Here is a 68,666-nt window from a genome sequence, read left to right as displayed (position 1 = left end):
TCAGAGTCTTTTCCAATGAGTCAACTCTTTGCATGAGGTGGCCAAAGTACTGGACTTTCAGCTTTAGCATCATTCCTTCCAAAGAAATCCCAGGGCTGATCTCCTTCAGAATGTACTGGTTGGATCTCCTTGTAACATACTGTAATTGACTTGTTTATTCTATTTCTTGATTATTGTCAGTTTCCTCTCACTCCAAAATAAACTCTATGGAAGCAGGAATTTTCACTCCTTTTGTTTACTGAGGGTTCCCAAGCACTTAGAACAGTGTTGGGAATATAGTAAGTCCACAATGAATATTTGTGGACTGAGTGAATGTGCAAATGAATAGATGTTTTGGATACTTTAAATATTTTGTACTTGGCAGAAAATGCCACAGATGTGAAGGTCTGGCCCTTGAGCCCCAAGGAACATACTTGGTATGAAAACCATGGAACTGAGAATGTTCTATGGCTCTTTTCTGCTTCAGGGCTGTGGTTTTCTGAGCATCTGTGAGAACCAAGACCGACAGAGACACAGAATGGTGAAAAGAGCGTTGTGGTGGGCTGGTGAATGAGGGCTGGATTCCTTTCCTTAAAGTTGCTATTCAGTGTTGCAGTGCTTGTGTCCTAAACACAATTTTGGAGGAAAAAATTTGTTTTTAAAAGACTCCCCTCTCATAACACAGGGAACTACACTCAACATTTAGATGGGGAAACAATGGAAACAGTGAGAGACTTTATTTTCTTGGGCTCCAAAATCACTGCAGATGGTGACTGCAGCCATGAAGTTAAAAGACGCTTACTCCTTGGAAGAAAAGCTATGACCAATCTAGACAGCATATTAAAAAGCAGAGACATTACTTTGCCGATGAAGGTCAGTATTGTCAAAGCTATGGTTTTCCCAGTAATCATGTATGGATGTGAGAGTGGACCATAAAGAAAGCTGAGTGCTGAAGAATTGATGCTTTTGAACTTTGGTGTTGGAGAAGACAGACTCTTGAGAGTCCCCGAACTTCAAGGAAATCAAACCAATCAATCCTAAAGGAAATCAATACTGAATATCCAGTGGAAGGACTGATGCTGAAGCTGAAGCTCCAATACTCTGTCTACCTGATGTGAAAAACTGACTCACTGGAAAAGACCCTGATGCTGGGGAGGATTGAAAGCAAGAGGAGAAGAGGATGACAGAGGATGAGATAGATGGCATCACTGACTTGATGAGCATGGGTTTGAGCAAGCTCTGGGAGTTGGTGATGGACAGGGAAGCCTGATGTGCTGCAGTCCATGGGGTTGCAAAGAGTTAGACATGACTGACCGACTGAACTGAACTGAACTGATAAGGGAAAAGACTCTGAAAAAGAATCTACCTATCTGTCTATCTATATTATGTGGTGTGTATGTGTGTGAACACTTAGTTTTGTCTGACTCTGCAGCCCCGTAGACTTGTAGCCTACCAGGCTCTTCTGTCCATGGAATTCTGCAGGCAAGAATACTGGAGTGGGTTTCCATTCCCTTCTCCAGAGGATTTTCCTGACCCAGGAATTGAATCCAGGTCTCCTGTATTGCAGGCAGATTCTTTACCAACTGAGCTGCCTGGGAAGCCATATATATGTATACACACACACACACACACACACATAAACAAATTGCTGTGCCATATACCTGAGACCATTGGAGAAGGAAATGGCAACCCACTCCAGTGTTCTTGCCTGGAGAATCCTAGGGACAGAGGAGCCTGGTAGGCTGCTGTCTATGTAGTCGCACAGAGTCGGACACGACTGAAGCGACTTAGCAGCAGCAGCAGCAGCATACCTGAAACCAAGATGATATTGTAAACCAACTATGCTTTAATTTAAAAAATAAGTGTGAGGAAATTAATAACAAAAAGGAGAAAAAGAAGGCTTCCTTCCCTCTCTCCACAATACTCTGCCCTGGGAATGCTTTGAAAAGGCCCTGTGCAGTGCCGCCAGGGAAGTTGGTAGCCAGCAGAGGGCAGCAACACCCCACAGGTAGCCAGGCAGAAGCTCAGTCCAGGTTGCAGGAGCAGGAAAGGCTGGGGAGCGGCACGCCTGCCTGCAGCTCAGGGCTGAGGGCTTTGCGTGCAAACACTGGCAACAATCTGCTGACCCTTGGGCATCCACCCGTGTTTGGTAACGGGGTGACTGAGCTGCTGAACACAGCTCTTCTCCATTAGCAGTAAAACTAGACCTACCACCACCATCACTGTCAAAACAATAGCAACCATTTATTGTGCACCACCGTGTACCAGGCTCTGTGCTAAGCACTGTAGTTATGCCATTGTGTGTAATCTCCACAACAACTTTTTGATATAGAAGCTATTTTCCTATTTTATAGATGAGGCAAGAGACAGAATAAATGACAGATTGAACAGCATGGTGGTGATGAGTGTGGGTTCTGCACTCAGAATGCCTTTGCCTTGACCACTGGGCCTTGATTTTGTCTAAAGTGCAGTTATTAAGGTGCCTACTGGATAAGATTGTTGAAAGAATCAAGTAAGTTAAAACACAAAACACACTAGAAACCCTGCTCAATTCAATCTATATTAAGTATCATTCTTGCCTGTTATTACTTTTGGCCACACAGCTATTAAGTAGAGAACCTGGGATCTGAACTGGGCTTTGCACAAACCAGAGTTCACAAGTTTGATTGAACCTTGTGTCATCTTTGTGGGAGAATCAATGTCTTAACAATATTGAGTCTTATGATTCAGGAACATAGGATATAGCTCCATTTACTTGTCTTCTCTGATTTCTTTCATTATTGTTTTATAGTTTTTAGCATATTGATCCTTTTTAAAGCTTTATGCTTAGGTATTTCTCTGTTTGGGTGCTATTATAAGTGATACTTAAAATGTTTCTGTTTTTGCTAGACTATAGAAATGCAATTAGTTTTTGTATATTGACCTCACATCCCTTAATCTTACTAAACTCACTTATTAGTTCTAGCAGGTTTTTAAAAAAGAGAAATTCCTTGGAATTCTCTATGCAGAAAATAATGTCTTCCAAAAATAGAAAGAGTTTTATTTCTTCCTACCCAACCCATTTGACTCCCCCCCCTTTTTTATATGACTTTTATTTCTTCTTCTTGCCTTAGTTCATTGGCTAGGCCAGCTTGTGTCATACTGACTAAATATGATGTGAGCAGATACCCTTATCTTTTCCCAGTCTTAGGGAAGACATCATTCAGACTTTCACCATTAAGTAAATTGTTAGCTATGGGATGTTACTTTGTTGATGAATTAATTTAGTAGATGCTATTTAGATTACTGAAGTTCTCATCTATTCCTAGTTTACTGTGAGTTTTTTTTTTTTAATTGCGACTAGATGTTGAATTTTGTCAAATTCTTTTGTCCGTCTATTAGGGTAATCATGATTCTTCTTTTCAGTCTGTTTTTTTCTTGGCTGCACGGGGTCTTTGTTGCTGTGTTTCTTCCTTTTCAGTCTGTTTTCTTTTTGCTGCGCGGGGTCTTTGCTGCTGTGCAGGCTTTCTCTAGCTGCGGCGGGCGTGGGCTACTGTCTAGCAGCAGCGTGCGGGCTTCTTGTTTCGGGAGTTTCTCTTGTTGCAGAGCATGGTCTCTTGTGTGCAGGCTTCAGTAGTTGCAGCTCATGGGCTTGGTTGCCCTGTGGCATGTGGGGTCCTGGTTCCTGGGCCAAGGATTGAAGCCACGTCCCCTGCACTGGCAGATGGATCCCTAATCACTAGAGCGCCAGGAAAGTCCCACTTTTCAGTCTGTTGATATCATAAATTACATTAATTATATTAGGCTTTTGAAAGTTGAACCAGCCTTACATTCTTAGGATAAACTCTACTTGTCATGATGTGTTATCCTTTTCTTTGTTGCTGTATTCAATTTACTAATATTTTATTTTTTACATGAAGTTTCATAACATGTATTGATTTGTAGTTGTTTTTTTTTTCTTATTATGTCTTTGGCTGATTTTGGTATTAGGGTAATGCTGGTCTCATGAAAGGAATTGGGAAAATTTCCCTCCTCTTATGTTTTCTGGAAGATTCTGAATTTTTCCTTAAATATTTGGTAAAATGCACCAGTGAAGGTATTTGGGCCTGAACTTTTCTTTGTAGGAAGATTTTAAACTGCACATTCAATTCCCTTAGTAGAAATAGAGCTATTCAGGTAGGACTGGCTATGCAGTTTATGGGGCTTAATGTAAAATAAAAATGCAGAACCCCTTGTTAAAACTATTAAGAATTTAATGATGATGAGAATAGTCATTAAACCAAGTGTGGAGACTTACTATGGTGTGGGATCCTCTGCTGTTGCACAAGACACACACTAAGAGTTCTAGTCACAGTTCCAATGTGTGTGCATGTGTGTTTCTTGTACCAATAAGCAGCTGGGTGTCCCACAATTCAACTCAATTCTGACACGTCTACCTGGAGACAGCATCAGATTCCACAGGTCAAGGGTTCAGTCCTACAAGACTGTCCACCCCAACTCCGCTTTAGATCCTAGTTGCAAACCCAGGTTATCGCCCAGACTTCTGACCAACTGGCTATAGATTGAAAGTTTCAAAATCTCTCCTTGGGTTTGATTACTTTGCTAGAGTGGCTCACAGAGCTCAGAGGAACATTTTACTTAATAGATTGCCAGTTTATTATGAAAGGATAAAACTCAAGAACAGTCAGATGGGAGAGGTGTATAGGGCAAGGTGTGAGGAAAGGGCCTGGGGGCTTCCATGTTCTCACCAGGCACACACCGCCTACCCCCCCATATCTCCACATGTTCACCAACCTGGAAACTCTTGGAACCCCCAGTCCTTTTGGAGTTTTTATGGAGGCTTCATTACATAAATCATGATTGACTGATTCAACCTCCAACCCCGCTCCCTTTCCTGGAGGTCAGGGAGGGTGGATTGAAAGTTTCAACCCTCTAACAACATGGCTGGGTCTCTTGGCCCCTACAATGATCCCAGAGGAACTGGGGATGGGGTGGGACCTAGGGAACAAATGGAAGGGTTTGCCTTGGTGGGAGGAGGGTGGAGGGCAACACATGGAGAGAAGTGGGCTGCTTGGCATTCTTTTTCAGAGCTTTTGCAGTATGTCTCATCTTCCTTGCTGAACTATGTGCCCCTCCAGGGAGGGGCCTGAGGGCTCTTTTCTTATACGTCCTCTGTCCCAGGACACAGCCTCTTAGCAAGTCCCCAGGGGAGTGAGCTTGTGGAATCTAGGAGGCAAGATCCCCCACCCCCAGCATGACTGGTATACAGAGGCCAGAGTCCTAGACATGTTAGCTTGCAAGTTTATTGAAATTCCAGCGACACAAAGAGCAGTACAAACAGGCACCCACCCCAGCCCAGGCCTCCTTGGAGCTTTCAGACATAAACCCTCTTGCAGTGGAAGGCTGGACTTCCCTCACACCACCAGCAGGGGCATGGAGTGTTGCAGGGCCCGCCTCTCCACCAGCACCCATCCACCTCGTGGACTCGCATGCCGGGGTTAAACCAACACCCCAGGAAGAGAAGCAGCCAGGACCGATGCCACTTGGAGAAGAACCATCTCTGGGGACTCAGGGATCCCTTGGGCCACTGAAGATCGTGGCTCCTTCTGGGTTAGAAAGAGGAGGAAAGAACCTTCTGCCAGGGAAAGTTAGGAGAGGGAAGCAGAGGCTGGTGGGCTGAGGACCCCTGCTCTGTGGACAGCCAGCTCTCCATTCCTGAAGTTAATCCAAAGTTAGGATGGTGATGGTGCCCAGGCACATCCTTTCTGGCATTGAACTGGTCCATTTCTCCCCCAACATATTGGTTTTTGTACTTTCTTTAGGCTGTTGGGCTGGGTGGTGAGGAGTGACCCAAAGTTAGGAAACTGGGAGTTGGGGAGAAAGCCAGTCCTTTGGGGCCTGTGGATGGAGTGACTAAGAGATGTAAAAAAAGTTCCCCCAAAGGACAGAGACCAGACAGAGCAGCCCGTGGCTTCCCGGCTGGAGGGGTACCTAGAGCGCCCTCCAGCCCAACTCAGGGCACCCTGGGGACAGAAGCAGAAGGCGTGGAGATGGTTCTTCTGAGAGCGGTGGCTGGCCAGCGCTTGGTCTCAGCACTTGGTCCGGTGGGAGGTGGTGGTGGACACGAAGCGGACGGTGGAGCTGCGGCCGCCGCTGCAGCTGCTGAAGCCGCCCTCGGTGGGCAGCGGGCAGGGGACGCTGGGAGCGCAGGCTTCGCCCACCAGGACCGAGCCCCCTCGGCAGCCGACGCCCAGCAGGTCCCCGCCGCCCACGACCCGGGCCCCGCCCCCGCTGGAGCTGCAGAAGCCGCTGGACCGGATGTTGCTGCTGCTGCTGCTTCCAGAGATGGTGACCCCGCCGCGGCAGAGGCTGGAGCTGCTGAACAGGGACTCGGGCCCACACACCAGGCCACCCCGGGAGCTACTCACCGCTGCAGGAGGAAGAAACCCTCAGCGAGGCTGCCTCACCCTCCACGCTCCCTTTGTGGGAGGGGAGAGGACAGGCAGAAGTGGCCTGGGTCCCAGGGGTTCCTGCTATCTAGGTAGTCAATACCCACTTTTCCGTCCTTTTGCCTGGGTGACTCAAAGGTTGTGACTCCACTAAAGTCCAAATGGACTTTGACTTTAGTGGAGTCACTAAATTGACTAAAATGAAACGTCTGGACTAAAATGAGAGTTCAGCCAGTTTCCCAGGTGTTGGCATACAGCTAAGTCCACTGTTATTTATATACGGCCAAAGTCTGGTTGGGTTGTGTGAGGGTGCTGGTGAGCTGAATTATCCAGTAGCCTCCACAATAAAGCCACAGGGCTTCTTCCAGTTACATCTTGCCACTTGGCAATCCCCACATTGCCCACCCCTAAAGAGGGCCCATTTTCAGTTCCTCCTGACGCAGTAAATGGCTGTGCTCTCTAGCCCTCTAGTCTCCACTGGACACACCTCCATGACCCAGGTCTCTAGTCTGATTAAGCTTACTTAACTCAACCCCCATTGGTGGAGGGCCCCCCTTTCTGCCTTCTCCTCTCACCAGAATCCTTCCTGCCATCAGTGACCCACCCAGTTTAGCATATACAGCTGTGTATATTTGCACTCTTGGATCAGAAGTCTTGGTTTGAATTCCGGCTGTGCCCCTGACTATCTTTGTGACTGCTGGCAAGTCACGTATTTTTTTCTTTTCGAGTAAAAGGGAGTTGCCCAGGCCGTTCTCCCCCTGGGGCTTTGAGGATTAGGTTGACAGTGGATAGGACTCATCTCAAGAATATTATAAATCTGGAGTGCTGGGTCTGGGTCTTGTCTTCTTTGTGTCCCTCCCTGCAGTGTCCAGCACAGGTCCTGTGTACTTTGGGCACAACCAGTGCTTTGGCAACAGCTGCAAGGGGACTTGCATTCAGCCTTGTCCCATTCCCTGGCATCAGCAGAGGAGGGAACTTCCTGCACAAGCCTTTCCATTCCTTCCTTGGTCTTTGCCCTTGAAGGACAAGGTCACTGATGGCAAAAAGGCTGACTTCTTGAGCCCTCTCCCACCTAGCAGGTTCTGCAAACCTTTGTGTCTAGCTCTGGGGAGGCAGGCTCTGGGGACGCCTTAAGACCCAGGTCAGCTAAGGATGTTCTCAGTCCAAGGGGCAGATGATCCCTGCTCCCCTGGCTGTCATGGCCAGTCCAGCCATGGGCTCCTGACCTCAATGTGGGCTTGAATTCAAAGGAAATTTGAAGGGTCCTAGGGGAGACACGTATGAAGAAGAAGAGACTGAACGGTCTTACCTATGTCTACTGGTCCAACACCTTCACAGATCCTGAAAAGAGAAAGAAGCAAGTCAGTTCACAACCATGTTCTCTGAAAACCTTCCTGCTATGAAAGGGCTTTTTTGGCTGTGTGGACAGTGGTTCTCACCCATGTCTGCATAAGCATCCGGGGAGTTTTCAAAACTAAATGTCCCTAAACCCTCCAAAACTATTGAAGCAAAATATTTGAGAGAATGTCTTCTTTTTCTTTTTTTAAACAAGCTAACCAATCAAGCAGAACTCTCTGTGATTTGATGCAGTCTGTCTACAAGCTTGCACTTAGAGGCACAAGAACTAGAGCCATCTTCTAAACCCCTGCCAAGGGCAATCCAACGAGGTTTGTAGGGAAAATTGTTCCTGGTTCCTTCCCCCACTTAGACTTTCTAGAAGCCAGAAGTCTGACCTCCAATTGCTGCACTGAGAGCACTCACCGGATCTCCTCGCCTTCGAGCAGGCGCCTGTAGGTAGCGATCTCGATGTCCAGGGCCAGCTTGACATTCATGAGCTCCTGGTAGTCCTTCAGCTGCCGCGCCATGTCCTGCTTGGCTTGCTGCAGCGCACCCTCCAGCTCCGCCAGCTTGCATTTGGCATCACTGAGGGCAGCTTCTCCCTGCTGCTCAGCCTCAGCCACGGCGGCCTCCAGCTTGCAGCGCTGTGGGGAGGGAAGTTTGCAGATGAGCTCTGGCAGGGACTAGGGGATCCTCAGGTTGGGCTAGAAACACTGCCCCCTGTCTGTGGGGACACAGCCTGGTTCCAAGCCAGGAATGGAGCCCATGGAGGGGCTTGTCATCCTGTCGTTTGATGTCGCCAGGGAGTGGAACATTGCTTTTCTTCCATTTTCATCCTCACTGATTTTGCACTTACTGATTTCTGTTGCTTTTAAGACCCAGGGGGTCCAGAGAATAAAGCCATTCTTTTTGCCTTGCTTGCCCCTTTAAGTGAGCCCAAGAGCTTTCCTTCTATGTTTTCGGAGATTAAGAGAGTCTCTTCTTTCCTTCCACATTTTCCTCCTCCAGGAAGTCTTCCTGGACTAATTCTTCCCATCCCTCTGTTTCTGGGTCCCAGTTGCCTCCCCCACATTGTCCACCTTGGGCTCCCCAAAGCTTGGGGCTCTGCCTGTCTTCCTTATGGGTCTTTCTTTTTCCTTTGCCCACCTGAGCCTTGGCATGCTCGATTTCTGCCTTCAGCCTCTGGATCAGCCGGTTCAGCTCATTGATCTCATCCCGAGTGTTGCGCAGGTTGTCACAGTGCTGGCCAGCTGTCACTCGCATCTCCTCATACTAGGGGTTGGTGGAAGAAAGGGATGATTCGAAGATTGGGTCAAGATCACAACCCACTTTGTCATCTTTGTCATCCCAGGGCTGCCTGCACCCCTTCCCCAGCACCCTCCTGCCCACCTTGGTCTGGTACCAGGCCTCCGCATCAGCCCGACTGCGTCTGGCGATTTCTTCATACTGGGCTTTGATATCAGCGATGATCCCATCAACATTCAGGTCCCGGCTGTTGTCCATCTTCACAATGACTGATGTCTCTGAGATGTGTGACTGTAGTAACTGGATTTCCTGTGTTGGACGATAAGTGAGACAGATGGACTGACTCCCATCAGTGGGTCCCATCAGTGGCAGGGGCTTTGTCCCAGGGTCCCCAGGACTCGGAGTCAGGAGACAGAGCATTGCTTATTTCTTCAGGGCAAAGCAACAGAGCAGATCATGCAAACTGAGGGCAAAGAAGAGGAGGTGACTCCAAACCGCTTCAGCTTGACTTTAAACCCTTGTCGTATACTAGGAGACATCCCTTCAACACCCTAACTTGTTTAAGTGACTAGTAAAACTGGGGGGGGGGGCCCTAGGGATTTGTGGAGGGGAGTAAGAACCATGATAAAGCTTAAACTTTTCTTTGGTTTAGCCACACAGTGACTGTGCCAGTCGTGGATCATTGAGAGCTGACAACATTTTAGAATGATGATCTAGGAGTTCCTATACCTCAAGTCCTTAAGAGACTTGGCAGTGGGGATGGGAGAGGGCTGAGAACTGGTCTGCAAGGCTATGGCCTCAAAGGGAGATTTCTTCAGCCTTTCTACTCAGAGCCAGACATTCAGTTCTGAAATTAGATCTATTCCAGACCAAAAAGACCTTATGAAGCAAAAGATAGCTAGTTCATTTGACTAATTAGGTAACACATGTTACATCTCCCAGCAAGTCAGTTTTCCAGACTCTTCTCATCAGAAGATAGGAAGTGACATGCCTAGACCCAAAACTTTCCTGGCCATCAGTAGATTGGCCAACAAGGAGTTGATTCATAGACCTGAGTCAGGCTCCCCTTACCTTCTCCACTTGTCTATTTATCAGCATTTAGGGAATATAGATTCGATGGGAAGAAAGATGCATGATACCAAATATTAGCAAATACACTAGTCCAGTGAATTCCCCAGGGAGTCCAGGCCACACAGTGATCTCCTTGGATGGCTCAGAGGGGATGAGCCCTTACCGCCGTGTACAGCGTTTTCAGGAAGTCGATTTCCTGAGTTAGGGCGTCCACATTGGCCTCTAGATCGGCCTTGCTTAAGAACGCTGTATCCACATCCTGCATCAAAGAGAGAAGAACAAAATGCTCATTATCTGTGTACTGTTTAGCCTCCCCACCTTGGCAGATGGGTGGGAAGATCAGACCAATCTCCACAGGGGCAGGCCAAGTGGGACAGGTGGGAGAGTCATGGGGTGGAAATACAGCTTAATGACTCTTGTTCTCCCTTGGACAACGTAAAACCCCCAGGGATGCTGGACCTTTCTCGATGCTCATTTAGAGGCAAGAAGAATCTGGATAATCCAAGACTCCTAAAATGTCATCTCTTCAAACCTCTCCTCTCATAAAGACCCTAAGTCATTGGAGACCAAATAAGAACTTCGAAGGGAAGCAGTTGTGACCTTAGGGGGTCCACTGTGTGTGAGTATTCACAGGGCTGCCCAGGCAGCGTCCTGGGATGTGGAAAACATTTGCATGTCTGGAGGGAAAGTCTGCCTGGGCCTGTTGTTCTCCTTACCTTCTTCAGAGCCACGAACTCATTCTCAGCACTGGCCCGGAGACCCACTTCCTCTTCATACCTGAGTGATAAAGATGAAGAGGATGCGTTCTCTCCCTGAACTGAGAGCTGATTACTCCCAGCTCACCAGCTATCACCTTTTATGACCTCTCTTGCCCCAGCCAGGAGCCTGGCTCCCTCTTGCCATCCTCATGTTCTCCACTCTGCCCCATCTTTAAGACCTTTTAGACCCTTGGTTTCTCCAAATCCCTTTTACTTTCTCAAATTGGGTGCAGGGCTTGAAAATCTGAACCTTGGCTGTGGTTCTCTGCTGGAAATGCCTTAGGGTCACTGCACTTGACCTTAGAAGAAGTAGCATCCTGCTTGTGGCTGGACCTGGGCATTGTTTACAGAACCAAGGGTTTCCTTTTTTCTGCGGTCAACTCACCCATGTGCACAGGCAGGATTAGGGACAGATTATGCCCAATCCCAGGTCTCTATTCCTCAGGACCTGCAGGGGGCCTCACCCTCCTGTACATATCACTGCCCTGCTCCTGTCTCCAGGCTGGGAATTGAAACCAGCATTCAACTCTGATCCTTCCAGGGGTTCCCATCTGAGCTTGGCTGCTGCACTGGGGACCAGCCCTATGCCCGTCCTTGGTCCATATGGTCCAGACGCCACTCACTTCTTCTTGAAACCCTCAAGGACATCCTGCATGTTGTTCCTCTCAGCCTCCAACCGGGCCCGATCACTGTTCACCACATCCAGCTGCCTGCGTAGGTTGGTGACGTAGTTCTCGAAGAGGGGCTCCAGGTTGCTCTTGGCACATTTCTGCTCTTGGAGGAAGTTCCACTTCGTCTCTAGGAGCTTATTCTGCTGTTCTAGGAACCGCACCTAAATCCACAGAGGCAAATACATGGCAATTGAATGTTCAATATGATCACCCGTGTGTGGACTAGTTGCTCAGATGGTCAGAGGTGACAACCTCGTGGTGACCACTGTTCCCTTTTTTGTTTGACTTTCAGTCGTTCTAACTCAGAAGAATCTGGCAGAGCAGGTCTGGGACTCTTCCTCACACTCAGCCAGGCTGAGCTACAAACAGAAGCTTTGAAACCAAAATCTTCAACCATTTCCCCTTTAACACTCTGAGAGAGGGGAGGGCCAACTCACCGGGAATGCAGAAATCGATTCCACCTGAGCCGAGTTGGCCTACATCTGAAAACCAATGTCAGTTATCTCTGGCAGGGAATGAAGAACAGAGTAAAGTACTTTTGGGCTGGGATGTGGCTTTAGGAGGTGGGAACTTTCAGGTCGTAGGTCATACTCATCACCCCAGATATTCCATCAACTGAGACTTACAGAGCTGGAGGAGAATGTAGAGACCATTTGCTCCAACCCCTCATTTCACATGAAATGAAGCTCACAGAGGTGAGTTTACAGTCTCAGGCACAATCAGAGAATCCCCACTTCATGGAGACATGAATCCCCGCTTCTGGGATGTCAGTTCCACCTCTTTGTTCCTCTTATCAACCTGAAGATCAGTGACCACCAGTGATCATTCCCTACTGTTTCCCTCAATCTAGGCGACTTGGCTGAATCTAGATATCCCCCTTGCGGGGAGGGGTATGAATTCCTGTTTTGTATAAATTTTGTACTAATTACTCAACTCCATTCTCCATTTCTTTAAGCCTGAACAGGTGTGGCCACTCATCCTCAGAAACCATGAAAACTTCAAAGAGAGCATGAGGATATCAAAGGACAAAATCTTTTAAACCTGTCCTAGCCAACACCTGGTGGAGGTGTTCGTGTTTCTAACCTGTTTGGAAGATATTTCTAAATGACTAGGTTGTTCAGATCCCTTTAGGCATCCAGTCAGTGGCTGGATATTCCACCACCACTGTCAATTTCTCCCTCCATGTAGTGCTTCCTCAGGCTCATCCTTGCTCTGCAGAAGAGCGACCCAGAAATCATACTGCATGCCTTTGGTTGATCCCAAAGGATGTGGGGTCAAGATCTGTGTCCTGGGTCTAGATCAGTTCTTCCTGAGTGAAAGTACACCCCAGTGCATTTAGCTCTCATCATCCCAGACCCAGAGGCTGAGCTATCTCAAGTACCTTGTCGATGAAGGAGGCAAATTTGTTGTTGAGGGTCTTGATTTGCTCTTTTTCATCCCTCTTCACTCTCTGGGCATTGGGATCAATCTCCAGGTTGAGCGGGGTCAGCAGGCTCTGGTTAACAGTCACTGCTGTGATGGATGGGGCTGCTGGTCCTCCAATTCCTCCAACTCGGTAGCCAAAGCCAGGGCTGCAGAAGCCATAGCCGAGACCACTTCTGGCTCTAAACCCCAGGCCAACACAACTGCCAGCCCCAAACCCTAGACCAGCACCACTCCCATCACCGAAGCCAACTCCATAGTAGGTGGGTCGAGGGCACACAGCTGCTATCCGGGGTGAGCACGATCCAAAGCTGATGACGCTCCGACTGCCAAAGCTGCTAAGACCCCGGAAGCTGGGCCCACTCCTGCAGGAGACAGAGCTGACCCGGAAGCGGTTCAGGTTCTGAGGGGTCACTGCTGAGCAAGAGCTGAAGTTGCCCACACAGCGACCAGAGCTGACTCTGTAGGAGCGGCAAGACATGATGGTGTCCTGGGCAAGAGCAAAGTGGCGACTGCAGAGCGGGGAGAGCTGGGGCTGGGAGTCCTCTGGGGCTAGTGGATCCCTCTCACCCCTTTTATGTGTGTGGGGATCTGAGGATTGGTCCCATAAAAGTGAAAAAAGCCACTTGGAAGCATTTATGAGCTTGGGTAGTTAGCAGAAACTCTCCATGCCTGCAACCTTCACAGTGAACTAATCTCAGACACACCTATTCCCCTCAGAATCAGGGCCATAACATCAAACCTATAAACATTAAAAACACATAAACACATAAACATTATTGTCCTATTTTTCCCGCAGGTCCACCATAATTGCCATTATGGGGACATTAATTTTCTTTGGTCTTAAATCCAATAGACTTTCCATTGCGAGTGTGGCTAACCACCAGAAAGTTAGAATGGTAACAACTCCAGCAAGAGGCTTGCAAGGAATGCAGCTACACAGATAATCCCTAAATAGATGAGTGTATAGAAGAGGGGCAGGGTCTTCATAGCTCCAAGAAAGAAATGATATGGTGAGAATACAATTTACTGCATCCCTGTAGATGGATTAAACAGTCCAAAAACCTTTTGCAGTGTTTCATCTGTCCTCTGTAATCTGATTTGACTGTTCATATAAGAATTGAATCATCAGTGAAGCTCATTTGGGTTAATGCAATACATGTCTGATTTGAGACTCTCAAAGGACATTCATTCATTCAGGAATTACCAGATACTCTATCTCAGGTAATGTGCTTGGTGCCGAGGGTATAGAGATAAAACAGGTGGTCTCTGTATTCCTGCTGGCGTGGGGAGATTTTCTTGAAGACTTCTACCAACCAATAGTTTTGTGACATAATTTGAGGCCAAAACATGCCAATGATTTGGCCATGTATCTGTGTGGAAAGTTAACCACATGATTTTGAACCTCTAAAATACACATTAGAGATATCTGCAGTCTTACCTATGTAGCTTCCTTGCATTATAGATGGAGAGACAAATGTTGACCTTTTCTGTTCTAGAAAGTGGCATGATTTGTCCTGCTTATCTGTGTCTGGGGGAACTTGTGCTTGATTGGATGCTTACTTGGGATTCTATCAATACTTTGGAGGGGAATATGAGCTTTTGACTAGAGCCATCCATCTCAAGTCTTCACCATTTCCTTCCTTCTGGTCTCTATACCTTTTATTTCTTTTTCTTGTCTTACTGTATTAGCTAGGATATCCAGTATGATGTTGAAAAGCAGTGGTGAGAGAAGGCATCTTTGCCTTCTTATTCCTGATTTTTGGTGGAAAAGCTTGAAGTTTCTCACAGTTAAGTACAATGTTAGTTGTAGGTTTTCTGCATATAGAAATTTGTTTACCAAGTTGAGGACGTTTCCGTCTGTTTCTAGTTTGCCACTGTGCTCCATAGATCCAGGTATCAGGTGCATGTCTCAAAGGGGGAAGTAGAAAATAGTAATAACACTGTAGTTCTTGTGAAGATTGCCAGCAACCTCCATGTTGCTAAATTCAGTGGTCCATTCTCCATTAAATTATCATTTAATTTAGAAGAATTTGCCATAGTTGATCATTCTCTTTTCCTTGAAATAATTTCCTTTTTTGGTTTCCAGACACCACATTCTCTTGATTTTCTTTACATATTATTTACTGCTTCTTTTCATTTTTCTCAACCAGTTTATCCTCATATCCCCGACCTGCACACACCACAGCATCCTTGGGCTCAACTCTTGTACCTGTTCATGTCTTTATCTACACTTGTCCCCTTTGTGACATCATACAGCCTCATGACTTTAAATACTATCTGTCTGTTGATGGCTCCCAAGGTGTATCTCTATCCTGAACATCCCTTTGAATGTCCCTTCTGTGCCCCCACACACATATTTTGATCAAAATCTCTATCTGGATATCAACTATGTATCTCAAATTTAATCTGTCCAAAACTGTTCTCCCGAATGCTTGTTCGTGTGAAATACATTCTACTTGCCAGGCTTGCTATCTCTGTACCGGCTCAGGCCAAAAACCTGGGAGCCATCCTTCGTTCATCAACTTTTTCCATATCCCACATTCAGTCCATTGACAAGTCCTGCCTTCAAAATATACCTGGACTCTTACTACTGCTCACCACACCATTGCGCCCATATTGGTCCAAGTTCACCACTCCTCACAGGGTCTATTGAATTATCCTTCCAGCTACTCATCCTGCTTCCTCCTCTGTCCCCTCTCTCTTTCCTTAACACCATGGTCCTTTAAAAACAAAACATGTCAGATTATGCCATTGCTAAGTTCAAACATCCAGAGTAAATGCCATAGAGGACTCTACATAGTCTGCCCTCCTCTTTCCTTGACCTCCCTTCCATCTGTCTGTCCTTTAATCACTCTGCTCCAGCCACTCTGTCTGCCTGTATGTCCATCAGACAGGTAGGAAACCTCCTGCTCAGACACTTTTCGCATTTACTGTTTTTTATTGGTGCTGAGAAATCTTTTTTTCTCAAATGGCTGCATGGCTGGGTCCCTCAACTCTTCCAGGTCTTTGCTCATAGGTCCCTTCTCTTTCAATTCCCCTCCTCCACGTACTCTCCATCTCCTCTCCCTGTTTCCTCCTCTCCTAAGGAGTTCTCACCATCTGAGGTCCTTGCCTGCAAGGATTTGCTGTTTAACATCATCATTCCAGGCTGTAATATAAGCTCCAGGAGGCAGGCACTGTTGTGTGTGTGTGTGTGTGTGTGTGTGTGTGTGTGTGTGTGTGTGTGTGTTTCTCCTCTTCATCCCTCCTTAGGAGAGTGAGGCACGTGGTAGGCAGGCTGTGTGTTTTTGCTGAATGAATGGAGACACTGCAAAGATTAAAAGCAGGAGGAAAAGGGAGAGAGGACAGTGGGTAAAATTTTATTATCGCTGTGCAAACACTTGCCCTCCTTGATACATAAATGACCTGGGGAAATTGTCTAACCTCTCTAGCCTCAGTTTCCTCATCTGTAACATGGAATTATACCTACTGCACAGTATGTGAAGGATACATGTGGAAATGTTTGAGCGGGGTGTACATTGTGTGGAGCCTCGTGTGGTTATCCATTTCTCTCCTTTCTTCATCTCCTTTTCATTGCTGCCTCTTTCCCCCTTTTTTGCCTCCCTTCACCTGTAAGCTGTCATTCCTGTTGTGGTCCAGCACCCCACCTCATTCCTGCCAGTGGTTATGGCATCATTACCCCACCAGTCATTCCTGGGGCTGACCCGTGTCTCAGCTTCCTTCAACCCTAACAGCTGGGGGTAATTGAGACCAGTCATGCATGACCCCTGTTCTGAGATGAGCTGTCACCATTAGCATTTTATAGTTCTGAGGCATTATTTCGCCAGACGATGCAAAATACAGTCCTCAGCCATTTTTAAAGGGTAGCAGGTGGGGAGAGGGGAGGAGTAGCCCTGGAAACTTTGGGCTGGGGCTTTTGCTGCTCTGACAGTTTCTTCTTCCTGTTGAGAGTTGGTCTGGACGTAATCCTGAGATCTGCTGGCTGAGCTAGTGTGGATGGAATGCTGGCTCACCTCGATGCTAATTGCCCTGGGAGGAGGGGGAACTGCTGATGAGGGAGGGGGCCATGCTGGTTGGCTGCGCAGAGCCTGGGAACCCTGGCTGCTCTGTGTGTGTGCATGCCTGTGGGTGGGGAGGAGGGTGACAGGGAAATCCCAGAGGATGAGACGACTTTCTAAAGCCACCGCCTCCTTCAGAGTGTTTCCATTCTGCCTGGGGACAAGTCTGTACTGGAGAGAGGCACTCACTGGGACATGTTCATGCCGAGACCTGCCCCAGTGGGAAGGGAGACTTGGGAATCTCCCTGCAGAAGGAGGGGGCGTTGGGAAGGAGTCGAGGCCCTCTAGCCCTCTGTCCTGTCAGGTTAATGATGCTGAGATAGAATCTAAACACCTCTCAGGAGAGACAAAGCACCCCTCTTACTTGAGCCTATCCCCACCCTTTCAAGCAGGATGGCTTTTCTTTTTTTTTCAGGTTTAGCCCAAATTCCTCACTTGCCCACACAGTTTCAGGGTGAAATGAAGCTCTTCGCATGCATGCAAGTCAGTTCACGTCAGAAAACCTTCACTGGGTGCTGATGTGAGCCTGGCATCTAGCTAGGTGTGGGGATGCCAGCCAGCTGGGTGCAACCCTCTTCTCTCTACCAGACACAGTGATCCTAGGTCCCCTTCTCCACTTACAGCTCCATTTCTGTGGCCATTTCCCCCAGCCCAAGCCCCAGGAGGAGAGTGGCAGTAGTGAGTCTCCCTGGAACCCCTGATGGGACCAGGATGAGGAAGGGATCCCAGGGGACTCAGAGTGTGGGGCAGAGCGCAACTGAGGGAGAGGGCAGGGGGGCAAGGAAGGGTCTCCCGGGGGTAAGAGGAACAAGAAAATGGGAGACATTCTGGGGAGACAGAAACAAAACCAAGGAACCTCGTTTCAGGTCCTCCACCCAGGCCTCTTTGGGCTGTTCCCCACCTGTCCTTGTCGGGGCGCTCTGGGAAGGGCTGCGATTTGAACTCCGGAGACAGAGTGGAATGCAGGGAGGCTCTGGCTTCAGCGGACATCTCTCCCTTCCGCTGGAGGGCAGGGCGGGGGTCTGATCCTCCCTGTATCCCTGCACCTGGGGCAGGGCGGGTCCTGGGAGAAGCTCGGGAGGTGTTGGCCCAGCTGATGGAGTGAAATTCTGGAGCACCACCAGGAGGCACTTTCATCCCGCCTGCCTGGCATCACCTGCTCTCTGGAGGGAAGCGGAGAGGGAGGGCGCAACTGCGCAGCACTAAGGGGGCTCTCCTGGGGGGTGCTCTGAAGGGGCATGCTGGCGCCTGGCCTCTAGCTCATGTCCAGGACAGGGCCACCCTGGGATGGGAATTCCCGCAGGGATGGCCACCAGGCCGGAGCCCACCTCTCTGTGAAGGTGGAGGGATCTTCCTCTCTCCTCCTTTACTCCACTGGGGTGTTTCCTGGGCTGTGGATAGTCATCTGTGGGACAGAGGTGGCCTATTGTCATCTCTCTTTTTGCTGACTCCACACTGGAGTGTCTCTGTAGTTTTCAGAGCTTTGGGTTTTTAATCAGCAAGCAGCTTCCTGGCTCTAGGGCAGGTCCAGGGTGGCAGGGCTTCAAGTGGGAATGGAAGCCGTAAGGCCCTTGTTGTCCCATCTCTTCTCTTTCCCTGGGTGTGGATGTGCGTCCCTGAAGTCACCAGCTCGCACCTGTCTGACTCTGCGTGTGCCCTGACTCAGGGTTGCTGATCCCTCAGCCTTGAACCTCACCCCCCTGACCCTGCCACCACAGGCTTCCTTGCCTCCTCTCAGTCTTGCTGGCTTTTGGGGTCCAGCTTACCTGCCCCTCCTCAGGGGACCTACCCGAGGCCCGTGGCCAGGGTGGGAGCCTCAGTTCTGTCCTCTTTCACAACAAGCCTGACATCTATAATTTCATGTCTAAGTGTACCCTCAGGTAGGCTGTAAGCCCCAGAGGTCTGGATTGGAGCCAGGGCCCCATTTTTGAAAGACAGTTTTTTTTAAAGATACAATTCATGGATCATATAATTCACTCATTTAAAATGTACAAGTCAATGGTTTCAGTATATTCCCAGATAAGTGCAACCAACACCATAGTCCATTTTAGAATATTTTCATCACCTCCAGAGAAACCTTTAGAATATTTTCATCACCCTTACCCCATCCTCTCCTTCCTCCAGGCCTAGGCAACCATTAACCTGCCTTCTGTCTCTATAGGTTTTCCTAATCTGGAATTTCGTATGAAAGGAATCAGACTGTCTGGTTTCTGTGTCTGATTTCTTTATTTACCTTATGTTTTTGAGGTTCATCCATGTTGTAGCACACATTAGTACTTCACTCCATTTTTATGGCCAAATAATATTCCATTGTATGGATAGATCAAAATTTTGATCACCCATTAGTCCATTGATGGGCATTCAGGTTGCTTTCACCTGATGGGGATTGTGACTAGTGCTGCTGTGAACATTCATGGATGAGTTTTCATGTGTATATATATTTTTTTTAATTTTGATTGGCGTATAGTTGCTTTGCAGTGTTATGTTAGATCCTATTGTAGAACAAAGAAATCAGCTAATGTGTACCTGTATCTCCTCTTTTATTTAAATTTTGTTCTCATTTAGGTGACCACAGAGCGTTGACTAGAGTTCCTTGCATGCAGCAGGTTCTCATGAGCTATCTGTTTTAAACATAGAATCAGTAGTGTGTGTATGTCAGTCCCAGTCTCCCAATTCATCCTGCCTCCCCTCCCCTCCCTTGGTGTCCAGACGTTTGTCCTGTACGTGTTTTCGTTTCTCTTGGGTATCTACCTAGGCGTGGAGTCGCTGGGTCACGTGGTCACCCTAATGTTTCACCTCTTGAGGAATTGCCGACTGTTTTCCAGAGTTTACAGTCCCTACTGTGGGCTCTAGGTGCCATGTCTTCTGTCCCTACAGGTAGGTGCCACGCCTATCGTCCCTAATGGGGCTGCCTTGTTCATCACTGTGACACCAGCCGCTGGGTGGCTGTACCCACAGCAGGTGCTTGATAAGTACATGGAGTGAATGAAAACTGAGTGGACAGGTCCTTTGGAATAAGATGCCCATAAATCAGTAACCCTCGTCTCTTCAAACCCTGTCCTTGCACTGTTCTCTGTGAGCTTCTCTCTGACCCCCCTGCCTGGTATAATTATCAGCTGCTTTTTCTTGTCACTTCCATCCTCTCTGGCTGTCACTAGTTATGACTCCTCTCTGGGGCCGAGTCCCTCCAGGGTTGCGAGGGTGTTATAGTCACCTCTCTATCACCAGCTCCTAAAGCAGGGCTTGGCACAGAAGAGCTGCCCCGTGAGGCAGGGCTGTGCGGTAAGGGAGTGCTCAGGACACGGGAGCACAGGGGGGCATCTGTGGTGGGCGGATTGTTACAGGGGTCAGTGAAGCAACATGGAGCGTATCAGGGCCCCTCTGAGGGTGGACTTGCTGCCACCAAGTCTCAGCTCCAGGTCTTGGGGCTGTGGAGAGGGAGAGGCTCCTCGAGGATGCCCCTCCCTGGCCAGGCTGCTACCCAGCTTCCCTGTCAGCCCCAGGCCTGACTCTGTCCTGCTTTGAAGGTAGACGTGGTACACATAGTCCAGGCTGTGGAGGCAGAGTCCAGGCCTGGAGGTGAGTACAGACATGATATAAGGGGCCCCACGGGCTTTCTCTAGGGCGTATGCAGGGGACCACGTGGTGAGGAGGCCTGTGGGGAATAAGACCGTGGCTTTTAACATGGCAAGTGACTTGTAAACTCTTGTGGTATGATGCACAGGCTTTAAGGGTAATTTGTATGGCTACATGCTTACTCCACAGGCCACTTGCCAATCATTCACATGTAGTTTCCCCGTTTGTTTAATAACCTCTGTTTCCACTCCCAATGCTCCCAACTGGCCCCCAGGCCCCCAAAGCTGTTCATCAGTGTCCCTTCAACCTCACTGTCCTCAGAGCAGGGGCAAACAGTCCTGATTCCTGTAGCCTGGGAACAGTTTATTGGGAATAGACAAGCCCAGAGGCTCATGGAAGAAACGTGGATCCCTGGGTGGGCAGGAGGCAGCACTATTGGGAGGGGTGTGCTCTGGGGAGGTGAGGTCAGTTCAGCACCTTCTCCTCCCTCACAGCCCCTGAGGCAGAGCCTCCAAGCCTGCTGAGGCAGCTCCTTATCACTGTAGCCAGGAAAACGTGCTCACATCAGACCCAAAGCAAGAGGAACTCAAGGGAGAGGGAGCTGGCAGGGGGTGGCTATGTACAAAAGGCGCGGGCATGACTGATTCCATTGAACGAATAATGTCAGCTCTTGATTGTCCCCTTTGTTTTAGGCATTTCTTTGCCATCAGCTGCCAATATCTGCTCAGGAAAGAGATGTATTTTTATAGTGCCAGTTCAACACAGCTGAGCAGGTAAGTCTATTGCCCAAAAACCATCTCCTGATTCTGTGTGCCGAGAACAGCGTTGACAGATTCTGCGTGATCCTGAAATCCTGGCATTTGGCTTGGGAATTTGGGATGGGATTTTGGGGTGTCTCCTTTTGATATTTGCAACAGTGCATGTATTAGGTGGCAGCTAGAAGGAGTTGATTTTTCTCAGGTTCATGAGAGTCCAAGGTAAGAGAGGAGGAACACGTCTGGGGGTGAGGGGAGGCAGAATTTGTGTGGCAAGTTCCATGGGATGACCCACAAAGCAGAACTGTGATGTGCCCCTTTGACCTCCTGGGGAAGAGAAGCATTAGGGGGCCATTGCCATTTTCTTGGTCACACTACAGCCTGACTGTCAGCAGTCCAGGGAGACAGGAGATGTGTTTTCTTCCTTTGTACCCGACCCTCACCCGAGGGCCTCGCTCAGGGTCTGCACACAGCCAAGTGAAAAGAGACTCTCAAAGATACCTGAGGGGCAGCTCCCAGTGAAAACCCAAGGGGAATCTTCGATCAGTAGAGAAAGGTGGGATCTTGGAACAGCCTTGTCTTGAGCGCTGGTTGTGGGGGACAACATCCCAGCCTGGAGCTTGGGCCCTGTCCCCTGGGCCACTAGCCTCTGGGGCTGTACTAACACTTGTGGCAGGAGGCGCTGCCCCCAGCCCCTAGCTTCACAGTGGAGCTCCGCCTGCTCCCACAGACGAGGAGCCCCTGGGGCTCACAGGGGATGTAGATTTCACCAGTGCCCCCGATGCCGCAGCCCCCACCGCTCTTGAGGACCGTGGTGCTCCCTGGACAGTACACAGGTGTGCTGACCACACATGGCTCATACAGGATGGCACCTTTGGAGCTGCTCACAGCTGTGGGAACAGGAAGGGGTGTTCAGGGCCCTGCCAGGCCAAGCCCCGTGCCCCCGCCGGCCCCGCACCTGCTGTCGTCGTGTCTAAGGACACCCCCATCCCAGTTACCAACTTCCAAGTCTCCTATTGTTCTTTAGTTGCTCAGTCGTGTCCAACTCTTCTGTGACCCCATGACTATAGCCTGCTAGGCTCCTCTGTCCGTGGGGTTTTCCAGGCAAGAGTACTGGAGTGGGTTGCCATTTCCTCCTCCAGGGGATCTTCCTGACCCAGCGATCAAGCCTTGTGTGAGGAGTCACTTGAGTCTCCTGCATTGGCAGGCAGATACTTTAGCACTGAGCCACCGGGGAAGCCCAAGTCTCCCATTCCAGTCACATAAAATGCTTAGCAGTTCCCCACGTGTCCTTCTCTTGCCCCAGAGCCCTGTCTTCTGCTTTCCCCTCTCTTTCTATTTGTCTGCACGTGTGCATGCATGCTAAGTTGCTTCAGTCGTGTCTGACTCTTTGTGCCTCTGTGGACTGTAGTCCATCCGGCTCCTCTGCTCATGGAATTCTCCAGGCAAGAATACTAGAGTAGGTTGCCATGCCCTCCCCCAGGGGATCTTCCTGACCCAGGGATCGAAACTTTGTCTCAGGCATTTCCTGCCCTGGCAGGGAGGTTCTTTATCCCTATCACCACCTGGGAAGCTCCCTATTTGTCTGCTTCAAGTCTCGTTTCTCCAGGAAAACATCCTCTTGTCTAGATGGTGCCTGGCAGACCACGCTGGGTGTCTGCTTCTGCTTCTGACTCCCATAGACCTGGGCAGCCCTGAGGGAGAAACTCTCCATACACCAGGAGCTCTTTCCTTTAGGGCGAGGGAGGCAGGCTAAGGTTTGGGCAGGGGCAGTGTGGTCTATGTTTGGGTGGATTAGTTCCCAAGATCCCAGAGCCCCTGCAGAGACCTCAGTACTCACAGATATTCACGGGTCCAACACCTTCACATAGCCTGGAGGTGAGAGGGAAAGGACACGCAAGAGAGCTGCATCAGAGAATGAGAAGAACACAGCACCCCCTGCCCCTGCCCACACCGTGGACCTGCCAATGAGGAGGGTATGCAGACTGCATGCTGTCCCAGATTTCCTGTGGATGGGCTGAGAGGCGGGCAGTGGCTGTAGCAGCAAGCAGAGGGCAGGAGAACAGACATCCCTGACCCACCTCTGCTCCTCGCCCTCCAGCAGGCGCCGGTAGGTGGCGATCTCGATGTCCAGGCCCAGCTTGGAGTTCATCACCTCCTGGTACTCCTTGAGCAGGCAGGCCATGTCCTGCTTGGCCTTCTGCAGGGCCTCTTCCAGCCCTGCCAGCTTGCACTTGGCATCATTGAGGGCTGCCTCGCCCTGCTGCTCTGCCTGGGTCACTGCAGCCTCCAGCTTGCAGCGCTGGGGGAGAGGGCACAGAAAAGTATTACAGGGGCCCTGGGACCCTGGGCTGACTCTCAGAAGAACAGAGAGCATGGTCATTGTGAGATCATTGAAAATAGCATATATTGGTCTCTTCCCCCAGTTCCTGGCACAGAACTCCTCCAAACCTTGTAGTTTCTTAAGTGATGAGCACACCAGAGCATCCTTTGTCCTAACCTTTGGTCTTTGACCCTGTGTCTGACACAGAGTCCCAAAACCCCTTAGAATTTCCTGAGTATTGACAGTGTCTTTTGTTTAAATAAGGTGACTCTAGGTGGGCTCCTGGGTGGGGGCTGGTCACCAGAAAAACCAAGCCTTGATTAGAAGCTGGGAATTTTCAGCCCACCCCACCATTCTCCTAAGAGGGGAGAGCAGCTGGGAATGGAGGTGGTAAATGATGATGCCGATGTGAGGAAGCCTCCATAAAATTTCAATAGTAGAGGCTTCAGAGAGCCTTCAGGTTGTTGACCAGGTGGAGGTATGGGGAGAATGGCATACCTGGAGTGGGCATGAGAGTCTTGTGCCCCTCCCACACACTTTACTTTATGCATCCTTCCCAGCTGGGTATTCATTTGTATTCCTTATCATATCCTTTTATAATAAACCAGTGCGTGCATTGGTGCTCAGGCATATCTGACTCTTTGTGACCCCATGGACTGTACCCTGCCAGGCTCCTCTATCCATGGGGATTTTCTAGGCAAGAATACTGGAGTGGGTTGCCGTTTCCTCCTCCAAGGGATCTTCAAGACTCAGGAACTGAACCCACATCTCCTGCGTCTCCTGCCTTGGCAGATGGATTCTTTACTACTGTGCCAGCTGGGAAGCCCATAATAAACCAAAAAAGTAAACTATTTTCCTGAGTTTTGTGAGCCACTCCAGCAAATTAATTGAATCCAAGGAGGATGGTCATGGGACCCTCCAATGTACAGCCAGCTGGTCAGGAGCACAGCCTGGATGTGTGATTGGTATCTGAACTGTCTTGTGGGACTTGGGGGGGCAGCCCCTAACCTACGGGATCTGATGCTATCTCCAGGTAGGTAGTGTCAGAAGTGAGATCAACTGTGGAACACCCAGCTGGTGTTGCAGAGCTGGTTGGTGTGGAAACACTCTTCCCCACTATCTGGTGTCAGAAGTGTTGTAAGTGTGACTGTGTGAGAGTGAAGGAGGGACACAGAAGGAAGAGTGAGTTCTTCCTACGGTCACGGTAATGTGCCAGGTTCATGTCTGCTGTGGGTTTCAGCCTAGAATTGTGACGTCTGGTTCCCCCAGGGGCTGGAGGCCAGTTCTCCTGTCTATGACACTTCAGGGAGATCTGAGAGTTTCCTCTTATGCCAAGCAATTACTTTGTGGTTAATACATTTTAAGCATCTGCCTGGTCTTCACTAGCCTAGGAGGAGAGGGTGGGTCTGATTTTATGGACTCTACAGCGTCACCTTGAATTTGAGGATCATGGAATTACAATCTTTGGTTGGAAGGGGGTGTGGAGGACATCTTTTCTATACTCCCGCCTCATGAAGTGTTCTTGCTATTTCATCTTGATGAATGTAGGCTGCCTGGTCTCTGTTGGGGACCTCACTGTTGCCTGACCCTGCTTACCCAGCTGTGGATCAGCTCTTCTGAAGAAAGGGCTCACTCCCTCTCGTGGGAAACAGTGCAAGTTTATTCCCTCCTCCTCAGGTCCCCCAGGGAGGACGAACCTGCCCTGTACAACCAGGACCAGGTGGCGGGTCAGCCTGTGATGGGCTCACCTGGGCTTTGACAATCTCAATGTCTTGCTGCAGCCGCTGGATCAACTTGTTTATTTCCAGGATCTCATTCTTGCGGTCGCGGAGGTTGTCACAGTGATTCCTGGCCGTCACCTGAAGCTCCTCATACTGCCGGACAGGGAGGTCAGAACCTGGGCACCCACACTGTGGTCCCTCTCAGCCCTCATTCCCACTGTCCCCAGGCTCTGCTCTCCTGACTTCCTGCATTGGGTACTCTGGATTCTTATACTTGTTATGTTTCCCCAGCCCTTTCCCACTTCTGGTCCTTTTCTGGGCTGCTTCTCATTCCCTTTTCACCTCCCAGCCCTGAACCTTCAAGCTTATTAAATTCTCCCCTAAGCTCCAAGCACCCTTCCTCTCTGTTTCATGGGTTCTGTGTCTCATTCTTTTCTCTCTGCCCTGGAATATCCCTCCCTTTTGCTCCATCTGTGCTCTGGACCTTGGAGGGGATTTCTGCCCTCACCCTGGGGTACCTAACAGACCAACAACAGAGAACGCAGAACATCTGCCCCCTCAGGATAGATATATTTGCATGTTCTCCCTCAAAACAATTGAAAACAAAATTCAATGTTACTTCCTATCTTGGCTTAACACTTTTTTTTTAAACCTCTGCACATAAAAGCTAATTTCTTAATAGCGAATTATAGATTACATCAATAGATTTTTAAAAATTAGCCAACTGTATGTTTTCTGCATATAATGCATTTTCTATGCAAAACAAGATAAGCATAAGTCACTCTCTTTGGTTATCGTGAAAAAACCGGTAGTTGCCTAATCACTATCCACACTTCTTCTCCTCAGAACCCCAGACAAAAGAATATTTCTCAGCTCTCTCTTCAATGAAGTGTAGACTTTTGCAGGGTGGGGCTTCTAGGAAAGCTGTATAAAGTCAGCGATGATTCACCTGGCATGTTCCTTTAGCCCCTCTTCTTCCTTCTGTTTGGACTGGACATGTGAGACTGGTGGTATTGCAGCCATCTTAGGGCATGAGGGGACCATGAGGATTAACGTCCTTAACAGAATGGCAGAATAGCAAGCTCGAAGGAGCCTGTGTTTCTGAAGGTAACTTGGGGTCATCTATGGCAGTCTATTTTTGTACTTCAAGTTATTTGAGAAAAAAACAAAAAATCAAATTTGTTTTAACCATTATTATTTAAAATGTTTGATCTTCACAGCCAAGTGCAATTGATAAATAATAGAGTTATCATTCTGATTCTAACTTAGAAGGATGGGTAATTAAGATTGTTTTCCTTAAGGCCTGATGGGTGGCCCAGGAGAGCAATCAGAGGAGGGGCCTGCCGGAGTGAGACCTGGCTGTGGATGAGCCACAGACTGACTTACAGGGAGCTGACCCCAGGCTGGGGTTTGATACCTTGATCACCATGGATCTGCAGAAAAAGGACAGAGCACTTCTTGGGACATTTCCTGAAAATTGTTATCCACGGCCTTCAGAAAAATGTCTAAAGCCTTCAGGGAAGCTCTGCCGATTGCTGTGATCTAGCTGTGTCTCCAGCCCCATATCCTTCCTGGTGCTTCCCACTGGGGACACCTCCCCTTCATGCTTCTTGGCCTGCTCCTGCTGGCTCTCAGCCAGACACCCTTACCCCATGCTCTGCTTATGGAAATCATACTTGGCTTCCAAGACCCAGATCAGATGCCAGTGCTCCTGTCTTTCCATACACAGTTCGTCACTTCCGGCGTCATCATGCTGCGCCCTGGGCCTACGGCTCGACCTTGGTGGCCGCGTCACGCTACCTCGTATGCTTCTGGCTGTTTACACCTCTCTCTCCCATGGACTGTGACTTCCTCGAGGATGGGAATGGTCTGACTCTTAGTATCCTCGTGGTTCCACACACCTCAGTAAGGCCCTCCTTCCCTGGCCACCCATTTAAAAACCGAATTCCCCCACACTCCCTGTGCTTCACCCTGATTTATTTTTTTCCATAGCACATGTCCATCTAACACACATCCGCTGTATTTATATGTCCTGTTTGCCTGTCCTGCCCCTGCCTCTGGAAAATGAAAGTGACACAGAGGCAGCGATTATTGTTTGTTCTGCTTCCTGTTGTATCTCCAGCATCTAGAATGCTGCTTGGCACATGATGAAGGTACAAGAAACGAATGAATAAATGAGTGAGTGAACGAATGAATGAATGGTACGTTTCATAGATGGGGTAGGTGAGACTGAGATGATAGTATCTGTTAAGTCAGATTGCCCTTGGGGGCACAGCTGCCCTCCCAGCAAGCCCCTAATTACCTAAGTCTGGGGCCACCTTAATCACAGTTTCTGCTCCACCATTAGTAACCATTCCATGCCATTAGCCTCCTCCCACACCCGGAAACTCTGAGACCTCTTTGCCATCACTGCCAATTAGTATGCCTTGAATGCTACTTAAGGAAGCACTTCCTGTGAGTCTACAAGTGTATAAAGCTGGGGAGCTCTGATGAACAGGTCTGGGCTGTCTGTGGGTCTCTCTCACACTCATGGGGACCTGGCCTGAGGCTTGGTTGAAACAACAGAGGCTGGCGTGGCATGGCTCACATTTTCTCTCCTGATTCCTGGAGGAGAGTGGTTCTGGGTCTCCCAGGCCCTGCCCAAGACTCACCCGGGTCTGGTACCAGGCCTCTGCTTCGGCTTTGCTGCGGTTGGCAATTTCGTCGTACTGGGCCTTGATCTGGGCAATGATGCCATCCGTGTCCAGCTCCCGGCTATTGTCCATCTTCACAGTGACTGAGGTCTCTGAGATCTGAGACTGGAGAAGATTTGTCTCCTGGCGGGGGAGTGGGGAGCCCAGGTGAGAATGGGTGAGCTCTTTGAGGATAAAGTTGGCGAGGGAGAGGGGGAGAAATGAGGAGACCCAGCCCTGACATTCCCATGGCAGATTTGCCTGGACGTCCCAGCCTTCAATCACAGATCTGCTCCAGTCCCCACCCTCCAGGTGCACCAAGACCTAAGAGCCAAGGTGTGGGCCCTCTGACTTCTGGGAGTCTCTCTGCCTGAGACCCAGTTCCACAATGCCTTCTTCACTTGCCCACTTTTAAGCCACTAATGTACCCACAGGGCAGGAGCTTTCCCCACCCATCATCCCTCCAGAACTGTCCCCTGGCCGACCACCCGTTGGCAGCATGGCTGCAGGTACCTCGGTATACAGGGTTTTCAGGAAGTCGAGCTCGTGGATCAGAGCTTCCACATTGATCTCCAGGTCAGAATTTATCAGGAAGGCCGTGTCCACATCCTGCAGCCAGGAAAGTGACAGTCATAACCTGGGGCCACCCCTCTGCCAGCTGCGCCACCTCCCAGGCAAGCTGGTAGCAGGTGACAGGTGTGGGACCCAGTTTCCTTACTTAGGCCCACATGGAAGTGAAGAGGGTGACAAAACCAAGGAACCCATGCCTGGGCCTGGCATGCCAATGGGGAAGGATCTGAAGGGAATGGGATTAAAGGAGATGGGAGTCCATTCCTCAGAGCTCCTATGGACCCTGGGCAACAAAACACATAGCTGTCCATGTGAGGGGTCGGCAGGACGGTTTTCATCTCTGGGGATTCATTTGCCACATCTCCACCTTGTTAGACAGATGTAAATGCAACACTTAGCACAGGAGGCGTCAGTCACTGCCCTTCTGGGGCTGGAGGCTGGCCTTTCTCTCCCTGGGGGTCAGTGGGGCTGGTACCAGGGTCAGCAAGGCAGGCTGGCTGCAGGCCCGGTCCAGGGGTTGAGTGTCCCCAGGCCCGCTAGGCCAGCTCAGAGTGCCTTCTCCCTCCATGGGCCACCATTCCTCACCTTCTTCAAGGCAACAAACTCGTTCTCAGCACTGGGCCGCAGGGAGAGCTCCTCCTCATATCTGGTGGAAGGGGCAGGGGGAAAGTGTTTTAGTCATGCTGGTGGGATTTGGAAGGGTGTGGGCATGGGGCCTGAGATTAGGAGCCTCTGGGGACAAGTCACAGATTCAGTGCCCTACGGAGGCACCAGGTCTGGCCCTGTCTCTGCTCACCTCTGGCCCCTTCAGCCATTCAACACAGATTTTTTAAAATCATAGCCTCTTATTAGCCACTTTGTAAGTTTATGTTCCACCCCAATGCCTGGTAGCCTTTTCCTGTAATGAATCATTTTCTGGGAAGTCCTTCTTTTTTAATTAAAAAAAATTGTTTACTGGCTGTGCTGGATGTTAATTGCAATATGTGGGTCCTTAGTTACATCATATGGGGATTTAGTTCCCTGACCAGGGGTCGAACCCAAGCCCCCTGCATTGGGACATGGAGTCTTAGCCACTGGATCACCAGGGAAGTCCCTGGGAAGTCCTTCTTAAAGCTACCGTTATTCTATCTTGCTGCTGAGGAAGCTTACTTCATCCAGTCATTTCCTCTGGGAAAATGGTGAAGAGCTGGCTGCCTGTTGCTGGCACACCTGTCTTTTCTTTTTGAAAAAATATTTATTTATTTATTTGGCTGCGCCAGGTCATAGTGGCAGTATGCGGTATATTTTGGTCGCAGCATGTGGAATCTAGTTTCCCGACCAGGGATTGAACCTAGGTCCCCTGCACTGGGAGCATGGAGTCCTAGCCACTGGGCCACCAGGGAAGCGCAGCGGTCTTTTCTGAGTTGTTCTGAGAGTTGGCTGCAGCCACTGCAAGCCCAGCTGACCCCGTGCTCCTCCTCACCAGGAGAGCGCTAAGCCTGGCCTCTACCTGCAGCTCACTTGCAGAGGTAGCAATTACCCACTTTACCAGATCCTCAGAGAGAGCCGGCTTATTTCCTCTAGGCTCCAGGGAGCTCTTCGCCCACTCACTACACCCCAAGGCAACAGAATCAGGGTCAAGGGTTTAGTCTGGTCGGAATGACTCAGTCTGATGAGCGACATCAATCCATTAAAAGCTTCTCTGTGCTTCCTGACGCCTGAGCTTCTGTTTTCCTGCAGAACTCAGCCGCTGCACAGGCGCTGGATGCTGAGCCTGCTGCCTAGGTTTCAATCCCACTCTGTCCTGCACTTGTCATGTGACTTTGGGTAAGTGCCTTGGCCTTTCTTGGCCTCAGTTTCATCACCTGTACAATGAGAATATCATTGGTCCTGTCTCACAATTACAAACACCACACAAGTTAATGTCTGCAGAATACCAGGTCAGTACTTGGAACAGGGTACTGTGTGTTTGCTGTTGGTGTTAAAATACCACTTGGCCTCATCCTTCTCCAACAGCCCCACTTTTACAATTCAAAGTCCTAATCTTGAGCTGCGAAATGTATCTCCTGATCACCTTGTATCCATGAAGAAAGGCATCGCTCCTGCTGAGAGGGCTGATCCTGCCACACCCTCAGCCTTGCCACATCTCGCCTACAGTCTGCTTGAGTCGTCCCCTCTCACTTGCACACTCTGGTCCTTCCTTGTCACCTGCTTCTGTCTCATCTCCTTTTCTGTGGTCTACTCTGAACTTCTCTTTTAGAAGAAGCAACTAGAATGAAACATATCCTTCAAGGCCTTGAGCAAACTGACACCTCCTCTGGAAAGCCTTCCTGGGCTGCTTCTGCTCTCTCACTCTCTTGGGCTTCCTCTTCCCTCCTGCCTTGTACCATGCTATAGCTGTTGGTGTGCATACTGGGTTATCTTGCTGACTCTACCAGGACATCTAGAGGGAAAGAGCCAGATTTTCCCAACTTTATCAAACCCAAACTGCCCAGCACAGCATCTGACTTGGACTAGACATGTGGGTATGTGTGTGTCCCCAGCATGGCTCCACTCTACTGAACCCTCGTTCCTAGTGTATTCACACTGTCTTTGGAGATGTGTTTCTCTCAACCCTCTCCCACCAACACGAGAGGCTCACCCAGGACCACGAGGCAATTTATCTGGGCCTCAGCTTCTTGAAAGAATCACTGAATCTGTGAATTCTTGCAGGTGATGATTTCAAGTTGGACCAGGAAGATGCGAGGTAGAATATATTAGCCCGGATGTTACAAAGAAATGCTGAGGTGGGACTTATCAGGAAGAAGGAACTGCAGGAGTCCAAGCTGGCAGGAAGGAGGGCTTGGGAATCTGTTTGGAGGCTAAGAAGTGTTCAGGATCTGTCAAGGGATTGATGGAAGATGAGGCACAACAGGTATGAGGCAGAGCCCTGGAGCCCTGGGAACAGCAGGAGAAAACTTGTTTTACATGAAGAGAGGTCGAGTGTGGTGGGAAGGGGGATGGATACACATCTAAAATCTCAGAGCTTGTACGATGTGCCTAATGCGTAGTAAGGATGCTCTGCCTACGCTATCCCACCTGACTGTGGAACCCCCTAAAGGTCTACATTTTCAACTTCCCGTTTTATAGATGGGGAAACCCAGTGCCCAGCTTGTTTATGTCACTTGCCCTAGGTGCCCAGCTGGGTAGCAGTGGGGCAGACTCACTTTTTCTTGTAGCCCTCCAGCGTGTCTTGCAGGCAGCGGAACTCTGACTCCAGCTGGTCTCGGTCCCCAGTCAACAAGTCCAGCTGCCTCCGAAGGGTGGAGATGTAGCCCTCGAAAAGGGGCTCGATGTTGCTCGAGCAGCACCTCTGCTGCTGCATGAAGTTCCACTTGGTCTCCAGCAGCTTGTTTTTCTGTTCCAGGAACCGGACCTGCAGCCAAGAATAGGATGTCACGGGGCGGCAGGGACCCTGGGGACCACAGCTGGCGAGAGCAAGCGCTGCTGCAGGCAGTGGAATCCGTCTTTGCTCCGACCTCCATCACATCACTGCTGTGTCCCTGTCTCTCCTGCCTGGGGTGGCTTAGGGGACCCCCAGCTTCCACCAGGGGTTGTGTTGTAGTGGAAACAGGGCTGCCTCAAGAGCCCTGGGGTGGTCCCTCCTTCCAGCCCTGCCTGCCTGCCACCAGCCTTGTAACCTGGGCCGAGCCACCCAGCCCCTCAAGCTTGTTTTGCTGCCTCAAACTCATACTTAGGATGGCATGGGGAGAGCTTTGTACATCTTCATGCTAATGGAAGCTGGCGAGGCTACTGGAAATTGGGGTTTCTTTAATTACAGCCCAGGGGTGCTCCGGGAATAAAGCTCAAAGTTCGGTCCTAGCACTCACTGCTACTCTGGCCCATCCCCATCCTACATGGCCAAGTGCAAACCATGTCCCTGCCACAGTAACGCGGAGAGCTGCTTGCCTCCCCTTCATTTCCGTGGCTTGGAGATCGAGGTTAAGAGACACTGAGTGAGCTGGCCCTGGTCACCCAGCTAAGCTAGTCGCTGGCTGGGCACACACTGTCTCCAGTCCTCACCCTGGGATTTTGCACCTTGCGCACCGTCTCTCAAGAAAACGATAGAGGAAGTCACATCATCTTCCTTCTGGTCAAAGGCTTGGTCAGCAGAAGGCCCCCAGCCTCCCAGATGGAGATGTGATGCAGCTGACGATCAGGGCTCACAGTGTTGGAATGAGTTTACAAGCAGAGCTTAATGAGCTTTCAAAATAAAACTGCAAGTTTAACATTTTCCATTTACTAAAACAAGTTCCTTTTGGGAGTATTACCTCCTTTAAATCTCCTTCCATCTCTGCCCGCTTTCCTGGGGCTGGGAGTCAGGGTCCAGGTCTCCTGACTGCCAGCCCAGGACTCTGACCTAAACTTGGGATCACCAGGAACACCAGCTTAGCCCTCGGTGTGTATCCTGATCCCAAGCGCTTCCCTGGGATATAGGGGCAGGCCCAGAAGCAGCCAAGGTGACCGGCCAGTTCAGCGTCTTCCAAAGGCAGCACGTCACCCTTCTCTCAAGGCTTTCAGAGCCGTGACTTGGGGGCTGAAAGATGTGACGCTTGCTCATGGCCACTTTGGGTCCCGAGCTCTGACTGCCCCACCTTCTCTTCATCACAGACCTAAGCTGATGGCAAATTCCAGGGTCACAGTGCCAAGAGTCTCACCCCAGTTCATGTCATCGGAAGGAAGCTCTTTCATTAAAGCCTCATCAGAAAGGGCAGGTCTCTGCCTCTGATTGCCCCATTCAGTATCTTATAGTTAAGATACTAAGGAGTTCCTCTTATAGTCTGACCTCAGGCCTTCTTGGTGAGTTTATCAGATAATACCCAGAGAGAAAGATAACATATTATAAAAAAAGACAGACAAGCAGAAATGTCCGCTGCTGAGCCTGATCTAACCAGCTCTCAGCGACTAGGGGTCATGGAGCAGCCACCCAGCAGCCCCAGGTTGTGGCTCCTGCGACAGCCTCAAGGTGCTGTCTGTCTCCCATGGCCTTGCACCCTGGAACCCACCTCCTACCTTGTTGATGAAGGATGCAAAGCGGTTATTGAGGCACTTGATCTGCTCCTTCTCATCCCTCTTCACCCTCTGGACAGTTGGATCGACCTCCAGCTCGAGTGGGACCAGCAGGCTCTCATTGATGGTTACAGGGGCGATGCAGGCAGAAGACCCACAAGTGGTGCCTGCTCGATACCCAAAGCCAGGCAGGCCACACCTGGAGGCCACCCGGGGCCGCCCGAAACCCACGTTGCACAGGCTCCGGGAGCCGAGACAGCCCAGGGCACGGAAGCTCCCACTGCCCCCAGTCCGGCATGGCCCCTGGCTCACTGCATAGTGAGTGACCACCCGGGGGAGGACAGCTGAGCAGTAGCTGAAGCTCCGGCCGCCACATCTGAAGCCCTGCTGGAAGGAGGGGCACGACATGGTGGGTGTGAGAGGCGGAGAGACGGCGCCCTGGCGGGAGGACAGAGGAGGGAGTTATCAGGTGAGCTCAGCCTCCACCCTTTTATCTGGTCAAGGATGGAGGGCCGAGCTGGGCCGAACCCCAAATCACCATGAAATCAGGTTTATGAGCTTGGCATATTGGCAGCTGCTAAGTACCGAGGTGGATAATTAGGGTAGCAGAGAGCAAAGGGTAGGAGCCAATTGTCCATGCAGGTTGGACCCATAAAAATCCTATTTGTCCTCTTCCTTGCTTGCAGAGGTGAAGAAAGGGGCCAACCAGACAGATATTGGGTCGGCCCAAAAGTTTGCTTGGCGTTTTTCTATAAGATGGCTCTGGTAGCACTTAGTTGTCTTTAACTTCATTTGAAACAATTTTGTTCAATTGTATTGTGACAGCTGTCATATCAGCGTGTGTTAAAAAAGCTTACCAAAACTAGTGAATTTTTGTGTAGCCGTTTCAATATTGAAGATAGAAGGAAGAAGCAGTATTTTTGGCAAATTACACTTTATTATTTCAAGAAAGGTAAATTCGCAACTGAAATGCAGGAAAAGACTTGTGTAGTGTATGGAGGAGGAGCTGTGCTGACTGAACATGTCAAAGGTGGTTTGTGAAGTTTCATTCTGGAGACTTCTCACTGAATGGTGCTCCATGGCCAGGTAGACCAGTTGAAGTTGATAGTGATCAAATCAAGACATTAATTGAGAAAAATCAGCATTATGTCATGCAGGAGATAGTTGACATACTCAAAGTAACCAGATCAAGTGTTGAAAATCATTTGTACTGGCTTGGTTATGTTCGTTGCTTTGATGTTTGGGTTCCATACAAGTTAAGTGAAAAAACCTTTTTGACCATATTTCTGCGTGTGATTCTCTACTGAAATGTAATGAAAATGTTCCTTTTCAAAACAGATTGTGATAGGTGATGAAAAGTGGACACTGCGCAATAATGTAAAATGGGAGAGATTGTGGGCCAAGAGAAACGAACCACCACCAACCACACCGAAGGCCAGTCTCCATCAAAGAAGATAATGATGTATATATGGTGGGATTGGATGGGAGGCCTCTGTTATGAGCTCCCTCTGGAAAACCAAATGATTAATTCCAACATGTGCTGCTCCCAGTTAGACGAGCTGAAGGCAGCACTCAATGAGGAGCATCCAGAGTCAGTCCAGAGAAAACACAAAATCTTTCATCAGGGTAGTGCAAGACCATATGTTTCTTGATGGCCAGGCAAAGACTGTTACAGCTTGGACAGGAAGTTCTGATTCACCTGTTGTATTCACCAGCCATCACACCTTCAGATTTCCATTTATGTCCATCTCTACAGAATTCTTTTAATGGAAAAAAATGTCAACTCCCTGGAAGAATGTAAAAGACATCTGGGACAGGTCTTTGCTTAAAAAGATAAAAAATTTTGGGAAGATGGAATTATGATGTTGCCTGAAAAACTGCAGAAGGTAATGGAACAAAACAGTGAATATGCTGTTTAGTAAAGTTCTTGGTGAAAACAGAAAATGTGTTCTTTATTAATATTTTTACTTAAAAACCAAAGGAACTTTTTGGCCTGCCCTATATGTTGGTTTATTCAGTTGCTTGGCCTCAAGGAAAGTTAGAGTTGGGACTTTAGGCCCTTTTGTGGGGGTGGGGCAAAGGGTATGAATTATCTACCTGGCTGCTCTGGGATGGGCTTTCCTGATAGCTCAGTTGGTAAAGAATCTGCCTGCAATGCAGGACTTTGATTCGATTCCTGGGTCGGGAAGATCTGCTGGAGAAGGGATAGGCTACCCCCTCCAGTATTCTTGGGCTTCCCCTGTGGCTCAAGCTGATAAAGAAACTGCCTTCAGTGTGGGAGACCTGGGTTTGATCCCTGGGTTGGGAAGATCCCCTGGAGAAGGGAAAGGCTACCCACTTCATTATTCTGGCCTGGGTCACAAAGAGTCGGACATGACTGAGCCACTTTCACTTTCACTGCTCTGGGATTAGAGGCCAAATTAGATGTAATTGAGGATACTCTATTTCCCCAAAGTGGTTTCCATGTTTTTCTGCAGATGCTTCAGACCCAAGTACCCCCATGGGCTCCCAAGTGGTCCTAGAACCTCCCTAGAAGAGGGCGGGAGGCTTTGGGCATGAGAGAAGCTTCCCTAAGCAGCCTGGGCCCTGGCCTTCTCAGGCCAGGTGGGGTCCTGACTCTGAATCAGCTACCCACCCCTCATCCCTCTAGGGCTCCTGAGATAGAAGGCTCCAGACACAGACTCTTGTCTCCAGGGGCCTGGTTAGTCCAAAGGAGGCTTCAGGAGACTCAAAAGGGGGTTCCTTGTGCTTGAGGAGGGGAGAGGAAGGGATGGCCTCCCTAAGACTCTTTGGGCCCCAGATGGCTGTTAGCATAACTGACGGCATCTTGACCCTTACAGTTCCTCCGGTCCTTTCCCTGACCTGACCTAGGACCATACTGTGTGGTAAATCACTTCTTTGCCATCAGGGGCTTTGTGGTTAATAGATATTGCTTCATAATCATTAAGGCCAGGTGGCCCTATGCTCTGTTGATCCTCAAGCAGTGATGACAACCTTCCCTGACAAGACTAGTAACCTATTCATAAACCTTGACTTAGTATTGCATGTCCTGTTTCAAGCAGCTACCCCTGAATCCCAAGTTAAATATAACATTATCCCTGTGGCCACTTGGTGGTGTAGAGTGCAGTTGCGAAAGCTTCTGTGTTGTTGTCGGCCAGATCTTACCGTGTGAGTAAGTTACCCTGTAATAAACTTATCCATTGATGATATGGAGCTGCTTGCCTTGTTTTTTTTGGCTTCATGGCATTCTATCATGTATACTATCATGTAAGAATTGAATCGCCAGTCTATGTCTGACGCAGGATACAGCATGCTTGGGGCTGGTGCATGGGGATGACCCACAGAGATGTTATGGGGAGGGAGGTGGGAGGGGGTTCATGTTTGGGAACACATGTAAGAATTAAAGATTTTAAAATTAAAAAAAATAATAATAATAAAAAATAAATAAATAAATAAATAAAGTAACTGCAAAAAAATAAATAAATAAATAAATAAAAAGATACCTTCTCAGTTAGGTGGGCATGTTTTGTTCCCTCCATCCTCCAACAGGCCCCCCAACTGACGTCTGTCACTAGGTCAGGGCTCCTTTCCCTGTCTCTGCCCTCCCCATCCTGAGCCTCCCAAGGATGGATGCTCTGACCTGAGGACATTTCTGGGAAGGGTCATTGCCCTCAGGAATTGTTCAGGTGGAAGCAGGTTACAAGCTTTCTCCCCAGCACCTAGGACACAGCTCTTTGCTGATGCCTGAAAGGCCTTCTTTCCATCAGTCCCATCAGTGAAGCCACTGTAGCCAACTTGTCTTTCCCTTCCACACGGTGACCTTTTGCTAGGTTAAGATCAAGTCAACAACAATAATAGTAACATCATTTACTGGGTGCCTGCTATGTGTTGGAACCAAACTGAGCTCTACATCCATTATCCCATTGAACTCTTATGATAACCATGATATAGTTTCTATTTTATGGACAAGGAAAGTGAGGAGCAGAGTGGTGGAGTAAAACTCCCAAGACACACAGACCGGCTGGGATGGGCGAGGATCCAATCCCAGCACTTCTGATGTCACTATGCTCTGCTGCTCTCGTGGGGAGGAGCCTGGGTTAGGACTCAAGGATCTACTGTTAATATGCATTGTATCCTCTCTGTTTCTTGGCTTCCTCACCTCTGGATTAGGAGACTGAACTCAAACATTCTTGTGCTTGGCAATTCTTAGTCTAACTGTGACACTTCACACTGGTGCCTTTTGCATTGTCTTGGCTTGGGTCCTGGAGCGCTGGCGAGGGAAGACTGGGGCTTGGGGAGGTAAGGGTGTAATGAAAGACTCTGGGAAATGGCAAGAGGCAGAGGTGAGTGGAGGTCCTGTTGCACGATGTCCAGGGGAGGGGATTCTCATTCTGCCCTGGAGTAAGCCCTGCAGGTGGATAGAACCTGCCCCCAGAGAACTCCATTTCTGAGGTCGTCCTCTGAGTGTGGGATAGGACACAGACTCAGTCAAGACCTAGAGAGCTTGGTAACATTTTTATTGAAGCAATTTGAGGGGCTAGGCAGGCACCGGAAGCAGGAGAAGTGTTCTGTCTATGGTGGGAAATGCAGGTCTGGACTGCACTCAGCATCTCTGGGGACACCAAGATCAGCTCTAAGCAACCCCAGAAAGGACTGTGGCTGCCAGGGATCTGGGATGAGGAGCAAGTGGGGTACCTTTGCGGGAACCCATTTGGAGGCAGAGGGATGAACAGGTGAGCTAGGGACTCACAGGCTACTTCCCTGCTCCTGGTGCCTCTTGTGATTCAGTGCATGGGGGTCAGCAAAGCGGTGGGTCTTAGGCCTGGGGGCCAGGGGCCTTAGAGGGGAGGCAGTGGGGCAGGGGCCCTTTAGCTCCTGTAACTCTTGCTGGACGAGGTCTTGGAGATGATGCGCATGCTGGAGCTGGTGCCGCTCATGCCGCGGCCGCTGGTGGAGCTGAAGCTACCGCCGCTGCTGCTGAAGCCGCTGCTGCCAAAGCCATAGCCGCCCCCGGTCATGCAGAGGCCGCCGCCCCCGCTATAGCCCGAGCCCCCGGAGGAGGAGACCACGGCTGTGGAGAGAAGGCACAGGGCACACTGGCAGCCTCGTCCCTGGGTCTTATGCCCAGGCACCTCCCTCCCACAGGCTCCCCGGGGAGCCTCACGGTCCCCATCACCCGCTGCCTCAGTGAACACAGGACATGGCAATTTTCATAGCTTGCCCAGCTGTGACCACAGAGGTTTCTTTGACAGGCCTGAGAGGATGCCCTTACTATGATACCCCTACTTTTCAGGGGAAGGAACAGATGCAAAGACACCAATTGGCAGGCCCAAGGTCACATCTGCTGGAAAGCGAGGCTTGGGCCCCTGAGCCGTGTTTGCCCCTCCTCTCTAGCTGGGGCTTTCCCACTGGGTGAGACAGGAGGTGGGCATTACAGGCTCCCAGATGGGTGGGGCCTGACGGCTATACAGGTGAGCCTTCCCCAGACACGAATCCCCTCTACTGCCTCTCTGAGAGGCGATCCTTTTGTTTCTGCTCAAATCCCTTCTGCAATGGGAAGCTCCCCGCCTTGGAGAGCAGCTCCCCACATCCTGTGGAACATTTGAAGATGCCTCTTCAACCTCCCCTCTCAGTGTCTGGTTCTCCAGGCGAGGCATCCCTGTTCCTTTAACTCACTAGTTTCCAGCTCTCTCTTATCCTGGTTTTCCAGCCTCCCTCCCAGGGCCGGACCCACGGGGGCCCCAGGGAACTCTCCATCCCATGCCCAGTACTCCACACTCCATGGATGCCGCTGGAGCCTGCTGGGTCCTTCTGCAGAATGAATCTCCCTGGCTTCCTTCCTGGGACCTGAGGGCAAACCTCTCTGCTTTCTTGTTCAGTTAATTTGCTTCAATTTTCAACACAGGTCTTTAGCTTTTTAATAGCCTCTTGTTAGTTTGAATTTCTGCCAGAACTAGTTGAGAAATCAGGTGTTCGGATGAGAGAGCCGTTGCTTTGTGAGTAGTCCTGTCCCATAACTGAGGTCCTCAGGGATTTGGGTGGAGTGGGTTTATGCCTCCACCAGGAACCTCTCTTGACCCCACTGGGAGGAAGGGCCAAAGAAGAAAGGGGTCTCCACAGAGCATCTCAGAGAATCTTAATGATATCCCTGCCCCTGCTCATTCACTATCTGTTCACCCAAAATGATGCTGTTAGCTTCTGTTTTGTCTCCCACTTCTCTGTCATCCCAAGACATTTACTCACAGATATTCACGGGCCCGACACCTTCTCCGGTGAGTCTGTTGCAGGAGGGGAGAGAAAGACATATTTCATTTGCTGAGAAGTTAGAGAACCCTGGGTTCTTTGTATTTAAAGCTATCAGCACAGAGGGCTGGCTGTGCTCTCGGCACTGTGCTGAACAAGACTTTTAATCATCCTATTAGCTGTAGGAAGCTGGTGTGACTCTGAGAGGGGACATTAGAAGAGAGATCAAATCCAAATATATGGCGAAATGGGGAGACAAACTCGTGCTCACTATGTTGGGAGGGACAGTCAGATGGTAGGCCTCTCTGGGCAAACACAGAGCCCCTGAGCCTCGCCTTGTCCTGAGTGTGGCCTCATTGATCACAGGGCCTGGGCAGAAACGACCCTGCTGATGGCCTTCCAGGTAGTCACGGACCACCTCCTCCTGACACCTTCTATCCTGGCCCCTGCTCTGGGTCCCATCGGAGCTCAGGGAACGACTTCAGGACACCACAGGAGATCACTGAGTTTTAGGTCCATTTCTATTCTGAGCATTTCTGTTTGGGGCCTCACACTGTGGGGATCTTGGCTGCTGCGGCATTGCTACAGTGCTCCGGTGGCATCTATCTGAACCATGGCAGGAGGAGGAGCTTGCCCACCTGCACTCCTCGCCCTCCAGCAGCTTCCTGTAGGTGGCGATCTCGATGTCCAGGGCCAGCTTGACGTTCATCAGCTCCTGGTATTCACGCAACTGCCTCGCCATGTCCTGCTTGGCCTTCTGCAGGGCCTCCTCCAGCTCGGCCAGCTTGTGCTTGGCATCCTTAAGGGCCAGCTCCCCACGCTGCTCAGCATCGGCAATGGCAGCCTGGAGCGTGGCACACTGCCAGGAGGACACAGGAATTTATGAAATTGTCCACAAGGAAGGAGGGAAGATATGGGCTTTAGGTTAAAAATGTGGAAGGATTTCCTGAAATGGATTTCATGCAAAGGAGGCTGGAGTATCATCATCTTTAAAAATAAGATTAATCTATGTTCTCCTTGGATACTTTGTGACTTAAAATGGAGAAATGGTTTTCAGGGTCCCGTTCAATATGAACTTCTCTGAATTGTGGGTAAGTAAAAAGTGAATCAGTTTTGCCATGTATGCCTCCAGAGGACAGCATCTTTCCAAGAGGAACTGATGTTGGACAGATCTCAGAAAGCAGGTCCTGGCCTCCCTGGTAGGGGCAGAAGACTACAATTTTATATTACTGGACGATCATTCCTCTGGGGAGAACTCTCTGCATGGGCTGAGGCAGGGGAATGGATGAGATGGCCAATGGTTCCTCAGCCCTACCTGCTTCTTCACATTTTCAATCTCAGAGCGCAGCCTCTGTATCACTCGGTTCAACTCAGAGATCTCCATCCTGGTGGAGCGGAGGTCTTCCCCGTGCCGGCCGGCAGACCGCTGCAGCTCCTCGTACTGGGGGTCAGGAGATGGAGGAGAAAGGGCGGTGAGGCCAGAAGGTGGTGGCTTCCCAGGGCCCAACAGGGCTTCTGAGGCAACGCTTAGATGTACCTCCCTTTGCACGCAGCTGTCTCCATCAAATCCATTGCACTGTCTCTTGGCTCTGCCCCCGACTCTCCATATCCAAAGTCCACTCCACAGGCGGACCTTCCTATACCCCAGCTGTGGTCCTTCGTCCTCATAGTCAGGTGTCTCACCCCCACAAACTCAGCGTCATTCGGGGGTGCTTGTCACTTTCTAATTTTAAAGCTCATTCATATTTGTTTTTTCCTGGCACCAGGTCTTGTATCCCCAGGGAATCCTCAGCTCTAATCTGGAAAATGTCGTTGGGTAACCCCTATCCAGCCTTTGCTCAGCCTCTCAGCCCCAGCTATTTCTACTTCTCATCTCTGGATGCAGGAAGCTAAACCTACCTCTTGCTCTCACCCTCCCTGTCTTGCGCCTGCTAGTACTAGCGGCAGGTACTGTCCAGCTGTCCCTGGCCTCTCCTCTACAAGGCATCAGAGGGGTGTTCATCCTCCTCGGGGCAGGACTGACCACCTCTTGCCTTTATCTGGCTGCTCCCCCAGGTCCTGACGATGCTGCCTGAGGAGTGCTCTGACAGAGTGAGCCCCAAACTGAATTCAGATCTCTCCAAGTCCGTCAGACTGGGAGGACAAGGCTTTTATCAAATCTGCCTTTGAAATCTCAGTTCTCTGAGACTGTTTCATGAAATGGACCTTGACACCTCACCTTGATCTGGTACCAGGACTCAGCCTCGGCCCGGCTGCGGTTGGCGATGTCCTCATATTGGGCCTTGACCTCGGAGATGATGCTGTCCAGGTCTAGCTTGCGGTTGTTGTCCATGGACAAGACCACGGAAGTCTCAGAGATCTGGGCATGAAGCTGAGCCAGCTCCTGCGAGGAGGTCCACATGGGAAAGCTGAAGTTGGGTGTGTTTGTGTGCTTATGTGTGCATGTACCTGCATGTGTATTGTGTGTGCATGTGTGCACACATGCATGTGTGTTGGGAGACTGTGCCCAGCACCCCAGAACAGACCCTGGCACTGAGGGCCTCCCTTGCACCACAGGACTGAACATAAAGGGCTGGGGGGACAGTAGGCGGGTCACCAGGTTAACACCTGCTCTCTCTCTGCACAGAAGGAGCAGCAGCTCAGGGAGCTGTAGCCAGGTTCTCCAGAAGTCACTCCCACTGTCAAGGGCACGCACCTTGTCATAACCTGTCAGCTCTGCGATGTCTCATATTCTGAGAAAATGCAACCTTTCATTCCAAATAAAGCAATTATCTTGGGAAAGAAAGCTGAGTCAGAAAGAGCTGGAAAGCTGTGCTGTTCCAGCCCCATTTCCTAAACTTGCTCCTCCCTGCTCCCCAGGGAAGGGAAACGGAAACCCCCGGGAAACAGTAGAAACACCTGAAAAATTCAAGCCTAGGATCTGCCAAGCAGGTTAGATGGCATCTCTGAGCCTCAGAAAGACTAGTCCTACTGCTGCCTCCCATGATTTCTGTGAGCGGTAAATACATTCACGTTTGTACGGGACTTCCCTGGTGACTCAGATGGTAAAGGATCCTCCTGAAAGGCAGGAGACCTGGGTTCGATCCCTGGGTTGGGAACATCCTCTGGAGAAGGGAATGGCTACCCACTCCAGTATTCTTGCCTGGAGAATTCCATGGACAGAGGAGCCTGGTGGCCTATGGCTACAGAGTTGCAAAGAGTCAGACATGACAGAACAACTAACACTTGTATAAGATGTGTTTTGAAGCAGAAAATCCATAAGTAATTTGTTAATGATGACTTTACAGAATCATCTAAAACAGTGGTTCCCAAAATGTGATCCTCAGACTAGCAGTATCACCATACTGAATCACAATTGGTGCTCTCACAAGATCTTTAGGAGATTCTAATGAGCTGTACAATTTAAGCATCACTGATCCAAAGCCCAAATCTTTAAGCAACAATATCAATTGTTAATTAATTGTTAATTCCTTTCTTTATTAACAATTGGTTCACGCATTTCCTGATTCAAGTAGTTATTCTTTTGTTGCTGTTAGGTTGTAATTTGCGTTTCTAAAATTGTTTTTCCTGATAGCTGACCTAGCTAGGGGAGTCTCAGCCCGCAGGATTGCTGCTCAGCATTGGGAGCCAACATCACTCTGGTTTTCAGCATTGAAGTGAATAAGCAAAGAAAATGATGGGTTTTTTTTTTTGCCCCCAAGTGGGTGGTCATTGAAGCCACTTGAAGACCCAGAGTCCATGTTCCTGCTCCTGGAACATGACCAGATTGTGTTGGGCATCACACACATGCAACCTCATGAGCGGATTACCTGTTGTTACCAGGCCTACCTGCGATGCACACAGCCCCCTGCATCCCCGCCTCCACATCACTAACCTCATCTCGGCTGCTCCCCACTCACTCATTCTACATTGCTCACATGGGCCTCCTTCTGGCATTTCTGGATCCTCAGTTCCTTCAGGTTATCACCCACCATCTGCCTGCCACTGCTCCCTGTTGTCTCTTTCTCCATCCCCCTCAAATAGGGTAGTTATTTGATTCTCTCCATGCTACCCATCTCCGGGAAGCTCCAAGAACTTAGGGCCTTGATTGCGTTTGCCCAGCGCTGTGTCTTGCAGCCTTGAGCTCTGTGTTGGGCTTATAGAGGCACACAGCAAAACGCCTCTTCAAGGGAGCCAGTTCAATATTTTGTGTGCTTCTAGAAGCACCTGAGGGCTCACTAGTTGCCACTTGATCTGCATAATTACATCATCCTGCAGTTGCCATGGGAAAAGTAACAGGTAAATCTGAACTGGGCTGGGTGAGCTGGGTTGCTCAGATCATTCTATGGAAACCGCAAGTAATTCGCTCCCAGGCAGCTCTTTTGTCTGACCAACAGAACATTCTTGAATTTCTCACATTATCTGATCCACCAGCTGCCCTGGGAAAACTCACATTCTCCCTTGGTAGGGGAAGCAACATCTACTGCATCAATTCCAACTCAGGCATGGGGTGAGGAGCAGAGAGGTGACCAGGGAAGGGGCCAGCAGCCTCTGTGCTCAGCCGCGGCCCCCAGCCTCCAGCCCTTCTGGGGGAGCCCCCGGCCCTGCTTACCGCTTCATAGAAAGACCTCAGGAAGTTGATCTCGTCCATTAAGGCTTCCACCTTGGCCTCCAGTTCCACTTTGTTCATGTAGGCAGCATCCACATCCTGGGCACAGAACATGCAGTCACTCTGAGTCCCACCCTTCCTGGGTTAGCCGGCCGCTCTGTCTGTGAGTTAAGCTGGAGGACTTCAGCTCCCGGGGACAAGAGCATTTCTCTCTCCCAGGCTACAGATAGAGTAGAACTTACAGGGGGATCCAAACTCCGTGTGGACCAGGTTCTTGGGGATCGCCCATCTGCTCATCAGCTGGTGCTACGTGGAGAAACCTTGCATGTCACCTCCATGCAGTGAGGACAGCCTGAATCATCCTGGGCCCTTGGGCCTCCGCTGCCTGTGGCCTCACCTTCTCCCTGAGGTGTCCCCGCTCCTTGCACTCTGTCCTTTCCTCTCCTTCCCACATTGCTGCTCCCGCTCTTCCTCCCTCTCCAGATTAGCTTCAGGGCTGGATCTCCCCTCCTTCTGCCCACCCACACTGAGCAGAAAGGTTCACAGTTTCTGGAGCTGGGCGCCGTCCTATGCCCATTCCTGAGCCTGACTTGAGGTCTCACAGACTCAGCTCAGCACAGGGCCCATTTTGCTTCTCCTTTCCCTGCATAAGATCCACGTTGGGGAGGGGACTGGTGTTAAGATTTATGGCTCGGACTTGGGTGTCCTGGATCCTGACTCACTTCTGGTTATGTGGGTAACCTGGGGCAACTTATTTAACCTCCATGCCCCTGAGTTTTCTCACTTCTAAAGTAAAATGTGCTTCCAAGATTGGTTATGCAAATTAAATAAAGCCTCGTATACAGGGCCGCAGACTGATGTGGCAGCTGTCACTCCTGGGAGGGGCTCCCTGGGCCCGGAGTCAGATCAGGGCACCCCTGTCCCCTCACCTTCTTCAGCACCACAAACTCGTTCTCAGCTGCTGTGCGCCTGTTGATTTCCTCTTCGTACCTGCGGGGAGAAGGAAGTGGGTGGATGTTCAGAGCGGGGCTTTTGGAGTGAGGTCCAGTGTGGGGGTGTAGGTGGGAATCCAGAGCAGACTTGGAAAACACGCTGCTGAAGTGTTGCTCTCCTATTACACATGTTCAGCTCAGTTCAGTTCAGTCACCCAGGTACCTCATGTTACCCAACCCCAAATCCATCACACAACCACCCCTGTCCAAACAAAACCCAAACTTGAAACAACACAAAACAGAACTGCCCCTCATTCTTTCTGAGGTCTTTCTCACAGCTGTATTCTCAGAGGTCCCGTGAAGGGGCGCGATGCTTCCTTTTACCCCATGGCCTCGCCTAAGCCAAGAGGAGGGACAGAGATCAGCAGAGGGGGGCAGTCTGGGCCAGGCCATCGCCTGCACCCAATGGCGCCCTCATGTTGCCTCACTGTTCTGTTCTCAGCTGCTGACCCGCTGCCTGGGAAGCAGAGTCTTTAGGCTAATAAGAGACCTCCCCTTTCTCCCCTCCACCAAGTTTTCTCATCTTCAATTTGCCCCTGAGCAGCAACCCCACTCTCCCTAGCGCCCCCCACCCCACTGATCTCTGGGAAGGAAGCCTCAAGTCTGCTCTAGGTAACATTCCCCACCCCACCTCTTAAGCATCAGCCAATCCCACCTTCTCGGAGGCTTGGGATGGCTGAGCTGTGGAGGGGGCTTCATCCCTTTTCCCTGTTGGCTGAATAACCCAGGGCAGGTCCCTTAACCTCTCAGAGGCTCTTTCCCATCCATGAGTCAGCTTGTTGTTGGCTATATACGAACCCGCAGGATGGATACCACTAGACTCTCCCTCACTTCTCTGTTGCACCTTTTGTCTACAGAATCTTCAGTACTGTGCCTTCTTCCAAGTTCTTTGGGAAAACGAATCTGATTTTTCTTATTGTTTCCCAAAACTGTCTTTTCATTAAACATGGTCATCTTTGCTTCACCCAACTCCATGTAATTGTCTTTCTCTGTTTCCCAGCTCGCAGTCCCTCTGGCCAGAGGGCAAGCCTCAAGTGGCCCTGCACAGGCCTCTTAGACACCTACCACAGGAACACTGCTGTCCTCTAACCAGCAGCACACTCTCCAACAGATCCCCCATATACCTCCAATGTGCATTTTTTCTTCGCACCCTTGAGTTTTCTGTCTCTTCCTCCTGGAAGCCTTCTTGGATTGAAATACTGTTATCCCATATTTGCATGATATTATAAATTATCTGTCAGCACTTCTTTCTCTTGTCTATGTTCGCATCACTACATGCATTATACTTAATCATCAATATAATGAAAATAGCTAACACGTGTTAACAGCTTCCTATGTACCAGGCACTAGATACCCTATTGAGTATTACAAGCAAGTGTTGCTTTAATATTCTCTGTCTCCGTATGAGGTGGGTACTATTAATATCCCCTTTAACAGACTATAAAGAACTAGGACTTAGAGAGTTTCGCGTTCTTTAGATATTGAGTCAGTAAATGATTAAGCCAAGATTGTAAATCTGAGGATTTCGCTAGTGTCTAGTGGCCAAGATTCTACACTCCCAGTGTGGAGGGATCCAGGTTCAGTCCCTCGCTGGGGAACTAGATCCCACATGCCTCAACTAAGAGCTGATGTCACCAAATAAATAAATAAATATTTTTTTTAATCTTAAAGAAAAATGATTGTCAATCTGACTAGGTTCTCTAGCACTGTTGAGCAGAACTTTCGCATTGATAGAAATGCTCTATACCTGCCTGTATTATGGGACCCATTAGTCATATGCAGTGACTGAGCATTTGAAATGTGGCTAGTGTCTTTGAGGGCCTGAATTTTAAATTGAATTTAATTTTAATTTTAATTTTCCCATGTGGCTTGTGGTTAACATGTTAGAGCAACTCTAAAATCTGGGCTCTCAGGACCTTATACAAATGGTAACAAAAACTGGTTTGGTCCAAGAACAAACATTAAAACTAAATTAAAACCGTAGAAATAAGAAATTATTTGTATCTTTAGATATGAGCACACCATTATGTTTAGCTGGGTGTGTGTGTGGTTCCAGGGAAAAGGCAGTAGTTACACCTCCTTGTTCTTCATACAACAGCCTTGGCCAGGGTTGGGGTGGATACGTGAACGTTGTGTAAATCAGCAATCAGATTGAGGTGAACAAAGGTGAGCATGAGATTCTATGGGTTCAGTTCATCACTAATGCGTTGCTACTTCTATAACACTGGATGGGTCATTTGCTATCTCAGAGCCTCACTTTCCTCATCTCCAGAGTTTTCAGGGTTGTATGTATCATGCTCTGTGTGCCCATATGAGTTATCATTTCTAAGCCCAGCCCCTCCCCCAAACCTCAACATTCTTTTTTTTTTTTTGGCTGCACAGCGCACGTGTGGCATGCAAGATCATAGTTTCCCAGTCAGGGGTCGAACCCCTGCCCTCTGCATTGAGAGCATGTAGTCTTAACCACTGGACCCCTAGGGAAGTTCCTAAGAGCCCCAGTTCTTTTCCTGGGTGCACCTCTGTGTCCTGAGTGTGTGCCCTATTCCCCAATGGCTTGGGCACTTCAGGAGAGCCCAGCGCCTCCCCCGGAGCCTCAGGACCGAGCTTCCACTCACTTGTTCTTGAAGTCCTCCACCACTTCCTGCATGCTCTTCAGCTCCACCTCCAGCCTCGAGCGCTCTCCCCCCAGGCTGTCCAGCTGCCGCCTCAGGTTGTTGATGTAGCCTTCAAACATGGGCTCGAGGTTGGCCCGGGTCGCTTTATGCTCCTGTAGGAGGCTCCATTTTGTCTCCAGGACCTTGTTCTGCTGCTCCAGGAACCGCACCTGCCACCGCCAGAGGTGAGAACCCATGAGCATGTCTTTACAGCCGTTGCCTCCAGAGGGCTCTGGGATTCAGGACCCCCGACAGTGCAGGGGGGAGCCCTGCAAGATCTCAGAGTCCAGGTGGCAGGCTGGATTCCTTGTTCTCAAGCTGGCAGGAGCCTGGGATGTAAATAGCCAAGCCCATGTTGGTGCGATGGGGCTGGGAGACTGGCTAGTGGCTGGGTTTGGAGGTGAGAATAGGCAGGAGGGCCAGAGTGCCAGGAAACCATCTGAATACATCAAACCATGCTGCTGTGTGGTAGCTGAAGAGAAGAACACTCCACCATGTTACTTTGGTTCCCAGTAAATGGACAAGAGGTTCTTGGCAGAAAGTTCACCCATTTGCTTTCAACATGATTTCTCTAGATCTAGAATCTGGACTCAGTTGCCACCACAATCCAGGAATGCTGGAGTAGATCACTCTGGAGTCACCTTAGGGGGATCTGGATACAATTTCAGCCATGTCCCTCATGAGCTGTGTGGCCTTGGACAAGCCTCTTCTTGTCTCTATTCTCTCAAACCTCAGGTTCCTGTGATCTTGTGCTACTAATCTGGTTTTCCTGAATTGCACTCAACTGCTCCTCAGGCTGGGAGACAGCCTCGGGAACATGTAAAACCTTTTTCTCTAAACTAGTCCTTCTGTTGGGAGCAGCTGGAGTGACACACAGCCTCAGAGGATGAAGGAACAGGGCCTCCAAGACTTTGGAATTGGCACTGTGCCTACGGAGGGTCTTAAACAAATGCATCCCACTCCCGCTTTCTCTTCCATTGTCCTGGCTCCAAGTCCTCCCCAGCCACATGCCCTTATTCCCCAAGACCCCGGCCGATTAACTGTGGAAATGCAGGGCCCACATCCTTCCCCTCACCGGGCTCCTGGAAATCTCACATCCGTTGGTACAAACATGACATCAAGTGGAGGACATGGGTGATAAAGGCTTCAGCAGTCCCTGTGGTTACGTTTATACATTCAAAGGTCTGAGTCCATATGATGAGGCATTTCATAGCCTGTTAGACCTGCAAGAGGACTTTGGAGTCCATCTGTTCAACCCAACTGAGGCCTGAGAAGTTGGGGATTCTCCCAGCAGGAGAGCTGATGATAGGAGCTGGTTGCCCCTCAGTTTAGCCCTCTTTCTTTCAGACTCCAGGATCGGAGCCTGAAAGATCTAGGTTTTTGAGCTGGTTTTTCCCAGGTGGAAGCAGTTAGCTCCAATGTGAACGGTAGTACTGCACACCGGAACTGGGGAAACCCTTAGGGTTCCAGGCCAACAGCAGGGGAGACTCAGGGCTGATGTCACGACTTTCCTCTCACCAAAAGGAAAGTCTGAAGCCCTGAGTGCCTCCCTTGCCAATCAAATCAATAGTGAGGCTGCCAAGGACTTGCCCCAGTTGACTGGCAGGGAAAATGACCTCAGCCTGTGAGGTGAACTTGTAACCTTCCTTTTCTTGATCCTCTGCCTCTGAACCAATTCCTTTTGCTGTCTAATTTTAAGCCAAGTTCATGGCTATCCATCAAGAGAACAATATTCTCGCAGTGGGTCAGACAGGTCTGGTGCCCAAAGATGAACATTTTTCTAATCTCAACAAGATGGAAAACCACTTCCTCCACACCCCTGGCCCCCAGGACCTCAGAGAAGAACAGAAAGCTGAGATACTCCTGGGTGCCACCTGCTCTTCTGGCGGGAACCCCATAGCCCTCTTACCTTGTCAATGAAGGAGGCAAACTTGTTGTTCAGGGTCTTGATCTGCTCCTTCTCCTCCTTCCGTACCCGCTGGAGGGACGGATCGATCTCCAGGTGAAGGGGGGTCAGGAGGCTCTGGTTGACGGTGACCTCATGGATACCTCCAGCGCCAGACATCATCCCACCTCCAAATCCATAGCCACTGCCAACTCCTCCCACTCTGTACCCTATGCCCCCCAGACCCAACCCATAGCCAGCACCCCCGAAGCTGGTCCGGTTGGAGCGGTAGCCACTGCTGATGGAGATTCTCTTGTTACCCCCAAGGCTGTGGAGGCTCCTGGTTCCAAAGCCTCCTCCAAAGCCACCCCCGAAGCTCTTCCCACTCTGGACCATGGAAATGGAACTGAAGCTGGGCCTGCAGCCTGAGAGGAGGTTGGCTGAGGAAGCGCTGAAGTTCCGAGAGCCCCCTGACTTGATGGTGATAGAGGATCGTTGGGTCATGGTGGAGCCGGTGTCAGTGGGTCAGAGGAGTGAAACTGTCACAGGGATGAGCAGCCTTCCAAGTCTAGCTCTCCACAACTCTCCTTGACTTTTATCCCTTTCGAGAACTGGGCTTGGCCAGAGAAGATCAAAGACCACTCTGTTGAGTTCATCTTAATGGTATGTCTGGACACGACCCATCTTCCTGCACTGCTCATCATCACAGGGAGCACCCCACCCAGGGCAGGACCAGGCCTGGGAACTGGGACCTGGGGCAGGCCTGGTCCCAAGCCCCCCCCGCAAATCATCCCATGTTCTCAGCCACATGCTGCAGATATTCCCATGGCTTTCCTTCTCCTCCCCTTTTCTTGAGTCTTGGACTCTGAAACCATACACTTGATTACAGTCTTCCTATCATGGTCACTTATGAGGGAAAATTTTTTTTATTGAGGATTTCATCTGTGCCAGACCGTATGCAGGTCAGTTATAAGCATGAAGTTATTTGATTCTCATTGTGAGGTTGGACAACAAGAATAATAATTGCCAATATTTATGGAGCAGCAATTATAAGTAGTGCTTTACACATGTTTCTCATTCAAACTTCACAGAGCTGGAAGGGGTAGCTCTTATTATTCTTGTTTTGCACATGAAACAGTTGAGGTGTAGAGTAGTTCAGAGACTTAGGACCCAGCAGTCCGACTGCAGGTCACCGGCTCTGCTTCACTAGCAGGTGGCGAGGTGGCTTGTTTGAGGGAAGGAGCAAATTCAGGATTTCACTCCACATTCCTGTGCCCTCTACCCCTCACCCCAGCGGCTCATCCTGTGGTCACCCTGAGGGCCAGGGACATATTCTCAGTGTCATTTCTCTCCTTCCTTCCATCCTGTCCCTCCAAACCTTCCAAATGTTAGCCCCTGGTTTTACACTCATCTTTTCTCATCCTAGTTCATGGCCCCTTCCTTCCCTTGCATTTAACTTCTTGCTCTTTCACCCTGGACAGCTGTGTTTGAGATCCCTGGTTCCCAGAGCCCATTGGTGTGGTCCTGAGCACTGACCCAATCCCTCCAAGCCCACTCGGGCTGCCCCAACTCTGGGTGATGCCAGGGGCTGAGGTCTGATGGGAGGTGTCCAGAGCCTGTAAACTCAGGGATGTGGGAGCTTCCTGCAATTATGGCCTAAGTGGCCCTTCTGTTGGGTGAAAGCATTGCCCCCAGGGCTGACTTTTAACTCTTCTCCTGACCTGTTATTTTCCTGCTCACATCTGCAAGTTGGAAGTTGTCAGGAAACAATCAGCCCTTTGCTGGCAGAGGGCTGGGCTGCCCACACTACGTCAGTGTCCTCAGAACTCAGTCTGGTTTGGGAGGGGATGGCATTGCCCTGCATGACATACAGAGTGGGGAGTCTGAGCAGAGCTTCCGCCCAGGGTCTTGGGCTTCTCAATGAAGGCATCCTGACGGGAGGAGGGGGGAGGTGGGCAGAAGGAGGGAGGGAGGGAATCTGGCCAGTGCTTGGCCCTCCTGCCCCTCCCATCTTCTCAGCTCAGTCTTCTTAGCTGTGAGGGAAAAGGAGGGAGGTCAGTTGCGCTGAGCTCTCCCTGTGCCAGGACCCCACGCTGAGAGGAGGTTTGGACGGGGAGAAGGATCACTCTGTGCTCCACCACCATTCCAAATAGAGGGCTGGACACCAGACACATTATACATGCATTTAATAGACATGATCCTGGGAGGAAAGAGAGAGAGGCTTCACTCTCGTCCAGCAGGCAGCTCGTAAGCATCGTGAGACAGGTGGGCTGACACTGAGATGGCCTGGGAGATACAGACTGCATCTGGAGGAAGGGAGGAGGGAGGCAGAGCTGATGGGGAGTCTCTGAAAGACAATCTGATGGTGAAATTGGAAAGAGAGCGGGTTTGGCACAGAGTGGGTACTAGGAGCCGTCTGGGGGCTGGGGGAGGCTTAGGCTGGGGAGTGGGATTCAGACAGGATGGCAGGCTTCCTGGCAGCACAGGTGGACCTCGAGGAGGGGAGACGAGCAAGAGCACCTAGGTGCGCAGGGACGAGTGCAGACACGCCAGGCGAGTGGCGGAGTTGGCTTCAGCGCAGGGGTGAGGGAGCAGGGTGACTGCGCTTAGTGCTTGTAGCTCTTCTGGCTGGAGGACGTGGTGGAGACAAACTTGATGCTGGAGCCGCTGCCCCCGAGGCCCCGGCTGCTGCTGTTGCTGAAGCTGGAGCCGCCCAGGCTGTGCCCACCACTGGTCGAGAAGGAGTAGCCGCTGCCCCCGCCGAGGCCCAGGCTTCCACTGCCAATACTGCTGCCACCTCCGTAGCCACTGGAGATGGTGGAGGTGACCACAGCTGCCGGAAGAGAGGAGACGCGGTCAGAACCAAGGGCAGGAGAGAAGCACCTGGGGCATCGTGGACAGCTCCCCGAAATCCATGGGGTGGGGATGGGTGGTTTGCCTCTTTCCAGTTTTCCGCCCACTTCGTGAGCTCGCTGTCCCGTGTCTCAGTCTAGTCCCACCTGCACCACAGCGCCAGATGTCCTCCCAGTCCGAATGGCTTCCTGCCTCTCCTCTGCTACTTGGTGCCTCTCTTCTCCTTCCAGAACTCACTGGGATGCCCGTCCTCTGGGGAGCTCTTGTACCCACCTGCCTTCCCTTTGATTCCCCTGCTGTTCTGTCCCCACCTCGCCCTGGCCCTGGTGTCTCCCTTCCTTCTGGAAGCTCACAGCTTGTTGTGGATACGTTTCCCTTTGTGTCCTCCAGTCCACACTCTCTGAATTCCAAGGCAGGGCTGGAATATTCTCGATAGACCAAGTGACAGATGACCCACTGGCTGGCTAACTCTGTCCCTTTTCTCCTCCCGAACTGCTCCCTCCCTAACTTTCAAACCACCCATCATCTTAAACATCTAGTACCTTACTTTGGGCCCTTCTGAAGGAAAGCTGAAATAAAATATAGACTCTGTTATTGGATGAATTGTATGCTCCCCAAAATGTGTGGAATACCTGTAAAGTGTCTTTACTTGGACATAGGACCTTGTAGATGTAATCAGGTTAAGATAAAATCATTAAGGTGGGCCCTGGTCCATTATGACTAGTGTCCTTTTAAGAAGAGGGAAGATGTTCAGTTGAAGACAGACACACAGGGAAATGGCCTGTGTGTCTCATAGAGACAGAGGCTGGAGTGAGGCAAGGAACACCAAGGCTGGAAAGCTACCACCAGAAGCCAGGAAGAGGCAAGGAGGGTCCTCCCTAAAGGTTTTAGGGACACATGGCCCTGCTGACACCTCCGTTTGTAATCTCTAGCCTCCAGAACCATGAGACAGTGTATTTCTGTTGTTTCTCACCACCCAGTTTGTGGTACTATGTTATGGCAACCTTAGGAAATAAGCACAAACTTTAGGTGCTTTCAAGAAAGGAAACTTTAGAGGTCATGCCAGCCAGTCCCCAAATTAGCTTTGAGGGTCTCTGGAGCCACTGGACAAGGACCTTAGGGAAGGAGGACCTCTGGGTGGTTCAGAGGGATCTGCCTTATTGAGTCATTGCTTAATATCATCAATCACTAAGGTGACTCTCATGTCAAGAAAACTGAACTCACTTGCAGAGTGTAAGGTGTAAGAATCGTCTCTTGGCCTCACGATGCCAGCACTGAGCTCTGTAAATGGTGACTTCTGTGCTTACCGGTGCAGGCTGTGCAAGCTTGTTAATGAATGCCTCTCCTGCTTCTGGGGAGCGGCACCAACTGCCAGGTCTCCTAGAACTCTCACTGCCTTGAAATCCTTGGTATCTTTCTGTGTTATACTCCACAGAGTTAAGCCGAGCAGTGGGGCTTCTCCCAGACTGTTCTGGAAGAGGCTGCCCAACCGGCAATGCCCTAGTGCCCAGCATGAAGGCTGTCTCTAATGCTTGAGAGCAATCAGTATCTCTCTAGTGTGATCCAGTCTGGGCAAGGGAAGGTGTGGCCTGAGGATCCTGCAACCCATGTAGAAGGATGAGAGCAAACTTCCCATTACTCCCCTTGTGGAGCCCTCTCACTTGCAAAGAGGTAAGGTCGGTGACTTTAAGGTCTCTCCTAATAGAAACATAGAATCTCAAAGCTTCTCAAAATGAACCTCCCATTGGTGGGCTCCCCTCCAATGCCCCATACATCCCTGTCACCCTCTGACATGCCCACCATCTCCCCAGTCCCCAGCCACATACACTCCAGATGACACGAGAGGATGTCATACTCACAGATATTAACTGGAGAAACGCCCTCTCCACTCAGCCTGATGGGGAGGAGGGAGAAGGAAGGTTACTGTGGTGTCCAGCAGCTTGTGGTCTTTTGAAATGACATTTGTGCAATTGTTTTAAATTCCCTGAGAAAGCCTTCAATTATTTTTATTGCAGGAGTAATGGAGGTTGAAATTATTTAAATACCATCAGTATTAAAAATAATAATAATAATCTAATGAATGAAATAATGCAGAGTTGGGGTTCATAGGAGTCAAATCTGTAATCTCAGAATTTTTGGTGTAAACGAGATAAACACCTTAAGAAAATTAAAATTAAAGCGAATCATATGTTAGCGTCAGCTGGAAAGGCAGGGCTGTCATAGAACAAGAAGATCGCTCTGTCAACAATGGCCTATTGTCAGGTACCAAGGTTATTACAGGTGTGGAGAGGAGTCTGAGTCATAAGTGTAACAATAGCAATCATCAGTCTAGCCTTGTTGTAGCAACTAGAGTAGTTTTGCTTTAGCATCTTGAGGACAGAAGTGGCATTCATTATAAATGCAGACCTAGCCCTTGAAAGGGCTACCTACCTATTACCCGCATTATGCCACTTAATTCTCTCAACAACCCCTAAGTAGGTATTACAATCTCGGTTTTACCGATGGGGAAATTGAAGATCAGAGAGGTTAACTAACTCGATCATGATCACAAATGAGGTCAAATTAATTTGACTCCAAAGCCCACATCTTTGGCCACTGAAATGAGAGGGAGCTGACCATTTGCCGTGTCCCATCCATTGTTCTGAGAGCTTCGCTGGTAGTCCCTCACTTTAGCCCTCTTAATAACATAGAAGATGGAAACTCTGGTTGTCCCATTTTACAGATGAGGACTGGAGAAATCACACAGCTGGTCACACAACTGGTACTGGCAGAGTCCAAAGCCCCCAGTGGGCTTTGGGGATCATGTGACCTGGCCTCTTTATTCCATCAGTAAAGACATAGAAAGCAGGGGTGGGGAGCATTGGTGGGAGGAGGATGCTGAATTTCCTAAGCTTATGTAGCTAGTTCGGAGAAGGCAATGGCAAGCCACTCCAGTACTCTTGCCTGGAGAATCCCAGGGACGGGGGAGCCTGTTGGGCTGCTGTCTAGGGGGTCACACAGAGTCAGACATGACTGAAGCAACTTACCAGCAGCAGCAGCAGCAGCATGTAGCTAATTAGTGGTAGACCTGTTGGCCCAAATCCTAGGACAATTTATTCTCAATTCAGAGTCTTTCATACTACATATCCAGACGCACTGTGTGACCAAATTTCTCCTTTGAGTTGATTTTACCTAGATCCAATCAGCTTCTAGATTTCTATGGGGTGCTAAAAGTAGCTGCACCTCAAATTAGGAATTGCTGATTATGATTTCCCTGGAAAGAAACTGCACCTGTACTCTTTGTCAGAGTCCAGTTCTACCAGCATTTTGCTCCCCTTTCCAGGCAAGGAAGGGCCTGTATCAACCTGCGTGCATGCATGCATGCAAAGTCCCCTCAGTCATGTCCAACCTGAGCCCCTAGGAATGCCCAGGCTGCTGGGATGGGTGATCTGCCCTCACCTGCACTCCTCGCCCTCCAGCAGCTTCCTGTAGGTGGCAATCTCCACATCCAGGGCCAGTTTGATGTTCATGAGCTCTTGGTACTCGCGCAGCAGCCGGGCCATGTCCTGCTTGGACTTTTGCAGGGCCTCCTCCAGGTCCACCAGTTTGGCCTGTGCATCCTTGAGGGCCAGCTCCCCACGCTGTTCTGCATCGGCAATGGCTGTTTGCAGGCTGGCACACTGTAAGGAAAGGAGGAAGCCATGAACCTTACTGATAACCCCTGGAAATCTGGTGCTTCTTGGGAAGAGTCCTGTAAGTGAGGCAGAATGACCCGGAAGACATAAGTGTGCGGGGAGCTCTGGGTCCTGCCAGAATGTACCTGCTTCTTGACGTTGTCGACCTCGGCTCTCAGCCTCTGTATCATCCGATTTGTCTCGGAGATCTCTTGTTTGGTGTTGCGGAGATCATCGCCGTGCCGGCCGGCTGTGACCTGCAGCTCCTCATACTGACAGATCCAGAGCAGAGTCAGTCACTCCTTCAAACCCTGGCCTGAGCACTACCTGCATGCCCAGCCTGGCCCTCAGTGCTCTGAGCAAGCCCATCCATGCACTCATCATTCACCCATCCCCTTGCTTGTTTCTTGACCACATCTACTCACCAGGCATGTCCTGGGCTCTGGGAATATCATGAAGAGAATAATCAGACTCCTGCCTAGAGTTTCTTTCTTTCTTTCTTTTTTTTTTGAGATGGCAAATAATTGAACCAGGCTGGCATTTGATACCAGCAGTTATCAGTAAGGCTCCTGGTTTATTTCTTTCCTTACCAGCCTGCATATTATTGAATTTATAGCTTCAAATTGAGCTGAGTGTCCCTTAGGAAGTAAACTAAGTCCTATGGGTCTGTGATAAAGGAATCTGACTTAGATATGGAAGTGAGGGATGGGGTAGGGAATGGACAGGCATGTCCCTCTAGAGATGGAGATATTCACACCAGGCACTGAAGGCTGGGAAGGATTGACCGGCTCAGGGTAGAATATTCCAGACAAGGGAAACAGCCTGTACGTGAAGCCCCCAGAGCATGCAGAGCACGAGGAGTGAGGGATGATTTGGCACTGTCCTTGGGGAGTTCTTGGTCATGGGGCAGACGTCAAAGACCAACTGTGACCATGAAGTTTGGTGGCCCTCCTGATGCCAGTGCTGGGGAAACGGAGGCACTGCAGAGAAACACCACTGGAAGGAGCTCAGGCTATAGAGGACCACGTTCTGAAGACTTTGTAACAGAATCCTCCATCTTAGATTGCTCTCTGTCTAATGGTGTGGGTCTAGGACACCATCATTTAGGAGAAATAAACGCACCCTGTGTCCTCCAGCAGACTGGAGGAAACTCACACCTTGCCCAGTGGAAGAAGAGCCCCTGCCTGAGCGAAGATCTGTCCAGTTTCGAAAGTGCTGAATGGTTCAGCTTCTTCGTTTCTGGACACACATGCTTTTAACAAAGCAACAACAGTGTTCGCCAACACTGCACACTGCAACCACCCCACTTGGAGTTAAGTGCATCCCACCTCCACTCACTGCCAAGGAGCTACATCCACTCTTGTAGCCCTGGCACCTGACACCTGCTTCTTTTCTACCACTTCCAGTGGCAGCGACTAAGGCAGTGCAAAGACCAAGGCAAGGGATGAGAGCCAGCTTGTAGGTGAGCAGCTGCCCTGGAAAATCATCTACATTTGGCCGATAACTGGTCTCATGGGTTGGAACATTCAGGCTGCTACACCCCTCCAAACCCAAACCTTCTGGCCATCTGCACCTTCGGACAATAGTTCTCTGTGGTCATGCCAACCTCCCTCTTCCCAGGGCAAGCTCTCTTGTTCGGCAAAGTGTTCATTTCTGCCCCCTAGCCCCACAGGACTGCTTGCTCAGCCTTTCAGGGCCTCCCTGCTCCTTGGCAATCTTTTGTTCCCCGCCACTTCCAAAACAGACTAAAGCCCACCGCTTCTTGGAAGTGTTTTATTAATGCTTTTCCCCTTCTATGACTGTTCATTCATCTCATGGCCTCCCAGACCTTGGACTCCTTTTGTATTTTGTTCATTTACAACTTTATAATTCTGCTTGGCATACAGTAGGAGTTCTGTAAATAAACAAGCCTGTTGGAAACAGTTTTATGAGCATTTCTTGGTTGTTTGAGTCTCATCCAGCCCCCTGTCAGTTGGTAAGTGGTGGGGGGACTGTGGCTGTCCTTCTGAGCATCCAGCATTGCCTGACCGCTTATCAGCTTATGTGTGTATTGGGATTTCCACATCCATTTCAAGCCAAGTTTTCATAGCCTCCTAGACACTTCTGCCAAGTTGAAAGAAACGGGAATGGTCACATGACTCCTGAGGCTTATGGCTAGTAGTTAAACAATGATTTGAGGCTTCAGAGAACACTAGATCTGCAGCCTATCATGGAGGTGCCCATGCTCACCTTGGTCTGGTACCAGGACTCAGCCTCCGCCCGGCTGCGGTTGGCGATCTCCTCGTACTGAGCTTTGACCTCAGCAATGATGCTGTCCAGGTCCAGGCTGCGGTTGTTGTCCATGGACAGGACCACGGACGTGTCACTGACCCGCGTCTGCATCTGACACAATTCCTGCAGAGCCAGTTAACTCAGCGTCACCGCGCAATAAAAGAAGGAGTCTTGAAATTACGCAATTGACCACCCATCTAAGTCAGGAATCCTTCTTTGGCATCCCCAGCAGGGAGTGCCCAGCTCTTGCTATGCCAGCCGACCCTTGAGGAGTTTCTGGGTCATAGATCAGTGGAATGGGAGTGTGTCCCCAGTATCCATTCTCAAGGCTCCCCTTTGTGCTTTTTCTCTGAATATGAAGGATGAGCAAGTGTTCTCTGAATCCAAATTAGATCATGTTGAATATGACATATGTGACTCATATGCCAGCATGAAAGGTTTCTTCAGGATGGGGTGATTTTTAGGACCCCTCCCCCCACACACAGTGTGACTTCATTGCTCTCTACCCCTCTGTCCCCTTCCACAGGCCCAGGTGTCTGCCATCAGAGTGGAGATGCCCAGAAAGAGGCATCTTCAGGGGCCAGGAAGCACCCTGACCAACGGGCTGAGGGGCAGCTTGCCTTCTGAACTTCTCTGAGACAGGAAAGAGAGAGATGGGTCTTGATTCCTTGGGAATGTTACCCAGTGACATGGGAGTTTAGGAATCAACATTTGCTCCTTGCTCGGCCATGGGATTGCAGGGAGAAGACTCAGAGCTGGGGTGGGGTTAAATGTGGCAGGACTTCAAGCAATTCTTCCCAATCTCCATGACCTCTCCAACCCTCCATCCCAGGGAGACACTATATGGATAACATTCTGCAACATCCTTTTCTTGCCAGGCTTTAGACATAGGAGGGACAAACACACATGCAGGATCTTACTGCCTCAAAGAGCATCTGGAGGAAGTTGATCTCATCAGTCAGAGAGTTGGCCTTGGCCTCCAGGTCCACCTTGTTCAAGTAGGCAGCATCCACATCCTGAAAAGACAGCACAAGATGCTCCTTTGAGACCCTGGCCCCAGGCAACAAGCCCAGAAGAAGCTGGGTGGACTCCCTGGCCCTTCTAGTTTGGATTTTAGCAAACTCTGTATCTGGGGTTTGGGGCTGGGGCTGGGTAATTGCTGGGAATTGTGGCTTGAGTCTCCTGGGCTAACAGAAAACAACAAGGTCACTGGGGCTATAAACATGGAGGGAGGGTCTTGGCCGGTTTGAGCTCTCTAGATATCCTAAGGGCTGAAATCACTTTTCTTGGGTGGCCCAAGGGTCTGTCACCCCACACTCTCAGATTCGGTTTTGAATCTTCTCCTTTGAGAGACATTTCCACCCACCTTCTTTAGAGCCACAAACTCATTCTCAGCAGCTGTGCGCTTGTTAATTTCATCCTCATACCTGTAAGCACAGAGGAGGGGGGCGAGCGGTGAGTGAGGGTTTGATTGAACTCTTCTCAGGCTGAGGTGGACTACTTGTGTAGCAAGAGACCTTTGTGTGACTTCAGGTGATTCACTTAACCTCTATTTCTCCCCCTGTAAAAGGAGAATAATTTCTTCTGCCAGTTTCTTTTTCTTTTTTTGCTTTTGTAAGACTGGAAGGTGGGCATGGAGCTGACAGAGATAGTAAAACATATTTATGCAACTCCATCCTCGTAGAGATGCACAATTTCAATCTTGAAAAACTTTTTGCTGTCTTAAGTGCCTGCTGAAACTGTGAGATAAACTTTGTTCAGGACACTGCTTCAGTTGATTTTTGATATATTTTTACTGAACCTCAGGGCGGCCATTTAAATAGTGTTTTTTTTTTTTTTTTTAGTAAGTATGTGTTGCTTTAAAATAGAAACCAAGGGTGAGCCACCTAAGGGGTTGGGGAGGACCATCTTTTCTGTTGGATAAATCACCTATTGCAGCCTGGGTGATGGCTAGTCAAAATTGACTCCCTCAGGAGGATCAGATTGCCTGGTTCATACTCTAGGGTACACCTTGGCAATGCAGGCATCTCAATAATAGAGCCCATGTTCAGTGTAGTTAAATAATAAACTGACTGTAAAGTAGTATATCGCTTTCAGAGCTAGAATGTTTTGTTAGATGACACAGATGTCCCTTTGCAGTCATGGACACATATAAGAGTCAGCTTCTTGTTGGTAGTGATGCATGAGATGAGAGTCCCTTTGTGACTCCATACCTTGCTCTCTTCTTCTCATGAGATGATGACTACAGGTCCAAACCTCTCTGACATGGGCATCTGCTCCTTTGCTCTCCTCTGGCCCTCATCAAGAGGAGTTTGGGGATGACTGCATGTGATCAGAAGGGTCTCTCACTCTCACCTGACTTTGAAATCCTCCACGACATCCTGCATGGTTCTCAGTTCAGCATCCAGCCTGCCTCGCTCGGTGGTGATGCTGTCCAACTGCCGCCGGAGGTCGGTGATGTAGGCTTCGAAGAAGGGCTCCAGGCTCTGCCTCACAGTCTTGGTACCCTGCTCCTGCAGGAGGCTCCATTTGGTCTCCAGGACCTTGTTCTGCTGCTCCAAGAACCGCACCTGGATGGGAGAAGAAGAGAAGAAATTCTGGAGAAACTGGGGAGGCAGAGCCAGACACCACCCCAACAGATATAGAAGAGAGGAAAAGTACTTTTCACCTGATACCCATCTGCCAATGATATAAGTGACAACCCCTGCCGAAAAGGAAAAGCCCATCAAGTTACCCCGACATTCTCTGGGGCTCCAGAGAACTAGTGCAGTGGCGCCTTGATGGGGAGCCGCCATTCTTAGAGTGTCTCTACCAGCCCTGCTCTGGATTAGGTTGGCTTTCTCAGGGAACTTGAGAACTTCACATTTCCCTCTGTGCTGACTGAACCAACCAGCATGGCTCCCAAGGAGGATGAAGGGAAATACCCACAAGTCCTGTGGGGCAAGCTGGCCCCACCTGCAAATACGTCTGCCCCTGAGGGATGCTTGCTGAGTGAATGTGCTTTCCTGCAGGGAAGCTGTTGGACCATGGCTGCTCTCTGAACTTGGCCTCCCCAAGAGTTCCTGGCACCTAACCCCATGGACCAGATGCAGCTCCCAACTCACCTTGTCGATGAAGGAGGCGAACTTGTTATTGAGGGTCTTGATCTGCTCCCGCTCATCTTTCCGCACCCGTTGGATGTTGGGGTCGATTTGCAGGTTGAGGGGAATCAGGAGACTCTGGTTGATGGTGACCTCTTGGATGCCTCCAGGGGGACAGACGGAGAAGCCGCAGCCCCCGTGGCCCACTCCAATTCCACCCCCATAGCCGAATCCACTGCTGACCCCAAACCCGCTGCTCGCCCTGCCGCCAAAGCCGCTTCGGAAGTTGCTGCCACACCCACTGATGGAGACCCGCTTGGTTCCCCCCAGGTTGTAGAGGCTGCGGCTGCCAAGGCCGCTGATCCTTCCCAGTCCTCCACTGCCCCCCGGGGAGTGGGTCACGGACACGGAGCTGAAGCGAGAGCGGCCGGTGGCTGGGCTGGTGGCTGAGGCTGTGCTGAAACCCCTGCGGCTGCTGCTCTGGAAGGTGATAGTGGACTGTCTGGACATGGTGTCTGGGAGAGGCTGGTGAGGAGCGCTCCTGCTGTGGGTACGTGTGGAGGGGGATGGAGAAGACAGGGCGTCTGCGGTGCCCTGGCCCCCTGGGCTTTTATGGGCTCTGGGAGCGGGGGCGGAGCACGCTCCTGCAGGCCTCTGGTGGCATTTTCGCGGCATCCACCAACCCTGAGCCCACACTCGGCTCCCCTCCGAAAAAGGCGTAAAAGCCACGCGCTTGTTCCCTGGCATCCCTCCCCCACATGGAAACTCCTTTCCAGTTGCAACTTGATCAGCAGATGAATGAGAAGCACGTTAATTGCCTTCAGTCATGTCCTAATCATGCATTTTAAAATGGACTCAGAAAACACTGCCTCATTTCCAAACCGCTCTCTTAGGCCTGGGACCAACTCCCTCCTGTGCAAACATCTTGTGTCAGCCCCAGTGACCGTGGTTCACTGTTGCCTGTTCCTTCCTACCCCTTAGGTGTGCGTCTTACTCCTGAACTCTTTCTCAGCTATTAACTCTCAGAGCCCCCACTCCCAACCCCAACCCTGGCCCAAGCTGTCCGTCCAGATCTTGAAAATCCTGCTCTCCACCCATCTTTCTCAGGAATCCATCCCATTTTGATGGCCCCTTTGCTTAACTCTGAAGCTGCCATCTGTATTGTGTGGGTCACACCTACGTTCTGGGGTGTAAGTGAGTGTGTTCGTGTGAGCACGTATGTCCTGTCCACTCCAGTGTAACGTGACCATTAAGGTCAGGTCCTCTGCCTACGTGGAGAGAAGCTGCGAGAATGGGAAGATGGGTTTGAATCCCAGCCCTGCCACTTCGTAAAGGTGAGACATGGGGCCAGTCATGAAACATCTCCGGGCCTCAATTTGAGTGTCTGTAAAGTGGGGTTTGTGTGGACTATTCATGGGAAAACGGATTTTGCAATGCCAAGGACATGCAGATGCTGAGCTAACTCAACAGAGCCTTCTCTCCTGATATAATCACGTGTTTGTGAAGGAAGTGCCAGCAAGGTGCCCATCCTGAGACAAGTACTCAGTATTTGAAAGCAGCACAATGCACATTTTTTTTCTTTATTAACAGGCTTATGGTTCTGTTGGGAAGACTAAATTAAGACACACTGAGGAACTTATGAAACGGTGATGCTCCATAAAACACTGCCTCTTGTCTCTGTTTGAAGCCGTCTCATCCCAGAAGTGGAGAAGGCAATGGCAACCCACTCCAGTACTCTTGCCTGGAAAATCTCATGGATGGAGGAGCCTGGTAGGCTGCAGTCTATGGGGTCACGAAGAGTCGGACACGACTGAGCGACTTCACTTTCAGTTTTCCTTTTCATGCATTGGAGAAGGAAATGGCAACCCACTCCAGTGTTCTTGCCTGGAGAATCCCAGGGACAGGGGAGGCTGGTGGGCTGCCGTCTATGGCGTCGCACAGAGTCAGACACGACTGAAGCGATTTAGCAGCAGCAGCAGCAGCAGCAGCAGCAGCAGCAGCAGCATCCTAGAAGTCTCCTTGACCAGCCACTCCTCCTGTTGTTGGCCAAGGATCCTGACCCTTTAATCCTTCATCAGAAAGTCCCATGGCTACACTGAATAGAGGGCTTGTTTATTTTCCCCCGTTAGTCTTAATATTTTTTTAAATTGAAAACTTTTATACAATTTTAAAAGGTTACTTTGCATTTGCAGTTATGACAAAATATTGGCTGTATTCCTCACGTTGTACAACACATGCTTGTAGCCTATGTTACACTCAATAGTTTGTACCTCCCACTTCCCAACAGCTATATTGCCCCTTCCCACTGGTAATCACTGGTTTGTTTTCTGTATGTGTGAATCTGTTTCTTTTTTTTGTTTGTTTTAATAGCCACTGGTTTGTTGAGTTTTTAATATTCCACATATAAGTGGTATCGTATGGTATTTGTCTTTCTCTGTCTGACTTATTTTACTTTAGCATAATGTCCTCCAAGTCCACAAATATTGCTGCAAATTGTAGAATTTTGTTCCTCTTTATGGATGAGTAGTATTCCATTGTGGGTATATACATATATCCTTTATCTTCCACATCTTTATTCATTAATCTGTTGATGTACACTTAGATTGCTTTCTTATCTTGGCACTTGGAACATGTGGAAGCTAAACAATATGTCACTAAACAAAAAGCAATCAATGGATCATGGAAAAAATTAAAGAGGAAATCAAAAAATTCCTAGAGTTGAATGAAAATGAAAATAAGCTGACTCAAACCTTATGGGATGCAGTATAAGTAGTTTTTTTTAATGCTTTAAAAATTGGAGTAGAGTTGATTTACAGTGTTTCAGATGTATAGCAAAGTGATTCAGTTTTATAACTGCAAAAGCAGTTATAAGGGGGCAGTTTATAGCATCCCTGCTGGTCTTGTTGACTGTGTCTCCAACCTCCATAAATCTCAATTGATAAGAAAGCTCCTGGTTCTCTTTCTTCTGCATCTCATCGCCCCATGGAGGGTGGAGGTGGAGTCAGACAGAAATCATTAGATCTTCTTTTGTCTTGCTGACTTCTTGCCTCTTGCAGTGGCTTTAAAGGATGGGAGAGGGAGAGAGGAGCTGAAATGTATTCTGTTTGTGTTTTGTGCATGAGAAGCCAGGTCCCCGTGTGGTAAATGAAAGAGATCAGCATTGTCTGGCTAGAGAGAAGCAGAGCCACATTCTGTGGTCTCTCCACGCAGGGGTCCTTTCAGAGGTGCAGCCAGTGAGGTTGGCAGATTCTCACCAGCCTGGAACGGCAACTTGGCACTCAGAGCGGTGGTTCTCTGTTCTCTGTGCTATTTCCTTATTGGGGCTAAGGCCAGGGAATGGGCCTCTCCTCTGTCAAGAGAGTGTTTGAGAGTCTCAGTTTCCACGGGGAACCTGTGAATCATAGCTTTTGTTGATACAGGCCAGGAAGAGCGCAGGAGTTTTCTCGCTTGGTTGCCAAAGTGTCCAGGTCCCAGCTGGGGCGGTGCATGTGTCTGTGGAGGAAAGAAAAAATGTCTTTGTTTTCTGTACTCATGGCATGATAATCTTTCTCCCAAAAAGGGATACTTGTTTTCTGAGCCATGCTGAGTAAGCTCTTCAGAGTTTTCCATGGAACAAAAGCTGGTAAAGGGTCAAGGCTGGGAGGGCTTTCACTGACCCCATCCATGAGAATGGGGTCACCACAGCCCTTGCCCATTGAGCTTTCCATCTGGAAGCTGCTCCAGGCTGCCTGCCCTCCTGGGTCATGCCTTTACTGGCCAAACCCTCTCCTGGGAGCCTATTCCAGGTGTTGCTTCATTTCCCTTGGCCGTCACCTCTTGTCTGGGCAACCCCTTCCTTCCCTCCTTTCTCTCTCTAATTCTCCCACCTAGACCATTGTTTCCAAAGCTAGTTTGTCTTAGATGCTGACTTTGGTGAAGTAAATGGAAGAAGATAAGTCTCACCCTTCTTCCTCCTCATTCCCTCTCCTGTAACCATTGACCTTCACTGTGACCTTTGCTCTGATGGACGATGTCTATATGAATGCCTAGGACACCCCGGCCCCACAACAGCCTGTGGAAACTTCAGAACTTAGAGACTACGAACACCTCTGCTTTCCTTCCTGCCAATGAGGTTTTTTGTTTCGGTTTTTAACCTCCTTTGTAATTATGCTTTGAACCTTCCCCCGAGAAGACTTCCTAGTAAACTGCACCCAAGGAGTGCCCCTTCACACCTGTTCCCAGAGCAGGCCTGGGCCTGTGCTTGGCTTGCACGTCGGCACGGTTTTCACTTGCTTTGGCTTCCTGGTGGTCTCTGGAGGGGTGGGGTGTGTCCCCTTCCCCTGCCCTGTCTCCTAGCCCCCTACAGGGAATTGTGACTGCGGTTCACTGGATGTAGGTTGTCTAGTTTTTAAAAAGAGCTTTAAGGAACACATTCCTTTCTGTTCTCCGAAACTCCTGAATCTCTTCAACCCTGTGTTGTTGAGTTTGTCTGGGAGGATTTCTCTTGAGGTTTGGGGAGTGGTGGATTCAAAATACGGTATGGGCTCTGATGCCTGAGGCTGGGAGTGGCAAACTCCTCTTCTCCCTGGTTCCTGCACCTCTGCTCAGGGTGGTCTCTCCTATCCTCAGAGGGATGCTGTCACTCTTGGCTGTGGTAGATTTCAAGGAGACTGACCTGTAGTGGCAACAGGGCTTGAGGTTGGTGGAGCCGGGGAGGAAGGCATGGAGGCATGCCTCCCAATGCTACGGGAGTAGAGAACGCAGCAAGGGGCTTGGGCTTCCAGTCAGGCCAGAGCCAGAGGAGGCAGGCTGGAGGGGGCAGAGGGGACTGGGCCATTCTCTAGAGCAGGCTGCCTGATGCTTAGAGCCCAGGGTCCTTGGGCATAGTGTCTCCTGGGACTGAGAGTAGGGAAGATAATTCTGTTGGATGGTACCTGAGACAGCCCAACGGAAACAGTCTTCAACCTTGACTGTTCTTGCCTGTGCAGCTGACTTCCTCTGCCTTTGGCATCTCCAACAGGCACCACCCAGCTTCCATTTACAGGTGTCAAACCCTCCAGTACATGGCACCTTTGCTCTCACATTCTGTGGAAACAATGCAAGGATGAAACTTGCCAGTTGACTTCAAGAAACTATCAAGACTCAGGGCTTGAAACATGTGCTTGTGCACAGCCAGACCTCACCTGATCTGTTCCCCTCCACTGCTCACATAACCAGGCTTTCACTTGGGCCCAGATTTGATGGGCAGGTAGAGTCTAGTGTAAGTAAGCAGGTGGCCCTCAAGGTCCCTTCACCAATTTTAGCAGCAAATTGAGGTGCGCTTCCTATTCAGACTTGTGCTTAACAGAGGCAAGATGGAGCAGTCCCTTCCCTGTATGATCAAGCTCTTTGGACACACCCAACAGATGTGCCTGTACAAGGCACAGATGGACCCAAAGATACTCACGTCCTAAGAACATCCACAAAACAATGATCTACACGTGATGTAGCGTATACTGAGTGTGTCAGGTTCAAGAGGTAAAGCAAAAGAACAGAGGCAATATTTAGAGCTACCGAAGACTTAGAGAGGAAAAAACCAAGGGCAGGAACCATCAAAGGCCACACAGCCATCTAGTAGACCAGCCAGAGCTCCCGCTCCCTTCTGATGTCACATTTGGCCTGAGCCTCCTTCATATCACAGTGCCTGTGAGAAAAGCTCCCTGTTGCCTGGGCCACAGAGCGGGGGTTTTTCCTGGAGGAAGAGGGTGGTATGACACCAGTGTCTCAAGGGCTCTTGCAGTGCAAGCCTATAGGAAGCCTCTGGAAGGATTCCAATGTGTCTTGGCCGTCTGCCCCGACCACACTAATGGCTGCCCTTGTCCCCAGGAGGGGGCCCTTCACCAAGTCTCTCTGGTTGGTGTTGAGGTGAGGAGGAGCTGCCAAACAAGGATGCTGTTGTGAGAGGAAAGTGGCGGAGAAGAGCCCCTGTGGCTTTTCCTGGACTGTCTGTGAAGAGAGAAACACGCTACCTAGGAACGCACTTCAGCCAGGGAATCATGGCTCGTTGCCATGGCCTGTGGGCACAAGCCGGGTGGGCTGGGCGATACCTGAGCACCAAGGGAGACTCTTTACACCATCCCTTTGCCTCATTACGGGGCTTGGGGCTTGCTGTCGAGGGTGGGTGTGTGTGTCACCAGCTGGGAAGTGATAGCCAAAAGCGTCAGCCTTACCCCCACACTGAGTTAGCTACCACCTCAGTGTCTTGTGAACCTGAACATCACAGAAACGCTCTCCTCCTTCCTGCTTCCTAGACTCATCCTCTCAGCCCCAGTTATTGTGACATGAGCCATCAGACAAGGTGTAGTTGTTCATTTATTTATTCATGCAACAAATATTTGTGGAACTTACAATGTACTCAGCACTGGGATATGAGAGTGAAGAGGGTCCCATCACTAACACTGCATCCAGGGGACAGACCATTATGATATTGTCACCATATGGATAGAAGTAGGCACAGGACATGTCTGGGGAGCTCTGACAGACCTGCCAGGTGTCTAGGAGGCCAAGTCAGGTCCCTGGGATGTAGACCCCAGGCCCTTGATGTTTGCCTGGGATCCAGAAAACTTCACAAGGTATGGTTACAGAGGTCCCTATTTTATGGATGAGGAGAGTGGAGCCCAACATCCCATGGAAAGCTGAGAGTAAATCTGGAGCTGGCACTCCAGTCCCCCATCCCTTAGCATAGGGTTTGTCACCCTATGCCACCCCATGCCACCCTGGTCCAAGCTGGATAAGAAGTTCTGCATGATTCTTACCCCCAGGTGCTTGCTGGGCTGTGAGGAAGATAAAATTGGTGTATGTATGTGAAACA

General features: G+C 49.9%; 4 protein-coding genes and 1 long non-coding RNA gene across 5 annotated transcripts; 1 reads left to right on the top strand and 4 right to left on the bottom strand.

Moving 5' to 3' along the window:
* Positions 1-6,047: 6,047 nt before the first annotated feature.
* Positions 6,048-13,393, bottom strand: KRT84 (keratin 84). Its single transcript, XM_052640067.1, has 9 exons — positions 12,872-13,393; positions 11,443-11,651; positions 10,778-10,838; positions 10,225-10,320; positions 9,135-9,299; positions 8,892-9,017; positions 8,169-8,389; positions 7,717-7,748; positions 6,048-6,388 (listed from the first exon to the last, which is right to left on the bottom strand). The coding sequence occupies exons 1-9, from the start codon at positions 13,391-13,393 to the stop codon at positions 6,048-6,050; spliced, it is 1,773 nt and encodes a 590-aa protein (XP_052496027.1).
* Positions 13,394-19,750: 6,357 nt separating this feature from the next.
* LOC128048808 (uncharacterized) lies at positions 19,751-26,681 on the top strand. Its single transcript, XR_008199405.1, has 3 exons — positions 19,751-19,850; positions 21,242-21,322; positions 26,650-26,681. It is a non-coding gene; the product is annotated as an uncharacterized LOC128048808 (long non-coding RNA).
* Positions 21,965-34,026, bottom strand: KRT82 (keratin 82). The gene is made up of 9 exons (XM_052641238.1): positions 33,622-34,026; positions 31,776-31,984; positions 29,176-29,236; positions 28,534-28,629; positions 28,000-28,164; positions 25,376-25,501; positions 23,386-23,606; positions 23,145-23,176; positions 21,965-22,194 (listed from the first exon to the last, which is right to left on the bottom strand). The coding sequence occupies exons 1-9, from the start codon at positions 34,024-34,026 to the stop codon at positions 21,965-21,967; spliced, it is 1,545 nt and encodes a 514-aa protein (XP_052497198.1).
* Positions 34,027-38,486: 4,460 nt separating this feature from the next.
* Positions 38,487-50,484, bottom strand: LOC128047865 (keratin, type II cytoskeletal 5-like). Its single transcript, XM_052640253.1, has 9 exons — positions 50,005-50,484; positions 48,057-48,265; positions 45,379-45,439; positions 44,453-44,548; positions 42,080-42,244; positions 41,177-41,302; positions 40,500-40,720; positions 39,862-39,896; positions 38,487-38,689 (listed from the first exon to the last, which is right to left on the bottom strand). The coding sequence occupies exons 1-9, from the start codon at positions 50,482-50,484 to the stop codon at positions 38,487-38,489; spliced, it is 1,596 nt and encodes a 531-aa protein (XP_052496213.1).
* A 2,102-nt stretch (positions 50,485-52,586) lies between these two features.
* On the bottom strand, positions 52,587-62,347 carry LOC128047660 (keratin, type II cytoskeletal 75). Its single transcript, XM_052639987.1, has 9 exons — positions 61,862-62,347; positions 61,113-61,327; positions 60,124-60,184; positions 59,678-59,773; positions 58,716-58,880; positions 56,633-56,758; positions 56,272-56,492; positions 54,693-54,727; positions 52,587-52,813 (listed from the first exon to the last, which is right to left on the bottom strand). Exons 1-9 carry the CDS (start codon positions 62,345-62,347, stop codon positions 52,587-52,589), a joined length of 1,632 nt encoding a protein of 543 aa, XP_052495947.1.
* Between the last annotated feature and the right edge of the window lie 6,319 nt (positions 62,348-68,666).

This window comes from Budorcas taxicolor, chromosome 5 (genome assembly GCF_023091745.1).
Source record: "Budorcas taxicolor isolate Tak-1 chromosome 5, Takin1.1, whole genome shotgun sequence".
Classification (NCBI taxonomy): domain Eukaryota; kingdom Metazoa; phylum Chordata; class Mammalia; order Artiodactyla; family Bovidae; genus Budorcas; species Budorcas taxicolor.
Note: the sequence above shows the minus strand (reverse complement) of the source record. Positions and strands in the feature narration are given on the sequence as shown.

What these genes read in the sequence shown, in the direction of transcription:
- LOC128047660 (XM_052639987.1), bottom strand. Translation starts at nt 62,347, where the DNA reads ATGTCCAGACAGTCCACTATCACCTTCCAGAGCAGCAGCCGCAGGGGT. An exon ending in GTGGAGGATTTCAAAGTCAG is followed by an intron (nt 60,185 to 61,112) that starts GTGAGAGTGAGA and finishes CTGTGCTTACAG; the next exon opens with GTATGAGGATGAAATTAACA. An exon ending in CGTTTCTCCAGTTAATATCT is followed by an intron (nt 52,814 to 54,692) that starts GTGAGTATGACA and finishes CTCTTCCGGCAG; the next exon opens with CTGTGGTCACCTCCACCATC.
- KRT82 (XM_052641238.1), bottom strand. Translation starts at nt 34,026, where the DNA reads ATGTCGTGCCCCTCCTTCCAGCAGGGCTTCAGATGTGGCGGCCGGAGC. An exon ending in TTGCATCCTTCATCAACAAG is followed by an intron (nt 31,985 to 33,621) that starts GTAGGAGGTGGG and finishes TCTTGGCTGCAG; the next exon opens with GTCCGGTTCCTGGAACAGAA. An exon ending in AGTTTGTTGCCTTGAAGAAG is followed by an intron (nt 28,630 to 29,175) that starts GTGAGGAATGGT and finishes TCCTGGCTGCAG; the next exon opens with GATGTGGACACGGCCTTCCT.
- KRT84 (XM_052640067.1), bottom strand. Translation starts at nt 13,393, where the DNA reads ATGTCTTGCCGCTCCTACAGAGTCAGCTCTGGTCGCTGTGTGGGCAAC. An exon ending in CTTGAGGGTTTCAAGAAGAA is followed by an intron (nt 10,839 to 11,442) that starts GTGAGTGGCGTC and finishes TTTATCACTCAG; the next exon opens with GTATGAAGAGGAAGTGGGTC. An exon ending in TGTTGGACCAGTAGACATAG is followed by an intron (nt 6,389 to 7,716) that starts GTAAGACCGTTC and finishes TTCCTCCTGCAG; the next exon opens with CGGTGAGTAGCTCCCGGGGT.
- LOC128047865 (XM_052640253.1), bottom strand. Translation starts at nt 50,484, where the DNA reads ATGACCCAACGATCCTCTATCACCATCAAGTCAGGGGGCTCTCGGAAC. An exon ending in AGTTTGTGGTGCTGAAGAAG is followed by an intron (nt 44,549 to 45,378) that starts GTGAGGGGACAG and finishes TTCTGTGCCCAG; the next exon opens with GATGTGGATGCTGCCTACAT. An exon ending in TGAGGTCTTTCTATGAAGCG is followed by an intron (nt 42,245 to 44,452) that starts GTAAGCAGGGCC and finishes ACCTCCTCGCAG; the next exon opens with GAGCTGGCTCAGCTTCATGC.